This window comes from Ammospiza caudacuta, chromosome 5 (genome assembly GCF_027887145.1).
Source record: "Ammospiza caudacuta isolate bAmmCau1 chromosome 5, bAmmCau1.pri, whole genome shotgun sequence".
Classification (NCBI taxonomy): domain Eukaryota; kingdom Metazoa; phylum Chordata; class Aves; order Passeriformes; family Passerellidae; genus Ammospiza; species Ammospiza caudacuta.
The window spans coordinates 12,929,504-12,990,451 of NC_080597.1; the positions used below are offsets into that span (position 1 = coordinate 12,929,504).

The 60,948-nt window shown below is 40.0% G+C and overlaps 1 protein-coding gene across 1 annotated transcript; it reads left to right on the top strand.

The window, feature by feature from the left end:
* The first annotated feature begins 40,982 nt into the window (after nt 1-40,982).
* CHRM2 (cholinergic receptor muscarinic 2) lies at nt 40,983-42,392 on the top strand. Its single transcript, XM_058805475.1, has one exon. The coding sequence runs from the start codon at nt 40,983-40,985 to the stop codon at nt 42,378-42,380; it is 1,398 nt and encodes a 465-aa protein (XP_058661458.1). The 3' UTR covers nt 42,381-42,392.
* The last annotated feature ends 18,556 nt before the right edge of the window (nt 42,393-60,948 follow it).

Below are 60,948 nucleotides of genomic sequence, written 5' to 3' on the forward strand. Positions count from 1 at the left end.
GCACCAACTGCAACCCCTGCACACATCCTGCAGGGAAAACCTGTGCCATTTCTGTAAAAGCTTCAGACCATCTCATTTGCCTTTCATTTTCTCACCTTTCAGTCTCCCCATTTTTCTCCTTTTTCCCTTGGTCTTCCTTCTGCCATCCCTCTTTTTACTCCTCTATCTTCAGACACTTCCCACTGCCTTCATTCTTTCCTGCCAGGGTCTCAGTCCTGTGCTGTGGATGGAGCAGATGCTCTCACAGGAGGTTTTACACACAGATTAGAAATGACCAGCATGCTGTATAGGAGAATCACAGACTCACAGAATCACAGAAGTTCAAGACTGGAAGAGACCTATAAGATCATCAAGTCCAGTCGATGTTCTGACTGTTCACTAGATCATGGCAGCAAGTGCCACATCCAGTCTTTTTCTGAATTCTTCAAGGGATGATGACTCCACCACCTCACTGGGTAAATGATTCCAGTATCTGACCACTCTTACTGTGAAATATTTGCTTCTTAATTCTAACTTACATCTCGCTTGACGCAACTTGAGACTGTGTCCTCTTGTTCTATCTGTCATCGCCCGGAGAAAGAGACCGACCCCCAGCTCACCACAGCCACCCTTCAGGAAGTTGTAGAGAGTGATGAGGTCGCCCCTGAGTCTCCTTTTCTCCAGGCTGAACAACCCCAGCTCCCTCAGTCACTCTTCGTATGGCTTGTGCTCCAAGCCCCTCACCAGTCTCGTTGCCCTCCTCTGGACACACTCAAGTAACTCGATGTCCCTCCTAAACTGGATGCAATACTCCAAGTGAGGCCTCACCAGTGCCGAGTACAGGGGAAGAATGACCTCTCTGCTCCTGCTGGCCACTCCATTTCTGATACTGGCCAGGATGGCATTGGTCCTCTTGGCTACCTGGGCACACTGCTGGCTCATATTCAATCGACTGTCAACCAGCACCCCCAGGTCCCTTTCCACCTGGGCACTGTCCAGCCACTCCATCCCCAGCTTATATCGGTGCAGGGGGTTATTGTGGCCGAAGTGCAGGACTCGGCACTTGGACTTATTGAAGTTCATCCCGTTTGATTCTGCCCATGCATCTAACCTTTCCAAATCTCTCTGGAGAGCCCTACACCCCTCTAGCAGATCTACACTCTTTCCCAATTTAGTGTCATCAGCGAATTTACTAATAAAAGACTCTAAGCCCTCATCCATATCATCAATAAAAATGTTGAACAAAAATCTCTCAGCTGCCATTGCTCACGACTGGGGATCCACTCATTGCAGTTCAGTTCTGAGACCCCAGAGACCCCCCAGACACTTCACTCTCTGTCCCTAATTTTCACCCAGCAAGGACCCCAGGATGCTGGTGTGGGGTTTTAGTATAATAAAACAATAATACAATAAACACAGAAACCCCCAGAAATGTAAATATAAAATTCCTTGCTGCAGGAGAGCAAACCTGTGTGTGCTCAAACCCGCCAGGCACTGCAAAGGCTTTCAACAGGAATGTTTTTACTGAGGCTTTCAGCAGGAATGTTTTTACTTTGCAAGGAGATTTGTATTCATTAGGCAGCCTCCAAGACCAGTGGTCCACTGTAATAAGTGTGCTGATAAAAGAGGTCGTGTCCCCAAAGGATGTCTGATTGGGACATGTCATTTCTCCTGTAAAAGATGATTACTATAGTCAGACACTGATTGTCTTCTAATATCCTTAAGGTAACAATCTTTTTTAAAAAATATACAGAAATTACACTTCTCCTTCAAGGTTGTTCAGGACTGATGAAAGTTGTTGGGCTGATGATGCTGAGAAACAAAGTCCTCTGCTTCACAGCAGAGGCATTGTCAGTGCAGGACAACTTTGCCTATTTAGCAGCACCTAAATGACCAGCAGGGTTCAAACCTGCATGCAGGGACAATCTTCAAAGTCAAGGATAATCTGACTCCCAATTCTCCTGTTCCATCTGGGATAGGAACCAGTTCCATATAAGCTGCAAATGCTTCAGCCTCCGTACAACCCTTTGGGCTTCATCAACTCCATGGCCATTGGAGCAGATAGCCCAGGCAGCAATTTAGTCCTAAGAGATTTCAGAAATGGGCATGGAGTAAGCTGAGAGACAGCTGAATTATCTCTGAATTATCTGCACTGCGTCCCCATGTCCCCAGAGTGGAAGGGACCCTCCTGTCCCCTCCTGGATGTCATGGATGTCCCACAGTTGAGGTGCAGGACCAGGCACAAAGCTGGCGCTGAGCAGGGTGCCCACACCGAGGGTCTCAGGAGGCAAGGCCAGGGCAGCCAACCCTCACAGGCTTTTTCAGAGGCTGTGGCACCTCCACCCTGCCTTCACAACATGAAAGGTTTTTCATCTGTGCCCCCAGGAATAATGAGAACAAATGTGGAATCTGAGTGTTAGTAGGTGGCGGAGTTGGGGAAAAGGTCTAGAAAGCAGAGGAGAAAAATTCTTTGCTGATTCTTCCACAGAAGACTGAGCTCAGTAGAACTCAGCGCAACAGAAAATACCAGGTGTAAATTATCATCCAACTGCTTATTTGAGCCATGCATTATAATGCCAAAATTTAATCACTTAAAGCCCAAAAAGGCAATAAATAGTTTGCTATACTAGTTTTCCTTGGTTTTGTGGGATTTTTTGGTTGGGTTGTTGGGGTTTTTTTGGTTGTTTGCTTTTTTGTTTGTTTTGTTTTTGTTTTTGTTTTTTCCTTTCCACTGTCCAGGAAAGTTTTCATTATTCAATTTTCAGGAGTGTGATTGGATGAAATAATTCATCTCATGGTGAGGTTGTGAATGTTCAGATAACAGTGACACAAAACCTGTACAAAGCATAGATACCCATCTTTCTTCTGCTTCTTCTTCTTCATTTGCACCTTTCTCCCATTCCCAATTAATGACTCTACCAGCTTTGGAAACCTAAATTTTGAATTACCCTCATTGTTCAGTCTCTGGTTTTTGGTTTGTTTTTTGTTTGTTTGTTCCTGTCCTCCTTTCCAAATCTAGATGCTTTTTACTGCACCATTCCACCAGTGCAAATAACAGGGACAGTTTAGAGTCTGATGGCCTACAGAATAATTTTCCATTCATTTTTCTTCAGTGATGTTTTTATTTCTTTCCTAGTACTGTATCATTTTGAAACATATCTGGGCATTAAACTGTAACTAAATTCTATGCTTCAACATGTGTGGACTTTCTGAAAGGATTTCTTTCTCAGACCTGCCACTTTTCTGCTCTTAAGAGGGGTAATTCACAGTTCAGTTAATAATAGTTAACATTTCCTTCCCTCTCCCTCTCAAAAGATTTCCTTGTCTTGTGTAATTTAATGAAACCAGAAGGACTGTCCCTTTTGTTTTCTGATCCTGAATTTCAAATTTCTACTTATTTATCTACTCCTACTAGGTTTGACTGGACAAAAGATGTTAAAACCCCTGCCTAAAATAACCACACTGTTTCTAGTGCTGCACTTTTGATAGCTGTCCTCATCTTGAGCACACCTCATCAATTGCAATTACACCTATTTATGAGTGGACATTACCAAGATTTCTGCTGCTATAAGTGATGGATTTCCCCGGTTGTATATTGGAATTTTGCCAACAGACTTGGCAGAGAGTAAGGTTGAGACAACTGGTAGGGAAATCATAATGGAATTTAAAAGAATTTCATTGTATTTATTGTCAGGCAAGAGAGGAGAAGAAAAATGGCCAACTATAATATCACTTACAAACTCTCAAACAGAAACGTAAGCTTTTTTTGTGAGATTCTGTTTCTCACAATAGCACTATTCAAATTCTGCAATCAGCTGCTCCTTAGTGACCTTTTTTCTTGAATTTTATACAGCCTTGAAACATTGGCATTGCTGGTGCAGAGAGTTTGCAAAATGCTTGTCACTGCCAAGATATTTTGTCCCCTGTGCTTCCACAGTAGGGGCTCACAACACACTCTTAATTTTTAAGCCAGAATCAGCAGTCAGGTTGTCACTCAGTTCACATTCACCTGCCTCTGGCAAGAAGACAGGAGTGATGTTTTCTTTGAAAAATGTCTGCTGCAGTGTTGCCAAATCTTAATTAGCTGGGACGGACATCTTTCATTTGCTTAAACAAATGAGATTTCTAATGTCAGATTGGGGCATACAGACTAAGGGTAGGGAAAACAATGTAATTAGGTCTTTAATCATACAGGTTTCCAGAGGAAGGGGTCTGTGACCAGAAATACTAAGTTCAGATATGATTGGGCACCACACATCTCCTAGGGCATGGCTAAGAGCTGCCTCTTCCAGGCATCACTGCTCATTGGAAAGGAAATTCTTTGCTTTCTTGAGAGCTGATGTTGGTTAGAGCCACGTTTTCTTTCATGACTTTTGGGGACACATAAAGGGACAAAGGAATCAACAGTTTGCTTATAATGAAGCCTAAACTATAATTTCATTTCATCAGCTTTATATAAAGTATGACCCTGATGTAAAAATAGTGTTGTTTCAGCAGAGCACCCAGGGCAGGACTTTGGGCAGAGGTGTCCATCAGGCTCATGTGTGAAGGCAGCAGAGCTCCACATTCTGGAGGAAGTCCCTCTGTATAATTCATATGGAAGGAGAAAGCCAAAATTATGCTAGAATTTACAAGCAGAAACCTGCTTGAACTGTGCCAACCCTGCTAGCCACCAGGATTTTGGGGAAAAAACTGGCAACTGAGAGGATTGTACAAAGGTAAAGTGTGTGGAACAAGCCCTCCACTGCTAGAAATGTCATTAAACAGGGTTCAGCTATGTCTCAGTCTGTGTATTACACAGCCAAGGATCCCTAACCATTAAATGTCCCCAGAGTCACTCATTTATCATCCTCTGTAGCAAAAGGCTGAAAGAACAAACCATTCCCAAATGCTTCCTTGCTTTTAGTGTGTACCTTCTCCCTGCCTGACCAGCCCATGTGTGTTTAAGGTATGAGAGCTGAGAATAATTTCTTTTGGAAAAACAGGCTCCACAGGGAGCTCTGTTTCCCACAGGGAAGGTGTTTCGTCCTCACAATTCTCTTTCACCCTTGTATTTTCTGGAAGGGAATTTCAAACACACAGGCCTAACATGCCAAGAAAACTCTAGAATTTGCATTATCAAAGTCCTGAATTCTGCATCTTGGTGAATATTTCAAAAGTAATAGAAACAGCAGTATTTTCAATCCAATTCAGTGGGATATTTTCTTCCAATGCTCTGCTTTGTATGGCTATTTGTTTTTCAAATATATTTTAAAACTAAACTGTATTTTTTACTGTTGTAAACAAGAAATTTACATTAAAATGTTATAAATTCTTATATACATCTAGAATATTAAAATAAAACCTGCAATAACTCTTAAAATTACTTCAAAATATTTTCTGAATGCATACAGTAATTCTGTCATAGCAATATCCAAGGTCTTTGTCCCTTCTTGCCTTCTTCTGTTCTTCATGACCAATGAATATTTCAAAATACTATAAATATTTCATTTATTGTAAGATAGCATTTCTTATAGTATGAATATCAATTGTGCAGAAATGTGACTAATACAATTATTTTTCTGAAGAGAAGATAACCTGCAAAATACACCTTAACTGTTGCAGACACTTAATAAATTACAAATGCTTAAGCCTTCATAAACCAGAACTGAATTTGACAATTACTATAAACAATGGAATTAACATGCTTGTCTCTGTGAAACTGGCTGCATAACTCTTCTTTTTCCCTAACACTGTCAAGAATCCAGCTGATATATTTTCCCTTCTTGACCAGATGAAATCTCTGGAATTGTACTGAATTTTATTATTCAAGAAACTTTTGCAAGTGTTGATTGTATTTTCCCTGACAAACATGAAACCAGCCATAAACAGTGATGCCAAATTGTCTTAAGAAATCAAACAGTCTGGAAGAGCAGTTCAATCTTTTGCATCTTTAATAAGCAGTGTAATCATGCAGAAACTTCTTACTTATAAAACACCTGTTAGTTAGGTTCTACAAATTTTCTTACATCTAAAGACATGCCCCAAGGTGTTTTAAAGTGCAAACTCCATGTAGGAGATGGTGTGCTGTTCTCCTCATGCTCTGTTAACTTTGTGGTCTCATTAGTACCATGTGGCAATGTAAAAGAATATATTTTTGTATTGGGTATGTGATACAGAGGGTTTGGTCTCTCATTCTTGCTCTGTGGTTTCTCTGTTCTAAAGAGCAGATAGATGTCCATGCAGGGAGTGTTTGCCATGGACAAGCCATGCAGATGATTAACCTTGGCACTGCCCCATGTCTCTCAGTGTAAAATTTTCACTGAGCAGATTCGAAGTAAATCATCCAGCCCACTTCACTTAATAATGCCTCTTTAACATGCTCTGCAATTATATCATTTGTGCTGTTGAGCTTGGCCATTTTCCTTCTCAGCTATTCATTTCCCCCCAAGGAATGGCAGTTTAGCGGGCATTCCCAGTGACACAAGTGGTTAAATGAGGCAATGAGTTTCTTACTGACCGCAGGACTTCTCTCTTACAGCAACCACTGCAGTCAGGTGTCACATTCATTTCAGGAAGAACCTTTCTTCCACCATAGACCACCTGGGAAGACTGGCAAAGCTGATCCCTTCCCTGCAAACACAAAACAGAAGCTGGACAGAGAGTTCCACGCATCATGTCCCACTCTGGTTCCTCTGGTGTATCCGCCCAGCAGCTCCAGCAGCAGCAGTGCCCAACAGCTGGCACAAGGCACCAGAGGGATGCCCCAGCTTATCCAGGAGCACCAGCCACCCATGGCTGCCCCACTGGGCTTTGCTTTTACAGCTTCCAAATCCCTGACAACAGATTGCACAGAATGCCACAAGTCCAAACCTCAGTTTTTACAAGATTCCTACATATTTTGATGAACGTATTTTGATGAACACATCCTCTCCCCTTCCTGCAGTGGGAACGGTCTGCATGAACGCAATTGGAACACAAAACTATTCTTGTTTCACTCCATTCCAATTCAGAGCCAGCTCCTGACAATTTTAGGTCCCTGGCAGGGTCTGGGTATTTTGTCCTTGTGCTTAGCTGGTATAGCTTTCCTGTGGGAAAGAGGTTTTCCTCCCCATCCTCCTCTTCTCTCCTTTGCTGTTTTATATGGTGTGGTCATTTAAAAAGTTAGTTTCTGATACAGCAGAGGTGTTCAAGGAGCTGTAACGCTCTTGAACCACTAACACCTGACTTTGGGTAACTAAATTGCTGGTTTATTTTTGCAATGAGCAAATTCAAAATATTTTGAAATTTACTGTCAGGTAAAGACTACCTGCAATTCATAGCAAGACAAATTACCTTCTTGGACAAAGAATGCTGACAGGGATGTTGCTACTAACATTTTCCATGCAAACTGCAGTGAGGGGTTCTGGTGGGACGGTTCTTGTACCAGACCACATTTGAAAATGAGTAATGCCTTGTGATTCACCATGCTTCTTCTCTGTGACTCCACAGAGTCACATAATAGCTCCATAATGTCAGCAGCGAGAATAATAGAGGAAAAATAGTTAATATACTTAGCAGGGTTCCTGAATCAAAGGTATCCTGGCCTCCTAATAGCTTTTTGGCAGTTTCACTTCTGTAGGAATATTTAAAGGGTCCTAGATCACTTTCAACACAGAATAAAAACCAGTAAAAATATTATCAAAGCTGCCCCCAAACAGAATGGTTTCCTTCTGAGAAGTGGGGCATATCATGCCAGATAGAGACCCTGTGCACAAGAAATGGATGCAAGTGAACTGAAATTCAGAGAGTTTATCTGTTTTGGGATGGGTTGCAATCCTTTAAGCACGTGATTAAATGCAGGATCAAGTATAAGAAGTGGGATAGTCAAAATATAGCTTGGTTCTAGGGAGGTATTTCAGATAGCTGTAAAGAATGCCTTTATCAGTGCATAAAATCACCTCTGATAACAGAGTCATTGACTGGAAGTAGAAGGCAAAATAAAAGAAGTCCAGAGGAAATTTAATAGAGTTTAAGTATAAGCAGATATAAACAAGCCAAAAGATCAATAGGAAGAGCAAGGAGAGGGGATCAAAACTTATTTTCCTGTGATTTAAATCAAAGGGAAGCTGCATTGAAGAATGTTAGGGCACAAATACAGGAGTGGCTAAGAAATCTCTAAATGTGTAATGGGATTCTTCTAGTAACATATTATTAACTATAGAGGTTGACAGGTGTTCTCTTAACCAGAAATAAAGATAAAAGAAATTAAATATGCAGAGAGGGCAATTTCATGAACAGGAAAGCTACAACCATGCTCAAACCTGAGTTCCAAAATGTACTCTGTCATGGGCTTTCTAAACTTTCCTTTGGAAAAAGTTATGAGCAAAATTTTCTTATTTTTATTTTAATTCACACCACTTTAAAAATAGATTGGTGTCCTCACTGTTTATACTCAAAGGGAGTTTCTCAAGGTAAATTAACTGTAATGGGAGTCTGCTTCTGTCACCTTTCTTCTCCTCTTCAAGGAGGAAGCACAGACAACAAAACTCTTTTATGCCAGCCTTCCAGCCATAGAAAGTCCTCTGAGGGGACAGCAAGCGCACAAGCTATTCTGAGACACTTATTGTCTGTGGCTGACCATGGAAATTAAAATGCTGCAGCCTTCAGTAAGGTTCTGATGTCTTCCCTTACCCTGCTGCAGAGATTTCTTGGTGAGAAAGAAAATGTAGCCCTCTATGATTTTATCCCTTAATTACTTCCCTATAATAAGTTAAGTTTTAATTCAGACAGTAATATTTCCTTTCTCCCAGCCTATTTATCTAGTTGATAAAGTCATTGAGAGGGAAGAGCTTCCTTCTTCAACTATTCAAGGGCAAGATGCTCAGGGACTGACATAATTGAATTAAAGCCACAATGCAGTTATACTGCTTTATCTGAGCTGGTGACTTTGCCCTGAACATTTTAAAGGAACACACTCCAGGACTGCTGGGGCCCTGATCCCAAAGCAAGGAAGTTCTGTTCTGTCCTGAAACAGATTTAAAAAGTGCTGCCATCAGTTCAGACAAGCAGAGTGTTGAAAACTCTACGCTCTCCTGGTCTTTCATGTGTTTAATACCATTTTCTACAGGCACCCTGTGCTCCTCACCTTGTTGCTTCCCATTAGGTTATGAAGTGCTGATAACACTTGATGATGGTCAGGACAATCATGCAGTTATCAGGCAGGGTGGGTTTCTGTGCCTTTCCTCCCCCTGTGCCACATTTGGAGCAGGTGTGCTGTCTACATACATTGGAGACCCAGATTAATCTCTCTGTTCCAATCACTGTTTGGCCATGAACTCTGGTACCTGAAAGTAATTGAAACTTGGGGAAAGTTGTGGTTGTGAATACAGGGGAAGATTAATGAACTGCAACTCCTTCTCAATAACATAAGCTCAACTTTCAATTATGAAAAGATTGGGTTCATGTGGGATTTTTTCCTTTTGTTATTTATCCATACTTGAAAATCAAGAGAGGGACATAAGGACTATTCTAATCAAATTAGCCCAAAAGCAGAATAAATAGGAACTCTTAGAAATAACAAATAAAGAAGTCATGAATAGTTTAAAGAATGAGGCCAGCTCCTTTTCAAATTCTGGTAAACAAACGGAGATCAATCCAGTAAATTAATTTCTACTCCATTTTATTCCAGTGTGACAAAATAAGTGATTTTCATGAGATTGTTCAGTAGGGTTTGTTTACCAAGTTTCAGAGAAATTCAATTTATATTCAGTGAGAATTTTGAGCTGTTGGATGCTTATCTAAATTCAATTAAGCACTTGAAGGGTCATTTACTGCAAATGCAACCAAAAAACTTCAAAACAAAAGTTGATTAAAGCTGCATAAAGGTCACGTGTTCTATATTACCCTACTTGAGTGGGAAGGCAGACAAGATGATCTTCAGAGGTCCCTTCCAACCTCAACCATTCTATTATTAATTTTTTTTAAATTTTGTTATGCTAATCTCAGTTTGGTCTTTAAAAATGTGCAGTATTTACTCTTTGTTTTAAGTTCAAGTACCAGCAATGGAAACCAAAGAGACTGTAATTCAGTTGTTTGGCACCCTCTCAGGTGATGCATTACTGTGTGCCATGATTTTGAATGTTAAGCTAGTATGTGCTTACTGTGTGTGTATTCATAGAGCTTGAGTGAGCTTTATTCACCAGTAGAGTTGGAAAAATGTCCAAGCATGGCATCAGTGAATGGCTGAAGACCAGAATCCATGTTACCCCTTGGTACAGCTCCAAACATGGAGCTGACGTAACCCTTCAACTGAATTTTCTGCCATAGATCTCAAAAGCCAAAGCTCAGCAGATATAATGTCTCAGCTGGGTGTAAACAGGTGTGAACAAGGCACAGTGGATGTTATTGATAAATGCAATATAAAGCCCTTCTCTGTGGTGATTTAGGCAAAGAGAGCACAGAATTTGGATGTTGGGTGATCTTCTGCAATACCATTAGAACGGTGTGTCCTACTCCTCTCTTATCCCTGCTCCCAGTGAGAGGATGCAGAAGTGTCTGAATTCCCTTGTCTGGCTGTACCAGTTGCAATTGTGCAACTTTTCACTCCTAGACAGCTGACAACATCACAAAGACAAATAATCTGATTTCAGCAGCCAAAATATTAGCAGCAAGTGTATAAGGAGCCATCCCTGCAATGTGCTTGTAGAGAAACACTGACTTTCATAGGAAATTCAGATGACACCTGTGATGGTGTTCACAGGGGTCTGAGGAAGAGGGAAGAGATGAGGATCTGACTCCATGTTTCAGAAGGCTTGATTTATTATTTCATGATATATATTATATTAAAACTATACTAAATGAATAGAAGAAAGGATTTCATTAAAAGGCTAGCTAAGAATAGAAAAAGAAAGAATGATAATAAAAGTTTGTGTCTCGGACAGAGAGCTTGAGCCAGCTGACTGTGATTGGCCATTCATTAGAAACAACCAACATGAGACTAATCACAGATCTACTTGTTGCATTTCACAGCACCAGATAACCATTGTGTATATTTTGTTCTTGAGGCTTCTCAGCTTCTCAGGAGAAAAAATCCTAAGGAAAGGATTTCTCATAAAATGTGTCTGTGACAGACACCTACCTGAAATCTGCTGTTAAACATTTTCTGGAGATTTGCCTGTGGATTTTATGATAACTGACACTCTCTTGTGCTCCCATTGAGCTTGTATTTTGAGTTCCTTGAAACTGTCATGTATGAGCCCTTAGGCCTCTCATCCTAAGGCAGAAGGAAAGTGGGGGGAAAGGTTTATAGGCCTAGCTCAACCAAATATCTGTGTTTTGTGATGAGACTGCCCTAAATCTACCTGATTGAATATTCAGACTGGAGGAGCATCTGAATATCTGTGTTCTGAGTCAGATGCACAGGCACAGAGATGATTTGCACCATGAGAGCCACGAGAGCTCTCCTGGCCCTGGCAGGTACCCAGAGCCTGGAGCAGCAGGCAGTGCTGGGATGCTGGAATCACCGTAGCCACAGGCTGTAGGGAATAGCAGCAGCAGACATTTATTTCCAGTATGGTCCCTGAAAAAACACAGTTCAATTGTTGAAGAGTGATGCTTTGAGGAAAAGGATCTGATCCCTGTATCAGCACCTTTTCAGTGATTCCAGAGATTCCCCTTCTCTCAATATCCCCTACCATTTGCACAGCTGAAAACTCCAGAGCTCAACAGCAAAGCATTTTCAAACTGCTTAATCTGAATAACCACTGAAGAGAAACTGCAGTAATAGAGAATAGAATTGCTGCCAGGAAAATGAAAACATTCAAAAAGTGAAGCCCTAGGAGCAGAAAAACATCTTTGGTGGGAACTATGTTACAAAGGCCAGCCCTCCCTTTTGTGGTTTTAGTAATTCAATTAGAAGCCTTTACAGGTTTAGTAGCTGATTGTAAGCACACACTTTCAACCTGCAGTGCCTGCTGTTGACAGGTTCTGTATATTCAGAATTTCTCTGTGGCTCAGCAGGAAAGTGAGCCCAAAGCTCTCACCTCTGCTGAAGAGCACTCGAGGTTTTACAAGTGAGGCAAAGACAAACCATGGAGAGACACAATGGATGCCCACACCCAGTCCCAGAGCAGGAGAAGAGATGGAAAACAAGCCTGCATGGGAATTAGAACCAAAGGGACTTGCCCTCAAAGGAGAATCTGTCTCGTCAGGTATATTACTGGATTTCTGGGATAAGATCTTCTTTTTTAGCATTTGAAAAAGTAACAGCAGGAAAGCGAGCAAGAAGGAGACAATGAGGCAGTCTGGATGTGTGATTGTGGATGTCTAATCCAACAGATGGCAAATTTACAGTGTTTTCTTCAAGTAAATTCCCACAGAGGAGAATTTAGCTTGAGTTTGGACCATAATAAAAAGAGATTTGTGAATTCAGCTCTGATTTTGAAGGAGGAGGGACATTAGTGGTCTCCTAAGTATCTGTAGATTTTAATTAATTCTAATAAAACATTCCTCAAGTGGCAAAGCACCCAGAGATATGTTTGCTCTTAACATAGCAAGAAGCGAGGTACCAGGACTTGAACTGTGAAAGTGTGAGTTTTTTTCTGCCACTTGTAACTTGTGGCAGAACCTCTTCATTTCTAGTTCTTATTGCTTTCATTTAAAATACAACTGTTAAATATTTCAGAAAATCAAACTGCAACCTTATATTTCACCCAGTTTTCACTGAAAAGTCTAGTTTGATTGAAAAATGCTCCATATTTCACAAAATAAGATATGAGAGACGATGAGTAGGAATCAAGCATGGAATATGTTTTGAAATGCAAAGTCGTGTTGCTTGGGTAGACCTTAGCACAGAACTGTTTACACTACAGTTGTTAAAATTCCTCTAACTCATTATGGGTTACCCTAGCCTTCACCAGCTCCCTTAGATTGACTGCAAAATCAATTTTAACCTATCTACCCCACACAGTTTCTGAAGAGCTTTCAAAATTGATATTTATGAAAGGCCATTGTATACGAGTGATTTTCTAAACTGCAATATATTGCAATATTCCACAGAGTTGTCAGTATGAGCAACTAAAGGCAAACCACAGGAGTGCAGTTGGGCTGACTTTTTCCAATTACACAACCAATGAAGGGAGATAGAAGCAAGGCAGATGAACACTTCTAATAAGAAGTTGGGTAACCCAAGAGGATTGAAAGGTCAATGGAAGGCCAATGTTATTTTAAAATATAAAAGGTCTTCATTATGTTATTTCTCTGTGCAGTTTGGTAACTTCTAAAAGTATAGTAGCTCCAGCCTGAATATGGAGTAAATTAAAAACAAAATACTAATTGTAGCTCACTCTGTGGCCACATTCTCTACTCACTGCTGATTTAGTTTCCCTCATCTGGCATCCTCATATTTAATCACTAAAAATGCAAAACCCAGTTCCATTTTCTCAGAAGGCTCAGGAGGGCAGCACTGTGGTACCCATATTCCTGTGCTCCATCTGGCGCCAGTCCCACTGATGTCAGCACAAACTCATCACTTCCAGGAGAAAGTTGCCTGGCAGCATGAAGCAATGCAGGGGTTCATGCACGCCAAATTTGGGGAGAAAAAAAGAATGAGGTGGAGGTAAAAAAAGTTTAATTAAAATATTAAATTTTTGTCAGAAAAGGTAGAAGGCAGAAGGTCAGTGCCATTCAATGAGACTCTGTAAATGCATAGACATTTAGCCTCTGCTATCAGCCATCAACTTATAGGATATAAACCTATTGTTTGTAGGCAGAAAAAACACACATGACAATGTCTGACAAAACCCTGGCCCCCTCTAATGTCATCCCAAAATCCAGAAGAGGCATTTATGTCTAACTTGGCTGATTCTATCCAATGACTCCTGAGGGCCAAGCCTGCAGTGAGGGTGGGAACACCATGGGCTCCCTGCCTATGGTGGCACAGAGGAGTTGGAGCCCTCAGGAAATCTGAAAGGTGGCATGCCTTTTGCCACAGAGCTCTCTCTTCCAAATAAGCCAATATAATTAAAATAAAACAAGCTAACTTGAACATTTAGTTTAATCAAATTTCTCTTTTGGTGGCAGTTGTAAAAAAAAAAATCAAGTTATTCCAGTTGCACAGATGTTTACCTGAAATCAAAATGAGGATTTTCCTTCTACTAGGTTTTAGGTTCCATTTCCAGATAAACAAGCTTTTCTCTTCTATTTCCTTCCATATTTTATTAACAACTACAGCAAATAAAAGAGCACATAATTTATCAAAAACGTTTTCATGAAAATGAAAAATAGAAGACATTAAGAAAATATGTTGACCAGCATGTCAGAAATAATCTATGGCCCAAAATAATCAAATAAAAACAAGTGAATTTCTGAGTTCATACAGAAACGTGTGGTGTCTTTTTTAAATGGACACTTCTTCAAAATGCCCCTCCTCTGGCACATTCCAGGAAGGGCATTTTCATACATGTGCTTGCATGAGTGTTCTCTCTGTCTTCAGTCAACCAAAAGAGAGGAGTCCTCTCAAAAATTACGTCTTTCTTCTTTTTTTTTTTTGTCTTTTTTTTTTGTTTTGTTTTTGTTTTTGTTAATGGAGAAGCTACCTAAAATCTTTTGAATTAATATTTTCCTTAAAAATGTAGAAGATAAAAAAAAAAGACACTACCACAAAAGAAAACAGGATGTTTTCCAAGTAATATTAGTAATAGAACATTACAAATAAACATTTCAATCAAAATAAATCCCAACACTCATATATCCAGTTGTCAGTAGTATTGCACAAATTTTTGAATGCCAAAAACATCAGCCTTTTGAGATTAATAATCTTCTCTTTGGTCAAGAAAGAAAACATTTTGCAGTCCAATATTTCCACACTGAGATTGTTTCCCACTTTCTTTTATGTGCAAATAGTTGAGATGTCAAAATTTCATCAGTGTGGGCTGAAAACAAATTAGTAATATTTCCTATGGGGAGACAATTCAATTTTCCACATTTCTCTGACTGAGAAGCTATTCAGACCAACGTGTGTTTTTATAGCATGCAGGCTTTGAAGTACCTGAATACCCCCAAGTCCTGTTAAGACTTGGTTTATGTTCTTTAAGGCTCTTCACCTCCATCCTTCAGCTCTTCTCAGAGCCCACACTCTCAAGGAAAAAGCATTCCCAAAGAGACAGTAAGGCAACAGAAATAATGACTGCCAAACCTCAGTATAAGATTGAACAGATAAATGGATTACTGCCTGCAATATTTGCTCTTAATTAGCTGCAATTATTAGCACCCTAATTAAGTCAATAGACTAAAGGGAAATATAGAATTGGCAAAATTAGCTGATGGAAGTGGTTAGGTTAGTCAAGATAGAATATGTAAGGCTCTAATGTACTCCTAAATAATTACATTATGTACAGAGTTGATAAATGTAATGGGCAGTCTCAGGTGCATCCATGTACAAACATCAGCTTTAAAATCAAAGTAACCATTTTAGGGAAAGAAAAAAAAAACAATTAAGGCTCTCTTGTTAATGAGAAACATAAAACTGAAGAGGGAGAAAGTGAATAAAATGAAGAGTTAAATGTCTCATCCACAGTGGTTTCAGCTCTCTTGTCTTTTGTTTCAATTATCTTGTCTTTAAGAAAGAAAAATACAGAAATATGAAGATCTAAAGACACTGAGGAAACATCTTCCCTCCTCCCACTGAGGGAGACATTTTAGATCATTCAGTGTAAGAAGGAATTGAAGACGCTAGGAAATTTTTTTGGCAAAGAAAATAGTTATATCAATCATGACAGAGTTATAAAAATTAAATTAATTACATTGAGAAGGCTAAATAGAGCTAAATAGATATGTCTGTCTACCTTGAGTTGAATAGCACAGGATGCATTAATAGTCAGCAAATGTACAGCAAGGGAAAAGCAATAGTTTCATGCAACATTTAATTGAATTGTTGCTTCTCACTGCAGGGAAATTTTACTGACACTAAAACCTCGGCAAGACTAAAAAAGTGTTTGTGTTTGTATGAATTACATGTTGGATACATGCCTAAGTTTTGGAGCTGCTGTCAAACAAGGTGTATGGGTGGGAACCTGGGGCTTGATCCCATTACCTTGGTAGTATGTGTAGAGATTTTAGGATGGGAATTTCAATTCCCTGTCCTGCTTCCCTGACCTCACCACTATGTTATTGGCTTTAAATGGTAGCAGAATAGAGGAAATTCTAGAAATCTTAAATCTTGGAATTCCTTTATTTATTGAGACATTCAAGTGGCAACCAGGGTGACAGAAAAATCTTTCACCATTTTCTGCATTCACAACCAGCCAGATAAACACTTTGTGTCTTATTTTTAGTCCTTCAATACATACTATCTCAGCACTATGAGGACTCTGCTGTCTATGATGCTATGATAACACTGACAAGAAAGAAAATAGAATTGTTTATATGCTTTACCCCTTTTTATTATCTTTGATGCTCTCATGTATTTCCTACCATGTCATATTGTTAGAAGATAATCCACCAGTAACAGAACACCAGTCATACATAAAAGCAATACTGCTTTTGCACAGGAGAAAAAATAATTTTGACAACCTTTATCAAATACTGTTTCATACAACATAAAAATAATAATACTTGCATAAGCAGAAGCTGAGCAGTATAGTGATCATTAAGCCTGTTTTGTCTTGCAGAGTTTCCCAGGGGCTCAATCCCAAAACTATTGAAACATATTTTTTAAAATTCTCTCTGGCTTAGTAAACTTGGATTTAGCTTCAGGAAAAAAAAATTATGGCATAACTTTTTTATTTTTATTTTATTTGATCAGAATGACAGTTTTCTGTGTTACTTATCCACCCCACGTGTGATTCATTTACACTTCTAGATACTTATACTTTATGGACATAGTTTGGGAAGCTAGGGAGAAATGCCTGGAGAACACACGCTGTGCTGGAGAACGTCTACCAAAGGGCAGATTTTCTGCAGTGAATTGGCCCTGCTGATTTGTGTCCAGTGGCACTCTGTAGTATTGCCCATATTAAACTTCCATATAGCAAAGAGTTAGTGAAATGTGAGATTTGTCCTATCCTCTTTTCTATACTTGCTGTTTTCTAGGAAGTTTTTTCCTTTCCAAGCCTGGTCTCAATCAAAAAATTGCTCTCCTAAGTTCTTTAGTGTTCTGCTACTTTTTGTTCTTATCTTGTCTCACCTCCTTCTTGCCTTCTGGAAATACAGCATCTGAACCCAAGTGCAATTAATAGCAAATAAATTTAGACTTGGGAAAATTCTCCAAATGAAACTGGTGAAAGAAGAGCACTCATCTCCTGTGATATACTTCTGACAAAGTATAATTAAAATATTTTCATGCTGGCTTGCCTGCTCTGTCTGCCTTTCATGAATGATGAATGATATCAAGCTATTATTTGTCTACACATTGTGTGAGGAAGGATTAAACCACTGAAGTGTTCAATATCAGTAAATGATCTGGAACTCCATAAAAACATCAATTATTATGCAGTTAAAGACATCTCAGAGGTCTCTCAGGAAGCTGGTGTTTTGTCTTCATTCCTCTGGTGATGGAGTGTGAGGATGGCTGTCTCCAGAGACAGAGCATCTACAACTAAAATGTAAGCTTCAAAACTGGGCAGAAAGGAGGGGAAATTTCTCAGTTATTTATTAGGATATACTGGAAGAAAAATGGAGCCTAAGTCAGTGCAGAAAAAGGTGCTTTACTTATATCTCAGAAAAGATGGGCTCCTCTGCCTAAACCCCTTCCATTTTGGGCTGACACAGTGCAATGGTACCACGTCCTAAGGTCAAAAACCTTTGAGGATTTTTGGTGAAGCAATCACAAAGACTGTAACTGTGGGATTCACGTTCTCTGAACCTGAGAGAAGCACTGAAGGAAGCAGAGAAAACAATGATCAAAACAATTCTTATCTCATTGGCTGTGCCTGCCTTTGTGCAAAAGTAGAATGCAATATGGAGATTGTTTACTCAGAGTGATGGTGTTTTGTTTCCCTGGATTATCATGGCCAAGAGTGTGTGTGTGTCAGGACTGTCAGCTGACAGTCACGACATTCTGGGCAGTTGAGTTGAGTTGGGTGCTTGGCAGATTCAGTTTAGATATATTGACATATAGTATAGAATAATATGATATAAAAAAGTCATTAATTAGCCTTCTTATATCCATGGAGTCAGATGCATCATTTCTCTCCCTCCTGTCAAGGTTGCCTTGCTTTCCAATATATAATTCATTTGAATGTATTTGTGCCTGGTTGAGTGGTAGGCAGCCTGAAAACATATTGACAAGAAAACAAATCCCTGCTCAAAGCCCCAATGTCACTTTTTTTTTTTTTTTTTAGTGGTAGGGCTCTGCTAACTTCAATATAGCCGTGCCAATTTAGAGCCAAAGAGGATCTGAAGGCAGCATTCCCAAAGATTTTCCCCTAAACAAAAAAAATTTTGAACTAAAGCAAATAATATATTTGCACTGTAGAGATTGCATATAAGCCTCAATGAAATTATGATATACAAAAAATACTGCTGGTGACCTTAAATTACACAACAAAATGACAGAGGACATCTAAAAATTAATTCTAACTCATTAAATGCATTGCTCACTTAATGAATGATTCATGATTCGTATTGCTCAAGTTGCCAAACATTACCTCAAATTATAGATTGGGCACATCCTGTCAGCAGTATTAATAATTGCAATTATGTCAGTGTAAGTACCTTCAGATACAAAAGCCAATACATTATCTTCTCCAAGCTCATCCTCAGAGCAGGAGGGTCCCTGGAGCACATGGGAGCGCATTTTATTTTTAAAAAAAACACCAAACTTGGGAGATCTAAAGGTCTAACAAAGGCTGAAAGATGTGCATGGTCAGGTACACCTTGTGATAGCCAAATAGGGTTGGACCATGAAAACACAGGGCTTGCCCAGTGAGTTTCTAATCCTTCCTCTGCTGGTGTGCATTAGAGCTTCAAATCTGATCACCTATTTAGGAAGCTCCCAAACAAACAGCAGTAATAGCTGTAACTAGGAAAAAAAAAAAAGACAAAAAAAGTCTGTGTAAGTTGTACTGCTTAGAAATTGTCGTGGAAATCCAGCCACAGAATGCCATCTCTCTCTGCAAGACTACATAGTCTTGCAGACTTGTATTATGAAGGTTTTACATGTACTTTTTGTGAATCCACACCTTCAGTCCTGTTTAAATGACGGTGAGACCACAAACCACTCTCGTGGCAGTGAGCTCTGCAGCCACATGTGCAGCACGTGAAAATCCAGCTCCTGGTACCAGATTCACATCTGTGGACTTTCAAATTTCTATAAAGTGCCCTATTTGAGAGGAATGGGGCAAAATAAGCTTTGAGTTCAACTTGTATGTGACACAGAGTGCATTTCATGTGATTACTGCATCATCTCCTTTTTCTCTTCAAGCTAGACAGTGGCAGTCTCTGATGTATCAGTAGGCCAGCTGAATTAACCTTAGCAGAGACAGAAGAGGTAAAAGACTTTTCTACCTGAAATGTTCAGAGAGAAAAATCTTAACCCAGGGAAGTCATTATAGAGCTTGGAACCAGTTCCCTAGACTACTTTGTGGTAAATACTGGAATGAAGCTCTTCTTTCCCTTGCAGTGAAATTGTTTATTTTTTAATTACCTACTTCTTGGAAAATACACAGCATTTAAGGTAACTTTTGAGCTAATAAAAACCATAATTGAACCAGGATATTAAAAGATGGATGTAAATTGGTTATGGATCTTTTATAGCAGGGATTTTTTTATGACTCAACAGAAAAACAAGAAGCAGGAAATCTATTTCTATAGTGAAGCACTAAAAGTCTCTGCCTGCTCTAGTGACAGGATTAGAAGATATAAATATTGTGGAGTTGTCAAAGCATCTGCTTGAGGATTTCAGATTAACTAGATGGTTTGACTGGAGTTTCTAAAATGTGTTAACCAGAAAGGTTTATTGAACTTTCTAGAGGTGGACATGATTTACTTTCTTTAAGTGCAAAAAAAATCAAGGCAGTCTTTCTTCCTGCTGAAAGATTGCAGAGGGCAAAGTCACTTTGCTGCTTATTGAAGTAGATACTGAACTGCCATCACTGTATTCACTGACCTTTTGTCTCAGTTTGACTCAGGCTGAGAAATTGAGCGGCTGCTTTCATAAAAATTACCACTATAATCTTCTACAATAACATGCTTGATTTTTTCTCTTTTCTTTTTTCCCCCCTTCACCTCATCAAACAGCTTTTTCCTTCCCCAGTGAGTGTTACTACACTAGAGAAGTACCAACAAATTTACACTGCTTGGTTTACTCATAGGTAAATTCCATTTCCCTGTATTTTCCCTCAGTTATAGTGCCACTACACACTGCTTAGATTGTACCATATCTCTCATTCTCAACCCTGAATCCCTCTGATATTGCCCTGGCATCTCAAATAAATGATGCCTAGCTGTCTGACATATTCCAAGGAGGGATTTGTGCACTGTCCAGTTGCAATCATCTATTCCATAGCAATGATACAAAAAGGCAAAAAAATTGTGGGGGAACCCTTTTATTTTTGTGAGACAGTTTATTTGCCATGAGTGGGCACAGCTGGATCCCTCCAGCCCCAAGAGAACATGGGTGTAGGCAGGTTTGTAACCCAGCACAAGATGAATGGGCAGCATTAGGGGAATGACAGGACAGCAGAACACAATAAAAAGCAACTCATGAGGGAGGCTGGCTGGTCAACTTTATTGCCATGCTCCCCTCACTGCAGTTATAACATACTTGGCTGTTGTTTTTTCCATGTCAGGTTGCACAATAATTTGTGGAGGAGAGATGAGACAAGGATGAGATGTTGAAAGACTCCCTAAGAATAAACTGGATAGCAAAGAATAAATGGCACAATTCTTTGGCAGGATGGGGTTCATACTCCCCTCAGCTGCAGTTGAGATGCTTGGGCTGGGGCCTAAGAGAGAGCAGAGAGATTTGGGTGCCTGATTCTGCAGAGATCTGAAAAGCCAAATGACTGTGAAGGAACTTCCCCATCCTCATTCACTGAAGAGCTGAAGGTGAGCCTGCTCACTTAGGTATCCTTGTTAAACATCAGCTGCTATAGGTGTGAAAACTCTCTCCTTCACTGTTCTGTAGTAATTAATCAGTAAACCTGTAACCACCAATAGAAGCCAGGAACTGAACTGGATGCTGACACATGACAAGGCTCTTGATACTGGCATGGCTTTTATTCCTATCCAGTATATTCTGGATATTCTTTTATTCCTATCCAATATTCTTAGCAGAAATCTAGTAATTTTTCTATTGAATATTATAAGATATGCCAGGAAATCAAAAAATAATAGTTAAAAAATTATACACCTCTGGGCACCCATACTTTGAATTCTTTCCCAGGATTCGAATAGTTATCATAATGCCCAATTTCTTGCAAGGCATGTGATAACTATGATTTTCTTTAAAGCTCTGAGCTTCTCCATTTAAAGTATACTTTAAAGTGGTATTTCAATTATCTATGATGCGAAGAAAGAATGAAATCATCTAAGTGTCATAAAGAAGATTTTTTTTCTGGATTCAAGACAGCCTTTAGAAAGTTTGCATGAGTGTTTTCAGAAGGAACAGCCAAATGTAGGGAGACTTACTCTGTAGCCAAAGGGTAACCCTCTGACAAGACCTTTCTTCAACACCTTCTAAGCACCACAGCCCTTCAGGTCTCAGAACTCTCCCTTAAATTCCCTGAATGTCTACAACACTGGAGGTAAAGATGAGCAGGAAAAGAAAATACCCAGCAGAATGTTTTTCAGAAATTTGTTCCAGAAGGAAAGACACTTTCTCCAAGTAGAAAAAAAAAATAAGCATGAAAAAAATGCCACTTTGGAAGCAGCCCTGCAGAGTCATCAAAACTTAAATAACTTATCTTGGTTCATCTCTTGGGAGTATACAGCAAATGCCAGAACAGAGACAGAGCACAGCTTAGTGGATACAAGTGATGGAAAACACTGTGGTATGCATCAAATCTTTAGAGAAGAAAATGTGTTTGGAATATTTTCAGCACTTTCATTTCAAATGGCATCAGAGAAGCAGTTAGGGAAAAGGATGAATTAATGGGTCAGAATGTATAGATATTCCAGGGGGTTTTTCTGTCACTGGATTCACTGACAGAAATTTTAAAGCAAAAGAGAGGTGGTTATGATGACACAGTCTATCTGGTATCCATGAGGCAATAATATATAACAATTGGCAATATTATGTCTTTCCAGAGTAGTTTAATATAAGGAGCTTGATGACAGCTGGAGGTGGTGGGCTTATTTTTTGTTCTTGTTATTTTTGGTGAAACTACTGAAAACCTTTCAGGCCCTTGCCAGATTTTATTATTATAGCTGGGGCTGTAATAATACTAATAACTTGCTTATTTATGGTTTCACTGAATGTAAGAATGGAATAAGGATTCACTTACCTTCAGCACATAAAGATGAAAGAGAGGGGGAATTGTGAGTCACTTATTATTTAGCAGTCTCATTTGGGCCAGTTCTACCAGGCTTCCACCAACTTCATGGTATCATTTCAAGGCTTTGATCCAGGTTTTAGCTCAGCTCCACTGCATTAAAATGAATCCTCTTATCTTCCCTTTTTCCTTTCTTAGGCACTGCTTTCTCCTTTCTCTTTGAGCATTGTTGTAGCTGTCCCTTAGCCCAAGCTCTGTGTGTTTATGTGGAAATGCCTGCCATCAGTGATGTGCCCCAAAATCCCACCACTTCCCAGCAAGCACAGGCTCTGTGTAAAAATGTTCTTAAAAAAAAACCCCAGTGCTTGCCTGGTTCATTGCCTGTAAACAGACAAGAAAATGAAAAGGTGAAGAAGCCTCCAGGTGTCCTCCATGCCTTGAGCTGTGGAAAACCATGAAGTTATAGACCAGCTCTAATGTCTTGGCCTGCCTGTTGAGCCCAGAATTGCCCTGAGGAGAGTGAGACATCACCTGTAGATCTTTGAGCTCTGAGTTGCAAGATAAACTTTGAGCAGGAAAAAAAATTGGCAGACAAGAGACTGGAATGGATAAATAGACTGCCATAAACATTAGCATTTCTGGGTGCCACACATGCCTTTGAGGTCAGGTATGATGTGCTGTGCCCACATTTTTCTGGACACTGATTGTAGAAAAGTTCAATCTAAGTCATTGTTTCTATGCCAAAACCGTGTTCCTTCAAAAGCTGTGTGTTATCATGTGCAATATCATCACTTCTAATGTAACAGTTCTGCCAAAACACATCCTTCTACTTTTATTTTTCATACTCAAGTATTTTGCAAAGTATATTTCTGATACTATAATGGCAGTCAAAAAACTGAGAATGCTGATCTGGCTGGGTTGTAATTAGAGCTGGACTAATTATGGAGGTAACTTCAAGGAGTATCAGTGAACTGACTATTCTTTAAATGGACTGAATCTCTGTACCCTCATCCTCTTCAACAATGGATGAACAACAGAACCTCCAAGTTAACAGCAGAAATGATGACCCAAAGAGTCTGGCTATCTTCCTGCCATTCTTTGAGTATGAACTGTATGTGGTTGGCACACTTGATGCTTCTGTGCCGAGCCTTTGCACTGGAAAATGGATCTCAGCTGCATCATCATTGCAGACTCCATTCATGTCAGGGTTATTATGCTGAGAGGAAGCAGCTGCTCCTTCCAGACCTGCATGCTTGGGATCAGAGACGGACAGCTGCCACCATCACCAGTTAAAGCAATTTGGAGGGGAGGCCAAAGATATGTATCACATAATGGAGATGGAAAGGCTTACTGCTGTGTGATCCTGCTATTCCACAGTTCTGCCAGGGCTGCAAAAACAGGCATTTCTCTTGCCTATGAACAAGGTAGCACATGTTTGGCAGACAGTGCAGGGCTTGGGATCTCCTCATGTGATTCATTTCAACAGCTATGTGAACTTGTGATAAGGCAAGAACAGAAATAAGGGGTAGGGGCAAACATGGAGCCTGATTCACTTGAGATCCACTGTGAAGCACAAGTGAATGATTCCACTGATTTTGCCTTGGAATGAGCTGAGGTATCCACCTGAGGAGTAGCTCTTGTGGTGAAATTTTGCCAGCATACAGCTTTGCTCTCATTAAACCTTTCTGAAGGAAAGTGTTGTAATCAGGACAGATTTTTAAGACCTGATCTTTACTCCTTAAGCTGTTCTCTGTGGGCCCTTGCATTCATCCTCGGGGTCTCTCTCAGACTGGCTGCAAAGGCGATTTAGTTGTCAACAGCATTTCAGAGATGTAGAAATTAGGGCAAGGGGGCTCTCTTTCTGATTCCCTGGGTCACCTCAGCTTCAGCTCCTGGGTAGCAGCAGACTGCAAACTGCAGGCAGGTGACTCCTTTTGGACAAATTTTGGGGCATTTAATTCTGGTGCAGATCAGATGCTTCTGACTAAGAAGCCAAGCACCTGCATGATGCTGGTTCCTTTTTGTCTCCATTGTGCTTTTCTCACAGGCTGTTTTCTGCACAATCATGTGGGTTTTTTTCATCATGTCTGATTCTATATTATATATATATTTGTATATTATATATACAAATGCAAAGGTATTTGTATTCCTGCTTTTGTGATCCAGAATACCTTCAAACTTCATGGCATATGCTAGAATCACAGAAACATAGATTAATTCATGTGAATACAGCCTCAGGAAGTCTCCACTCCAATTTCATACTCAAAGTAGGGTCAGTGCTGAGCTCAGACAAGGTTGCTTTGGGTTTTATCTGTTGTGTCTTGAAAAACTTCCAAGGATGGAGCCTGTACACAAATCTGCGTCCATGGCTTTGCTGGCGTCATAGTGAAATTCTTTTCCTTTCAATGTCATCAAAACCTTTTGTGTTCTTTCTTTCACCCTCCCACTAAACACCACTATAAAAAGACTGGCTCCATCTTCTCACTAGGCATTCCCTGTAGGTATTGGCAGGCTGCTACCACAGCCATCTCTTCCTCAGGCTAAACACTCTCACTGTCCTCAGCCTTCCCTCGCAGGTCCCGTGCTTCACTCTGTCTGACAGTACATCCTTTGTCATTGATCTCGGACATATCAATGCTCTCAAGCTACTCTCCAAGATGCATCAGTTACTGAACAAAAGAATTTTTAAAAAAATTAAAATTCTCTATATTAAAGATACTTCTGATCTGCTGGGCACAGTCATCCCTGGACATACTCTCTGTTCTATGGGAAATAAGGAGATACTCTAAAGCAATGGTCAAGAGCCACTGCCCCTGAAGTGGTAAAACTTAGGAGGATCAGGGCAGAAAGCAATGTGAGTAGAAGGAGGAAACACCATGTTTGTCACAGTGGTGATTCTTATCCCCAGCCTTGCTGCCCTAGGGAATCCTGCACCACTTCAGTCACTCTGTGTGCGTTCAGTGGCTGAACTGCAAGAACCAATCTTCCGTCCAACAGTTGTCTAAGAAATTTCCTGTAGTCTCCATTGATTTTCTTCTGAGAGGAAGACATATATAGAGCTTTGCTTTTTGCTTTCCTTTTGCACGGAGAGAGCTTTAATTAGTGACCTTTGTGTTTAACTGTTGGATGTGGCCGCCTGTGGTATCTTGAGGTTATTCACATTTGTAAGTGTTTTTAAATGTTGGGTCTAAGCCACCCAGAGATTTTACAGCAGGGGGAAATATTCAGTTGCCTGAAGTTTTTCCATTACCTTAAACCACAGGAGTGGCATACAGGTGCTACAGAAAACAGTACTTGTACTAAAGATCTTGTATTAATGTTTCTACTACAGGAAATTTTTTTAGGAGGTGGGAGGACAAATGTGGGGGAGTTCAACTTGTTTTGCTGTTATTTATTTGTTCCTTTGTCTTATTCACTTAAGGGACAAGACATGAGTAAAAATGGTGATGACTTATGTCTATTTTTTTTGTTCCCTTGAACAAAAAGTCAGAACACTTGCCCATGGCAGTCATATAATTTCCTTCCTCTCCTCCTGTTTGTACTGTGATGACCTTGTCTTTGTCATCCCATCCCATGACATCCCAGTAGCTCTTCTCCCTGCAGCTTTTCCCAGAGTTTGAATTTCCAATTTATAAAGAAAACCTGTTGGCCACATCTCCTCCATAGAATAGGTGAATGAAAAAGAAGGTGTTTTATTCCTCAATTGTTCTGCTGATTATGACAATCATCATATGACAGTTATTAAGCTCTTTTTTATGATGATTCTACTAGTCTCTGCCATTTACCAAGACCTTTTATCAGTTAAGGTTCCATGTTACTTTATGAACTTACAATATCCATGGGGGCATAAACAGGATGGGTGAACTGCAGCAGGTGCTTAAAAGTAGGGGAGCACTGTCCAGCAAATACACCTGGAAAAGCAGTCTGCAAAGCAGAGGTGTGTATCTACAGCTCCAGAACATCAGAAGCTCATTAGGTTCCAAACCTGAAACCAATGCTATTCTCTGCAAAAATTTTTTAAGATATATATGCCAATAACAGTCATGTTATTGACTATATATGACTGGCAACAGTCACAGCCCCAGATAGTTTTGCATGACCATGTGCTAAGGAGAGAAAAGAGAAATATTGTCCTTCAGAAAAAAGAAATGCTTGATTGGGCACTCGTAATGTTACAAATGGGTATTGAAGGCAGAGTTTTCTCCTAAGTGATGAATAGCAAGGGTGATCCCAGGACAGTTTACAGCAGGGAAGAGCAGAATATGATTCTGGATCTAGTAAAACAATGAACTAGGACTAGTCCCCAGACACCAATCCTGTTCCTTGCCTATTTCATAGAAAAGTCATGAGCCTACCAAAAGCAACAGAAATTTTGCCATTGGCATAGACAGGGCTTTTGACCTATTGATTTTTTTTCAGAGCAATTTACCATGAGATTTCAGGCTCTGAAATTGGAGTGTGGATGAGTAATGCAGCTTGTACAGTGGAGCCCTGCTCTCAGCAATCTCTGAAGTCAGGCTTCCAGGGCCAGTGCTGATGTGTGGAATTTCACAGCTCAATCCAGGAACACTCTCTAACATCCTCCCAGTGATTGCTGTTTTCAGGAGCAGCCCGATATTTAATTAATTTCTAAACCTGCAGAAAAGTAGCTTGTGTGCAGAGCAGATGAAGTGAATCGAGCACAAGCAAATATTATCTGAGTATTTTTGTCATGAATAGATAGCTCTGTTAGCTACAGAGGGAGCTCAGATTAATTCTGTGAATCTCAAACCCAAACAATATAGAGGAGAGACATAAACACACTGTACATTCAGTGGGTATGCACTTTCTGACAGAAACACTGGTTATTGTTGATTAGCACATATAATTTTGATCATTTTGGATTTATTTTCCTTTGTCTAATATTCACAGTTCTGCCCAAACCCCTTGTTTACACAATGACAAGAAAAACAGATAAAGAGGAGAAAATGCAATGCAGATCAAGCATGTTGAGAAATATATTAGTAAAGAATTAAAAAGATAGGAAATAATAAAACTACAACAGAGCATAAAAATGCATTCTATACATACACACATGGAGAAAGAGAGATTATGCTTTGAAGGCATTGTGAGCTTTTGATTTTCTATCTGTTGCAGAACAGACCCATTTTAAGGAAGCAGGAAAAATGATTACTTGAATTGTGATTACCTCTAACAAACTTCTGTGTTTGCTGGAGTGGTTGCAGTCATTCTTGGTGATATAACACCTCCTCAAATAAAAATAGGAGGACAAAAGGAAAAAAAATATCTAAGGTGAAGCACTAAACTACTTGACATTCCCCATCATTAATAGTACTACCTTGTCAGTTTGCTTCTAAGTCTCAAAACAGCTTCATGAACTTTCTTTTCAGACAGAGAAAAATCTCAAATGTCTCTTGTCACTTCCTGCATAGAGCCTTGCAAAACCAAAACTTCTGGCACACTTATTCAAATTCACTACAAAAGCTTTATTTTTGTCCTAACCCTAACAAAGGCAGGTAGAATGAACCACTTCCTGACCACAGAAGACAATCTGCATCACAAGATTTAGAAAGAGAAGCTAGGAAATGCATGATTTTTTTTCTCTTTTCACTACATTATCTTTATTCTCAGCCAGACACCAGAATAAGATGCATCACCATTTACTTGCTCTCAAACATTTCCCAGTACTGAAAGAACAGAAAGTATCAAAAGTCATGTGCTGCAGGTCATGAAAAATTTGCTAGAATGCCTGAAACACAAATTTCTGTTTGTGTTTGAAGTCCATGTGTATTTACATGGGAGTTGAAGTCATATTGACTCTGGTTTTCACAAGACAAATAGCATCAGATTCTCACTGCCTGTTGTAGAGAGACAGCCCCCCTTCACCTGTGAGGATTACTGGGCAACAAGAAGAGATTCTTCCAGAGAAAGTGTAAGAGTTCAGCTCTCTTAATCTCTCTGCCACACCTGTATTTGAAAATAGCTGTGGACTGTGTCCTTATGTTCAATTATAAAGAGATTGTGCGGAGGTATGGGGTATGAATTTAGTAAATCACAAGATCCATTTTTCCTTCTTACCAGGTGTAATTAAATTATTGTGAATTCCATCTCTTGGATGCTTGATCCTCTTTGCAAAGGTGATGCAATGCAGCTGTGCTGTCATGGAAATGCTTTTGGTGGGGTTGTGGAGAAAGCACACTATCCCTTGAATCACAAGGTCTGAGATATACAAAACTTACACAATTAGGAAGAGAATAAATGCCTATGTCAGTGGCAGGGTGGGTTGGATAGCATTTGTTTAGGAGGACCAGAATCATTATGAGTGGATACAAAATTATGAAAGATCTCTGTGAAGAAAATTTACATTTTTAAATGCGCTTTTACAAAATAGTAAATGTACTGAAGCAGATAATTAAATGTAAAATTACATTTTCCAACCCTAACATTAGAAAGATTAAGAGGTTAAACATTAACCTGACTGCAAATCCCTCCACTATCTCTTTCTACAAATAAGAGTGTCTGCATTTTAATTATTTGGTGCTGCTCAGTGCCTTGAACATTCAATGGGATTGCATTGCATGTCACAACAGATCAAGAGCAGAGCAACAAACAGATCCAAACTAATTAAAAACTGAAAAAAATCTAATCCTACTTCAATATAGTTTTATACATACTAAAAAAAAAGCAAAAAACAAACCCAAACAAAAAGAAAGCTTTAGAAATTTCATGAGAAACATTCAGGACTATTTATGTGGAGGACACTGATGTTGTAGGTAACATGTTTAAAGCCTTAAAAAGTATAGAATTTAGAGTGAACCTCATTTACCCTACAAAACGAGAAAATGTCATGACAGTGCTTTGCCCACAGCCTGAAAGGGCACCAGGAGCCCTCAGAGATTTTTCTGTTTACTCTGTGACTGGGTCTGCAGCAGGGAGCAGCAGTGCTTTAGCATGTGCTGCTGCTGAAAGGGATAAGCTGGAAAACTGGGGGTCACTGGCTTGGACATCAGTCCAGCTTGACCCAAGGAGCTTGCCTAGAGAATGGAAAGTCATTTGCCTCCTCTTTGACAAGCCCACTCTAAGATGAAAGCAACACACAGCTGTTTTCCTTCTCACTGCCAGGGATTTTTGTGGTTTTTGTATAGAAAGAAGGGAAAAATAACCCACTGAGAAGCAGTTATACCAAAACATCATAAGCCTGTTATATCATGAACAGAAAAAAAGGGACCAGCAGACAATCTTTTTTCTTTTTTTTTTTTCCTTTTCCTTGCAAACATTTCCTTTCAGCTGTCCCTTTGAAGTCACAGGCTTACAGGGTGAGTGACTGAGAGCAAGGAGCTGTGAAATGAGCCTTTGAGCCACAGATCTCTCAAAGAGCTCCACAAGGAGTGTATGAGTGGGGAACACATCATCTGCAAATCAGTGTGGGCTCACTGAGGCTTCCTGCAGCCTCTGACTCCAGAGAGGCACAGAGGCACAGATTTCAGCAGGGGAAAATCACCTCCCATCCTCATCCCACCTCCCCACCGGGGTTATCCAATTCCCCTCTGGGCAGTGGCTGTGTTGGTGTGACCAGCTTATGAGGAAATAATTGAGTAGAATAAATACACTGGAATTTCTGATTGTGAAAAAAGACTATAACTTTTTGGAAAAAACATTTTATATCCTCTTCTTTGAAGAAGTTATGTAGGCCAAGTCTCAGTTAATGGCAGTGGATTTGAGAACTTAAATATTTGAATGACAATTGAGGTGAGATTTCAGAACTTCAAGTCACTTCAGTGTTTCCACAATATTGTTCAAAGTGCGAGGCTTGAAGAAATGTTACCCTATCTCTGTGTGGGCTGTCACAGGATAATACAGAGAGGTACTGAAACTAAGGTCAGTGAGGAATTCTGACTGAAAACAGGCATTAAGGGGTGACGATTTGAAGAGCCTGTGTGAATGCCCTTGCAGAAGTCTTTTTCTTTCCTTCTTCTAATCAACTTATTATACATGCCTCAGTCTTGTTCCCATTTTTCTTTGTCACATTCATCCCATTTATTATTTTCTCTTGCCCCACATCCTTGTGTGTCTTTCCCTAGGTATATTCTGCTCTTCAGGTGGGTGCTGTGTGGGAGCACGTTGCAATGCAGCAAACAATGCTGGGTGGTTCTGCTGCTCTTGCTTGGCACAGTGGGAGGGATTTAATCTCCAACATGACACTTCAGGACACAGCAGATTGATGAAGGAGATTATTCCCTAGGTACACTGCTAGATTCTATTCTTATTTAATTTTACTTCCCGTAAGTTTGCTTTACCACTAAGTCCCAATTTAAAGAGTTGTTATGCAAAGATGGATTAAGTTCAAAGAAGTGGACCACTGCAGAAGAATAAGGTAAAGTGAGACCTCAGAAAATGAAATACATTAGTCAGTAGTCTTTTTTTCCTTTTTTTCCTTTTTTCCTTAAACATGTGTGCTGTGCAAAGGTGGTCTGAGATGTAGAAGCAGAAACAGGAAACTTGCAGACAGTAACAGATAAGTCTGCCGAAGAAGGGCAGAGAGTAATACACAGCATAACTGGAATTTCAGGACTGTAATAAAAAGAGTTTGAGATCCTCATCACCACAAATGGCAGAAGAGCTGATTTATCAGCAAGTCATTCTACCAACAGTTGTGATGAAGCTGACGTGGTGCTTCTGCCACAATGTAAAAGAGGTTCCCATGTGGGAAATACAATGACATGGTCTCTGAATTTTAAAATCAACCTCTTTCTCTCTTTTAATTAAAAACTCATATTTGAAATTTAATGGAATGTGCAAGGGACATCAAATACATTCATCACCATCACTCAGTGGAAATTTTTTTCATTGCTAAAGTGACAATATGAATTTGTGAAGTTTGAGATCTGTGCAAAGAGTAATGGCCTGCTCTTCTCCATCCTGTGCTAGTAAATGCCCCTCAGGTTTTTAACTTTTTTGGCTTCAAATAATCCAGTTTATCCTTTCTTAAACCCTATGTTTCAAATGTTCCCATTATTTTATTTTGGTCAATATTCAAGGGTGGTCAAAATCTGATGCAAACAGACTTTACAACATCTCTTTAAAAACCAAAACGTGCAGAGAGCTTGAGAGTATTTGCTTATAAATTTTAGTCTACCTGACCCTGTGATGATTAATACAATTTTTACAGAAGGCACATGGTCAGAGACAAGTCCCTCAGTTTCCTATTACTAAGTTAAACTTGCTAAACATTACATTATTTTTTAACAGAGGCTTGGTGAATTAATGCAAAGCTAAGGTATTTTACCTTGCTGAGGGTAGCTGCAGCATGTTAGTACCAATATCTGGACCCATGCATCAGAGCCAGATTTAGACACAGATTTGTTAAACCTGTAATAGAGTCAAAACACAATTAATCTGTAGCTATAGTCTATGTGATTAAAGTTGGTAGCAGTCATATAGTGAAATACAGCACAGAGACTTGGGGGACCTACTCTGATACAGTAGCTATGAAAAACTACTAAATAAATCTCTCTTTTCTTTGGCAAGGACTATGTGATCCTTGAGGTTCTCTGTTCACAAAAGGAGAGATGATTGTGCAGACCCACAGTAAACAATCATGATTGTGATCAACATATTTATAATGAGCTATAGCAAACACTTTATTTTAGATTTTTAAATGTTTTTGTAAGTATTTTGTTAGGCATTGCTTCTCTTTCCATCTTTCAACCTTTTCTCAGACTGCAGAATGAGCTTGGAAATATAGATTCTTTTTGGAAATTTAGATATCACTTCTTTCTGCTAAGGAAATGACCTAATTAAGTTCCTTCAGTATTTCACTGCTTAAAATACAGTCTGCAACAATACAGGCATAGAAAAAAATTAGCTGCCCTCTCAGAAACAAGTTTGAACTTCTGTTCAATATATGCTTAAATCCTTGCAAAGAATTTGAGCCGTTCCCTATTATATCTGAGTCACCATTCTCTCCTGTGCTCCTAATCTGCATCTTAGGTAAGCTGTTAAGTAAAATGGAATATGTGTAAAAATCCCCAGAATTTATGGACACAGAAGAACAGACTAGATTTTCAGACTCTTGAGAATTTCATATAAGACTGACCATGATGGTATTCAAAGGAGTATTAAAAGCATTTGTTGAATTAAAAAAATAAGGTCGTTTCCAAAGCAGATTTGAGGATTATCTGATAGATCTTTGTGAGTGAATAAGAAAATCCCATGCCAAAGCCAGGTACTTACACCATTTACAACCTTGGGAAAAGGAAAGATTTTCTTCAGCTTCAGTAAGAGTCTCTTTGGGCTCTCATATGTTAATATTCCTGTCAGAAGCCCCCTACTCTGACTCTGTCTGATGAACACAGTGAGAGTCTCCATGGGTTTATTCATGATCCCAAAAGGACTCCTTATGTCTTGGAGGGATTTGCAGATATTCACGGAAATATCACGGAACCTTATTTTTGGACTCACTGGCAGGTTGAGAGGGTTAATCCATGGTTCCTTGAGAGACCCTCCCTGTACTGTACTGCAGTTTCCCGGGGTGTTTTTCATGACCAATATTCCTACAGGCTCTTGCAAAAAGAAAAAAGAAAAAAAAGAAACTAGGAAAGAGTAGAAAGCCTGAGGTTTGTTTTTTTATTTTTTTGTTTGTTTTAGGGGTGTTTTGTTTGTTGTTGTTGGTTTTGTTTTTGTTTTTGTTTTTGTTTTTGTTTGTGGGTTGGTTGGTTGGTTTGGGTGGTTTTTTTTGTTGTTGTTTTGTTTTGCTTTTTGTTGTTGTTGTTGTTTTTTGGGGGTTTTTTTGTCTAGGGGGTTGGTTCATTGGTTTTTGGTTTGGGTTGGGAATTTTATGTCTGCTTGTATGTTAAGTTGGTTTCAATCAGCTTTCTGATCCTTCTCCTCTTTCACCAGCTTCACCACTTGTCAGTCAGGGACTTTGAAGAGCTCTCATAAGGTTTTTGTGTTTCACAGCACAGGTGTGACAGGTGATCTGAGGATAATGAAGTTCTGTGCCTCCAATTTGTGCTGGGCTGCAGAGGGACTATTTGACTCTCTCTTTTCCTTCAGAAGAGATATCCTTGAACCCAATGATCTTCAATTCAATCTGAACAGAAACTTCAATAACTCTTCTGCTGACATAACCTTTCTCATGGCTGGGGATAAGTACAAGTTTAGTCTGAGTTCTAGCATGACTATTTTAAGTAAAACGCTTGAAGAAGATAGCTATAGTCAGATAAAACTGGTTTGGTTGATGGGTGGGAGGAGCTTCAGTGAACTTCCAGCAGCAGTGGTGCAGCACGAGGCAGAAAGAAGAAGCCACTTCCTGAAATCCCTCACTTTTATGTCCCTTTTCTATCTCTCCCATAACCTCTGCCTGCAGAAATCAGTATAGGTGCACGGATGAAATGTGTGTGGCATGAGCTAGTCCCCAGTTTTTATTTTTTGATGACATCATCCACTCTTCCAACCCATTTATGGTGTTCTGTGAAACAACTTTCTGAGTTGGGTCATCCCCAAATTGTGACTAAATAATGGTGATAATGGTGGTTGCAGTGGATAAATTCAGGCCTCAGTACGTTTCTGTGCATGGGTTGCCTCAGTCTAACTGGATCACAGAATATTCTGATTTGGAAGGACCCACAAGGATCACCAAGTGCAGCTCTTAAGTGAATGGTCCATCCAGGGATCACAACCACAACTGTGGTGTTATCAGAACCATGCTCTGACTGACAGAGCTTATCCCAGGTCATATACTTCTCCATCCAGACTGCTTGCTCCAGGAATATTTAACTGTAATGGCTTCAGGTTTTTATCAAATTATATCCTTTCTCATTAATTATAATAAAATTTAAACGGCAATAAAATGTGGGTCTCTTCTGCCTGAGAGTTTTAAAAGTTTTTAAAATATTTTTAAGGCATTCTACTTCTGGAAATGACTGTTTTATGTGGCAGCTGCTTATCTGTGCCTCTAGATGGAGATCCTATCCATTTAACAGCCCTCTTGAGAAAGCTGTGGGATGCTTCCATTTTGCCTTTCATACTGCAAAGAATAATTTTTGTTTCTCTCTGATTTCTCTGGATTATAAATGTATTTTGATCTTAGCAAATATTTCACATCTTACCTGAAAAAAAAAACCCACAAAACATAACAAAACATACAAAATGCTCTTCTCTTCCAGCTTTCAACAGCAAGAGCATCCCTAACTATTTACTTTGCCTGAAATGTAATACTGAAATGTCCAATTGACATTCTGAAAACTCCCTCTACTGTGCAAGCACCTCTGACAAGCTGAGGTGCACAGGATTGCAGGTGGGACTCAAGGAATGACATTCCTCAGAAGGAATCACATGGACCATTGTACTCAGTCACTTCTATCCTTTGGATAAACCTCATGGTTCCACAAGAACAGAGAGGAAAACCTTTCATAACTTCACCAAGAGAATTGGTTATTTTCTCACTAGTTTTGGACCAAGGTTTTATATTATAATCCTAGCAAAAATAAGGAGGCATGTGCTCACATTATCACATTATTGTTAGAGAACATATCTTCTCTAGTCCAGGAGGTAAAAATCCCTTTTTGTGGATCAAAACCAGTTAGACTGAGCCATGTATATGAAGCATATTTTTCAGATTTGCCCAGTGCAGTGGGAGGCAAAGTTTAGCTTGTAATTGTATCAGCTGCCCAAAGACAGAATGCAAATTCTCTCTTGATTACACAGGTCCCAAAAAACAAAAACATATCTGCAGCCAAAGCTATACTATCATAAAGGTAATATTTCATGTGTCTTAGTACCAGTGGGTGACTATCAGAACAGGGGCAATAGTAATAACAGTACCAATATATTAGAAATACTTTGTAATCAGATCTTTGAGGAAAAACTACCTTTTTAATTTTTTTTCCTGAAAATAGAGAGATTATTGTTTGTTTGGTTGGTTTTATTATTTTACTACGCTGTCTAAACTTCTACTTGTGTCATATTTAATATCAACAAGTTGGGCTCATGACAGTATATTTACTTCTATATAGTTTTTCTGTATTCCCTTCTCTACAGTTTCAGCCTGCCAGAGCAGCAGTGAGCAAGTTGGAGTTTACAGCTTTAAAAACCCTCAGACCCAAACGTGCCCTGAGGCAGCATTTTGGTGCCAGCATTGGCACCTACTCATGTACAGTCCCCTGCTGCTTTTGGGGGAATATTTTCATTTTTGCCTTGTTTCAGTTGTTGTTTGTGGCACACTGTTGGTTTGCTTTTTTAAATATTTTCTGGCTCTGATCTACTTGTTGTTGCAAGATCTGTGCAGAAATTTTTAATTTTCCCCTTAGGTATCCTTCTTAAGTAGATGGGGAAAAGAAAAACCAAGCAGGCCCACGCAATAACTTTTTTGTAGGACATGTGTTGATTGAGATAAACAAAAGTGCATGAAAATGAAAAAAAAATAACACACCACACCAAGACAGAAACACTTAGCAAAGATATTTCTAGTTTCAAAAGGATTACAGAATATAATCCATTAGGTGAAGATTTTAGTCTTCAGGTGTTTGGGTATTTTCTGAAATGCATTTTTACCAAAAGTCCAGACTATATATATATATATATATATATATATATATATATATATATACATATACTCTCTTAAGGTCTGCAATAAATTCTGACTAACAGACCTAGGATATTTATTACAGATTAAGGGATTTTGTTTCTCTCTTTTTCTTTTCACACTGTGAGTTTAAAATCGTACCAAGAAGAAATTTAGAATCAAAATCAATTCAGTTCAGGATAAAAATCATTCCAGGAAAAAAACATTCCATTATTACTACAGCAATATCAAGTCTATTTTGCACAGGTTGGGGCTGAAGAGGAACTAGATCAAAAAAAGAAAGTTAAAAAAGTGTATTTTTTCTGCTTGAGACTTAGATGCTTAGATGTGCCCTCAGAATGGCAATGCACATACATTCTTGGGTAATCCTGTTTAAATCACAACTATAACTCTCAGGTGCTGATCATTTGTTGCCTCTTTCATGTCTTGACCTTTATATGGTTTCAGAAAATTCAAAGACATGAAATCCTTTACATTCAAATTCGTTAAATTTAACTTGTCAAAACGCACAATACAGAAGAAGAGTTTGTCTAACAAACTCTGACAGGCGTGATGTATCAGCCATTTTTTTTCAATACACCAAACATTTCTGTAGTCTGTTTTGTGGCAGATGTTGGAGATATATTTTAAATTTAAAATTACAATGTTTGCTACAAAATTTGCCTGCACCAAATGGATGTGTTCCTGTCAGGGTAAGTGGGAAGCACAACTCAGCAGGATGCAATGCTTAAGTATGCCCCAGCTCTGCCCTAAACTGTTGTCCAGTCAATAGAAGGGAATGATTTTCAGTACTGTGAGTTCTTTAGAGGGAGGAACTACTGCACTGGGAATGTTTCCTAAGTACATCTCAAATATCAAACAATGAATCATTTTATACATGGACTTCTTGGCTTTGTACATTTTCTGTGCAGTGATTATGGTGTTTCCACTCCAAAAAGTCATATATATTTTGAAATATATTTCAGAAAATTATCTTGGTTGCTTTTAAGGTCACAAGAGACATTCCTTGCCTTTTCTGGGTATTCTCTGTTCAGCAAGAATGCACTTAGTATGGAAGGATAAATTATGGTAGCCCATGGGAGCCAGTGCCATATTGTGCAACTCACACAAACACCCATGGGCCTGCAGAGGAGAGCTCTGTTTGTTCAAGAATAAGATCTGGTATTTCTCACACAGGAGGTCATATTACCTTAAAATGCCTCTGCCCGGTAGGTCTGCCTGATGAATAACATCTGCTCCCATAACAACAGCCTCTGCAGCAGGAGATGGGCTCTGGCAGGACAGAATCAGCAGCAGTGCACAGGCAGTGCTGCAGCCGCGATGAGAAACAGAGCCCTCTCTGTGCACCTGGTGCCAACCTCTCAGAATCTCTGCTGCTCACAGTGACTCTGAGATATGTACAAGCCTCTTTTCCCAGCCTGGCAGTCAAGGAAGGAGTCAGGATTTTTCTGTTCTCATTTTCAAGGTTGTTTATTATTTTTTATCTAATACAGTCTTTCTCCAGCCTGCTGAGGTCTGTCAGGCAGGTCAGCACATGGCACACTGCCCGCCCTTGAAGCAGTGTTATCTTTTTATACTAAAAACTACATGTACATTATTTACCATAACTTCCCAATAACCTATCACCTATGTTAGACAGGGAGTTTCTACCTTAAACCAATCCAAAAGGGCCACCATCACCCCAAAGATGGAGGCTAAGAAGAAGAAGGAGAAAGACTGGACATGCCCAAATCCCTCCATCTTGCCTCCTGAACCCTCATTTTAAAAATCCCAAAATGTATTTTTCACCCTGTGACAGACTAACTACTATTCTTCTTCAACTTTCTTGACTTGTAATTCTTCATATAAAGGTGGTAATTTGCTCCATGGGTCAAAATCAAAGGCACAGGAGTCTTGAGGCTCTGTGCCAAGGTCTCTGAGCCCTGAGCAAGGGGCTTGAGCCCTCCAGGACAATCAGAGGAATTCCAACACTGGGTTCCAACACTAACCTATGTTGGAGCCAGCAGGAGGGAGCCCAGAACATTGCAGGGGCTCCTGGGTTAGGGAGCTTGCACACCCCTGCCTCTGTGTGGGTTATTTTAGTACTCTGAGGAGTGACCATGTATGTCAGTGGAAATCAGATTTGTCTCTCCAGCCCTACATCCTTTCATCAACATGCACAGCAGAATATGCTTCACTTTACAATCACACTGATGCAGGCAAAGGGAAGATTTTACTGGATGTTTTTACAGCAGATGTTTCCTTGTACCTCAGAAAGTTGTGACTGCCCTTGTAATTTGTAGCCAGAGTTACCAGCCTTCTTAAGGGCTGGAAAGTTTTGTGCAAAAAGAGGGAAAGACACTCCTTTGCTCTGCTTCCATTCATATTAACACAATGAAATGCTATTCCTAGCAAGTAAGATTAGCTTTTAGCTTTCATCCATCTCCTTGCATCCCATATTTCCCCATAAAATCAGGAGAATTATTACTGAATTGCCAGTATTTCCAGTGAAAGTGGGTAAAAATTTCACCTGAAAAGACTCAGGAATAAAGTCAGCTGGGAAATGGTAATTTGGTTTCACAAGTTTCAAGTTTTTTAAATTAATTTTGTTATTCAATGGAAAGAAAATAGAACTTCTGAGCAGTTTTTCAAAAATATATTGCAGAGAAACACTTGTTTCCTTATCACAAAGCATAATTTTTTCATCTCTAATCCACTCTCACTCATTTCCATTTTGCTCCCCCACTCACTTTCTGTCACCAGAGGTAGCTGCAGAGCACCAGATCATGAACCTTCTTCAGCTGATTTTTTTTAAATCAATACATCTCTATGCATGATTTTTCCTCTTCATTAAAAAATGCATTCTGCTAAGAATGTTCATAAACAATTCTGCTTGGGAGAAATTCTTAGCTTGTCCAAAAAATTGATGCCTTACACATCTAACTGGGTAACCAGCTGCTCAGCTGTGAAGCTTTGGGAGAAAAACAGACTGGGAATTGCTGAAATGTCACTCCTATATATTAGAGGTGTCCCATCAATGTTTTTGCACAGAACAGAAATTCTGCTACATTCCACTCAGCCTATTCTTACTGTACAAAGCACACACTTAACTAAAGCATTCCTCTTCCTCATTTTGTTATCTTGAACCTGATCTCAAGGATTTTAGTGTTGTACCTGTAAATAGATAGCAAGAAATAAATGTCTGTCGAGCCTTATGTTCCTCTATTTATTCATGTATTCACTTCAACATAGAAATGGCAAAAAATATTTTAGCTGTTTTTGACAGCAAAGGCAAATGCATGACCCCACCCTCTGCCAGTTGTATTTCTCTAAGTATAAATTTCAAGATTACAATGTTTCCTCAGACAAAAAACCTTTTACCCTGGTTTAGCATTTTGACTTTTCCACGGAGACAGGCTTGCTTATTTTTCCCAGAGTTCAGAAGGGGTTTTGCCACTGTGCTGACATTTTGCATCATCTTCTTTCTTTTGCATCTGGAAAAAAAAAGTGAAAAAATAGAAAAAGCACAGTTCTGAAATGACAGTAAAATGCATTGTTCCTTTGAAGTGACGTGGACTGCATATGTCTGTGCATCAGCAGGTTAGTCAGAGGGACCAGAGCAGAATTTTATAATCCCTGGTGTATAGAGGAGCCATACATAGATTATTTTTTTGTTTTCCTTTGATTGCACCACCATGTTCAGAGACTCCTTAAAGAAGTGATGCCTTATGTGTGGGGCGAAAAACAGGAGAATATTGTAATTAGGAAAAAACTCAAACTTCCCTGTCACATCTGGCCTTCATGCTTCAATAATCCTTTGAGCACAGCTCATAAATAATGAGCACTCAGATGCTGTACAATTCTAGTGCATTCTATTGACTTCCAGGGGATGCACAAAAGGATAGAATATATCCTGGAGGCAAAAGCATGCACTGTTTTCTTAATCTTCTATCAAATAAGTATCACTAGCAATTTAATTACTATTTATTGAGCACTGTCATTAGGGTATAAGGGGTACAAAAAGAATTGCTATGTGTAAACAGAACTGATTTTTATCTGTTTCTTTATTTAGCATTACCCTGCTGTCTATTTCAGACTTTTTGCTTTAGCTGTATGTGATGCAGATTAAAAATGTCGTTATTTGAAAAAAAATGGGAAAAGTGCAATCAAGCAAGCATCAAAAGATAATACCATGTATAAAAAAAAACCCAAACAAACAACAATCCCTTATCCAGGTACAAATACTCAAAAGTAAGTAAAAAAAAAAACTTTAATCTTACTGAAATTGAAAAAAAAAATAGAAATCAAATATGTATGAATCTAACTAGATAGGTAAATTATCAACTAAGGTGAGTTTATGAAGTTTGTTAAGTTCAACAGACTGTTTATTGACAAACTAATTAGTTTGATGAAGTGACAAAATCTTTGTAAGTGCTGCCTGAAAAAGAAACTGCAGGGTAAGAAAACTGGGGGGAGATATGATAAAAAACCATTCCATAAAACCTCACAGAAGCATGCCCAGGTGAAAAATGAAAGAAAGACAGAAACAGAGATCTCCTTCCCATGATCTGCCCCTCAGTAGATCACAGGTTCACTTTGGGTTATAAGAATGTTACACCCTCCAGTCCAGACTTTTTATTTGGAATAGGATTTGAAATGAGTAAAGTGAACTATTTTGTTAGCAAGAAAGAAAATAATATGCAGGCTCAGTTCCAAAATATTCAGGTCAATATTAGTTTTAAAAAATAACAAAGAGAAAAAGACATCTGAGAACTTAATGTAGTTTTCAGTCCAAAAGTGTGCCTTTCTCACATATTTAGAGCTAGCCTATTGTTCTATTATTCCTAAACTGCACACTGTGTTTCGTTTAGCCAAAGTTGACTGGCTTTTCCTGAATATATCTTCCAGCTTTAAACTTTTGCCAAGTCTTGGTTTTTTTGGGATCCATTCCTTAAAGGCAAAGGGACTAACTTCCTGATTATATCTGTTTTCTTTTCTTTCCTCTGCAGGCTTAAGTTGTAAGTGGGTATCTTGTTACCAGAAGCGAAATGAATAACTCAACTTACATAAACTCTTCCTCTGAAAATGTGATGGCCTTGGAGAGCCGCTATAAAACTGTCGAGGTGGTGTTCATCGTCCTGGTGGCAGGGTCCCTCAGCCTAGTCACCATAATTGGGAACATCCTGGTCATGGTGTCCATCAAAGTCAACAGGCACCTCCAGACTGTCAACAATTATTTCCTGTTCAGCCTGGCCTGCGCTGACTTGATCATCGGCATCTTTTCCATGAACCTGTACACCCTGTACACTGTGATAGGCTACTGGCCCTTGGGGCCCGTGGTGTGTGACCTCTGGCTGGCTCTGGACTACGTGGTCAGCAACGCCTCAGTAATGAACCTGCTCATTATCAGCTTTGACAGGTACTTTTGTGTCACCAAGCCCCTGACGTATCCCGTGAAGCGGACCACGAAGATGGCCGGCATGATGATCGCAGCCGCCTGGGTACTGTCCTTCATCCTCTGGGCTCCTGCAATTCTCTTCTGGCAGTTCATTGTGGGAGGAAGGACTGTCCCAGATGGGGACTGCTACATCCAGTTTTTTTCCAACCCTGCTGTCACTTTTGGCACTGCCATTGCAGCCTTCTACTTGCCCGTTATCATCATGACTGTCCTTTACTGGCAAATCTCCCGAGCCAGTAAGAGTCGGATAAAGAAAGGAAAAAAGGAAGCTGCCCAAAACCAAGAAACAGTTTCCCCCAGCCTTGTCCAAGGTAAAATAGTGAAACCAAACAATAATAATATCCCGACCAGCGGGGATGGGTTGGAGCACAGCAAAATTCAGAATGGAAAAACCAGTGAAGAGACTGTGACCAATAACTGTGTTCAAGGGGAGAAGGAGAGCTCCAACGACTCCACCTCCATCAGTGCAGTCGCTTCCAACTTGAAAGAGGATGAAGCTACCAAAGATGCCAGGCAGGCTTCTGCCTCCCAAGACCATGTCAAAGCAGAGAACTCCAAGCTGACATGCATCAGGATAGTCACCAAATCCCAAAAGGGGGACTGCTGTGCCCCTACCAACACTACCGTAGAGATCGTTGGCACGAACGGGGAGGAGAAGCAGAACAGCGTGGCCCGGAAGATCGTCAAGATGACAAAGCAGCCAGCCAAAAAGAAACCACCCCCTTCTAGAGAGAAAAAGGTGACAAGGACGATTCTGGCCATCCTCCTGGCCTTCATCATCACCTGGACCCCATACAATGTGATGGTGCTCATCAACAGCTTCTGCACATCCTGCATCCCCGGCACCGTGTGGACTCTGGGTTACTGGCTCTGTTACATCAACAGCACCGTCAACCCCGCCTGCTACGCGCTCTGCAACGCCACCTTCAAGAAGACCTTTAAGGACCTTCTCATGTGTCATTACAAGAATATAGGAGCTACAAGGTAAAAGTGATAATGAACATGGTTATGAAAAGGGCGGAGAAGTTCCAAATTAAATTTAAAAAAAAAAACCCTTTGATGCTACAGCACTTTATGGTCTTCTACAGGATGCGCAATCCAGGATGTTAGTGGAAATACTGATAAGGGGCAGCAGCTGTACCCCTGAGGACTACACTTTAAAAAAATTTTTTAATAAATGAAAATAAATCTTTGGGACACGGGGATGTTTGAGAAATTATTCAAGTGTGTGAACTGGAGGCACAGTTCCTTACTTTCTGAGAGTGTTCTGCAGAAGGGCTTTAAAGTCTATGATTTTTGGGTCATTCTGTGTAAAATACTTGTTCTTTCATTCTCTTTTTCTTGTGTTTTTTCCTGTGTGTTTATTATGTCTTCATCCAGGTAAAAAAAAAAAAAAAACCAAACAAATTTTAATAATAACTGTGTGGAAGAGGCATAGGAGTTTGGAAGATCATTGAATAATCAAAATCAATCATGGCAGAAATTTTCTAAAGCTCAAAGTTGTCTAAAGCTGTTTTGCCACTGTCATGTAAGAAGCTTAATGTTAGGTAAATCATGATGGAAGTTTTTTCTGTTGTTTATGACACCACCATTTCCAAAACCACATCAGTTCTGAAAGTGTTCTTATGCACAACATGTAATCATTGTATATTGTTACAAGTCTGCTGCTTGCCCCATCTCAGGGGCTTTTGTTCTGTGACTACTTCATCATGTCAAGATCAAAGTGAAAAGACTTGGTCTCGTCCAGATTGCTACATGCCAAGACTTCTTCAGCATCCATGTAAACCAAAGCTTTTGAGACTATTTTGTTCACTTTATTCGTCACATGACATCAACCTGTGGATTTGTCTTTTACCTTCATCAGCCTTTTCTTCCTTTCTGCACCTCACTTGTCCAGGGCAAGACTGAACATCAAAAGAAGCTGTAAATTTAAAGGTCTCACCCAGTCGGCCACCATGGTGGCCAAACAAAGGGTCTCAGCTGAAAAATAGAAACAAGATTATCACTAGAAAATGAAAAGCTACATCCATTTAAAGTTGGATGTACAGATTAAGAGGTATGTTGAGGCTTCACAGAATGAATAGTTAATATTAGATGACCATGCTCTTGACCTGTTAAAAGATAACTATATGAATAATTTTTTGACGTAAAAAATAAGATAGACTGACATACCCACCTGGATCAAGCTCTGCTAAGCCCTTAGTGTAAAACTGGGTTCCTTTCTGGGTGAATCCTGCATAATATGTTTGCTTTCTGGAAAAGATATTGGTCACATTGCCTTGTACTACGTGAGAGGCATATTTTGACTGTAAGTCAAGGGGTAACACTAATAAAAAAGCAGACAGGAAAACTGTGATTATATATTAAAATAGTCTTGATGGAGTCTGGCAAGGATTAAGTTAGAATATATTTTGCTACGCTACACTAGGTGAAATGTGGATAATTTCTGCCTGACAAAGAATTTACTATTCCAATATTTGATATTTACTGTAGCAAAACAAAACATTTTGTGGACAGGTCAGAGGGTATCAGATTATTGAAAACAGTGATTGTCTGGGAGTCATGCACATTTTATTTACCTCCTTCTTAGTACCTCTAACTTCCAGCCCCTAACAAAGGTACATTTATATGTTTTCTTATCCAAAAAGAGCATAGACAGTGTCCTGAGGATCTCTTTTCTGAGTGAACACCACCCACCAAACAGGACACAAATTCATTTGGTTATTTCATGCTACAACTGCAATATTCCAAAATGCACCTCAAAATAGCAGCCTCTGAGATTACAGAGAAATTAATCTTGCAGAATTAAGTTTTACATTTGACAAGCTTAATGGAAGACAGTGTCAAAGCACTCTGGTATCATGACAATTTTCATGTTTTGCAGCACAAGTTCCCAGCAGAAAGTGAAAATGAGGAGGATTAAACTGCAGTAAATTAAGGCCATGTTAAATTCCGGATTAACATGTCTTAATATGAAGTCATTGAATTTATACCCCTAGTGATTTCATCCTAATATAACTGTCTCTATACAGCCAGGGATCTAATTTTGCAACCCTCACTTGCCTTGAGTCATATCTACTATCACTGTTTTAATCCTCCTGCTTGTAAGGAAGAATAACTGCATGACAAAGCTTGCCAAAATGAGCACTGCTTGCCTTTTAAAACTTCTTGCCTTTTAAAACTTCACTCACTTTTTATCTTGATCAGGTCAAAGGAAGGACTTACACATTCCTAGCTTGTTCAATCTTTTAGAGTGTTAGAAAAATCCAAATAAAATCCCAAGATAGAATAAAATCAAGTATGTTCAGTTTCTAAATCTGACTTCTTGGGAAAAGTTTCATAAAAGAAACACACTTGCTTCTTTCTTTCAGCAAGTGCTGTGGGCATCAATAGTTCAGATACTGAAACTGGGAAATAATGGTTTGTATAGCCACACTTAATCTTTTAACTCTGGTTTTCTGGCAGACCTGCAAATCCCTTATTCTCACATTTGAAGCTATCACTTGTCCATAATGAATTAGTCTAACAGATAAGGACACTCCTACAGGCTAAGAAGTGTGGCAGATAGATTGAAATTATAATCCTTCATCATGTGATGACACTCAAAATACCACAGAAAGAAAATTATTTTGGGGCCAGCATTCATGAAAAAAATACAAACAAAGGAAAAACATAACTTAGAAGTTTTCCAGCACTTTTCCCTAGAACCACCCTCACTTTTGATCTCAGAAGATGCTTTGATTTGTGTTATAGTATATTTAAAAGGCTTGTAGGACACACAATCCTCTGTGTTTCCACCCTGTAACAGTTTATGGTACATTTACATTTGCAGACAATTAAACAGTGTAAAAATAGATGACATAGTGCAACTATGTATGGATACAAACATGCAAACACACACCCCTACACGGTTTATATACATGAAAAATAAACAACCAATATTCAAGGTATTGCATGGAGCCTTGTCTGCCTAGTGTGCATTGCCAGCTGCTGGGAGGTGCAGAGCCAACACTTATTTCACTGTGTCACCCCTCCTGAAGGCAGAGTAGAGGCAGAACGTGCCCTCAGATTTTGTGAACCTCTTGGGTCTTGAGGTGGTTGTGGCTCAGTAAGACAAAAATGTGCTAATGGTCCAGAAACGCAAAATAATTTCTTCTTGAATATCCTTTGAGCTTTCATGTCTTTCCTTTGTGTCCCAAACCACGTTCACCAGGTTTCACTTCCCTCCCGAGTGACAGATCTGCAGGATGTAGATGTCAGTCTTGAAGAGCAGCTCTCCCTGGGTAACCCCAGCTTCCCTGGCTGTCACCTGCACCCTGTGGTCCCCAGGGTGGCCCTGCTGATGGAGCTGCCTCATCTTCACCTTCAGCCTGGCCAGAGGATCCCAGCAGCACATCCACACCATGTGCTGTGCTGGCCACTTCTGTCTCACATAGAAACCCAGCACACTGTGCAGGTGACGCATGAGAACAACAAGAAAAAGCAAAAACATCCCAAAAATGATAACTGACAACAAAAAACTGCAGCTAGAACTTCTCGCCCCCTCCTTTCCTTCCTCTTTCATTATTTCCGGAAAGAGGCAGCCCACAGGGAGTGATTTGTGTTGTCATGGGACAGCCCTACCTTCATGCTCCAGGAAGAGAGCAACAACTTGGAGATGCATCAATCCAGTGGGCAACTTTTCTGAGTATTAAGGAAGTCTGTGGTCTAAGACAAAGGAAGAAAAGAAGAAAGGAAAAGGAAAAGGAAAAGGAAAAGGAAAAGGAAAAGGAAAAGGAAAAGGAAAAGGAAAAGGAAAAGGAAAAGGAAAAGGAAAAGGAAAAGGAAAAGGAAAAGGAAAAGAATAAGGAAGCCAGAAAGCTGAAGCAATGTTTAAAATCTGTTTTCCAGTGAGAACAAAATCTAAGAAAAACTTGTCAGCCTTCTTTCTCTTTGAGATTTTCATTTGATTTATTAGGAATCATAGGATCTATTGAAAGATTGCAAAGTATTTGAATGTTGCCTGATGAAAGGCAGTCCAAAGACAACAAACACATCTATATAGGTCAGATTGCTTTTTCTTGCTTTCTTTCATTGTTGTTTTTCTGTACAAAAGCTCACAGGAATGGGAGTGTTCAAGCGGACCCCGGAGAGATCAGTTGTTTGGCATTCACAAAGCATGAAGGGGACAAAATAAAGTGCTAAATCTATCAGCCCTCTGCTTTATACTCTCCTGGTGGAGAAAAACATATTGACAAGAAGAGGTGCCTTCAAGGAGTGTGGCTGTGGTGAAAGCAGCCTACACACCACTGAAGAAACCCTTGAAGTGGCCCAGCAGCTCCTGGCCTCTCATCCAGGGACAGGAGCAGGCGGGCTATTTTTTTTTAACTTTATCTCCTTATGGATTTCAATGTGTCCATCTGTCTATGGGAATTGCTAGCAAACTCACTTTCCCCTTCTCCAGTTTTGACTGATTTTGATCTCTGTTCTTCATTCCTGTGAATGGGATATTCCCAAGGATGAGTGAGTGTTGCCTCAGCACACAGCTCCCACTTTCTCCTTTGGTGCTGGGGTGGCACACTTTGAATTTTTCACCTCTGCTGACAGCATCTCTCCTTGCCACTCTATGCCCCAAAATTAATCATGGCAGTGGCCTAGCAGGACTGGACAAATAAAGCATCCTGACAGCAATGTGCTGGAAACTTGACACGAATGCAGCTTGGGGACAGGAGTGGAGCAGAGCCATGCTGATATTTTTTTCTCTCCCCTAAAAATACTTTGGAAAAGTCTTTATTTTTTGTCAAATTGTGGAGTTTTTGGGAGCAAGAATTTAAAGTTTTACACTAAAAAAAAGGGCAGGAAAACAAGCTCTGGCCCTGTGCATGGGGAGTGTTTGCTAACAGTGAGTTTGGAGTTTAATAGTCCCAGATGAGGGACAGTGCAAGTGGTAAAAATTGAGAGGCTTAAAAGAAGTTAGCTTTTCTTTCACTACAGACACTTACAAGGGTATGATTTCTATACAATATTCCTTTTTCATGTATGTTACAAAGTGCTCTAGACTTATAAAGAATCTTTCTTTTTTACAGTTTGTAGAGAACCCTGCCTTGAAGGAACCTCAGAGATGGTCTTTAATTTTCTGTGGCCTCTCTTCTCTGCCTGTGTTTCCTCTTCTGCCACAGTTCTACCACAAATCTTTCCTCCTTACTTTAACAAGTGTCACCTGTGTTACAGCTACAGGCTTGTAGTTTCACTTGCCTTTCAGGCACTGTGAATGCTGGTATTTAACCTCTCTAACCCCACCCAAAAACTGCCTTCCCTAGCACAACATCCTCCTCCACCGAAGCCCAAGCTACTGTGTGGGCTGGCAACTTCCATAAATCCTTTCTGCATAGGTTTTAAATGGGAAGTAAAACAAACCCTCCAGTGAAACAAAGCCAAATCAATTCCTTTGCTCCCCAGTTGTGCTATCTCTGTGTTAGGCACAACAGTGGACAAAGTCCAAGAGTGAATGTGCTCATAGTGGGATATCATCCTGCCACATGCACGGAATAATTTTCTGCTCTGTGCCACAGAAAGGCACTCTGCCTTCCCCTGAATCCCCTTTCATTCATGAGCTTACTGGCAGAGTATTCACTGAGAGCCCAAACCTAAGAATGTAATTACAGCAAGGCTGAGTTGAACATCTACCACAACCAATGCAATTATTTCTCCTATATTTTTATTCCCTTCTTTTGCAATGCCTCTTTTGCTGCACTGTGGAGCCAGTGGGTTACATGAGCATATCAGTCCTCCCAGGCCTCATGTTTCAGAGTACTGGGTAGATTTGTTAAACACATTTCATTCCAGTGATAACCAAATAAAAGAAAATAAATTCTGGTGTCTTTATGCCTTCCAAAGTTCTGCATTACCTGAAGAGTGCCACTCAGTAACTACTCTTCTTGGTCTTTCCACTGTGAGTTTCTTTTCTTTTTCTTTCTTTTTTTTTTTTTTTTTTTGTTATTTTGTTTTTAATTTTTTTCTGGATCATACTTGCCAAGAAGCACACAGAAACCATTCCCTGAGATGTCCCAAAGTGCTCCGACTCTGGCAAAAGAAGCTCTGCGTGGTACATGAGGCAGTGCGATCACAGCCTGTCTTACAGTGCCCTTGGAAGGAAGAATTTATTTAAGAATTTAAGATATTAAACACTGAGTGTTCAATATCTGGGCTGACTCACCTGACAGCACTGGAGAGAGCACAAGGGGAGCAAAGTTGGTGTGTTCTGACTGGCGAAGGGACAAGCAAGTCACAGCTGGATTGCCTTTCTGCTTCCCACAGCTCATGGAGGCTTCAGGGAGCAGGGGGGGATTCCTGCCCCTCTGGAGACTCTGTCTCTCCACTCTACTCCAAAGACAGCCCTTCCCTGAAGCACACCCTGGCAGCAGTGGCAGCAAAAGTAATAAAATCACTGGTGGGAGTGCCACGACTGCCAATCAACAGACATCCTTCTGTCCTATCCCTTATTTCTGGTGCCACTTAGCTGAGGTGGTTGGTAAGTTAGAGACTAGCAATTTGTAAATACCTTTACATAGTGTGTTTTAACATGACCAACACCATATCTTGACTGTGTAAAAAATAATACATTATGTGTAATACTATCCAGATAAGCTTATAATGTAAATATATCTACAATGAATGTCAAATTAGGCTTTGAGCTCTATGTATGAGGAAGAACCTCATCTCTTCTTGAGATCTTTTTTAACTTAACAATATGAAAAACTTGTTATTCATTTATAAATATATATATATATATATATTTAAAACCTGCATTCTTTTCTTCAAAAGAAAATACTACTGCAAGAAAGAAGGAATGCATTACATGTATGTGATCTCCAAAATCATGTGGTAAAACCAGGAATTGAGAATCCTACAAGTAGGGGACTGGTCAAATTCTTAATGCCGTACATTTGATCTCATATAAATAAGATAAGCACAAGTTTATGGTTAGCTGTGTAAAGCTGACCCACTTGATTATATATACATTATAGATATATATTTATATATGCTGTATAGATATACATATATTATACACAACATTCATACAGTGGAAGCAAAGTTTGATTAAGTTATATTAACTGGGAATTTGGATGTAATGTTGTGGATCATTTGGAGGAAAAATGTCTGTGTTATTCAGCAGTATTTGTTATACAAGATGAAGAAAGAAGGTATTTCATCAAAACAAGCCATGAAGGAATAAGATTATGAGGGTTTGAAACATTTTGAAATGACAAATAAATTACATGCAATATATATGTATGTACTTCTGCTGAGTTGTATTCCTAGTTAAAGCATTGCATTAAACAGAGAATTATAATAGTAAAAATGTGTTTGTATGTGGTATCTCTGTTTATTTAATTTTTCTACTGACTGAGCTACTCTGTGAAATGTAATGGTGATAGATGGAGAAAAATGGTTTTCCTACAGTAGCCACAGGCTGAGAATGTCTGTAGTAATCAGGAAAAAAAAATTCTAAGCTTATTTTCCCTGACTTCCTTGGCAAATGTGAAGTTCAAGAAGGATCTCAAGTACAACTTCACCTTTTCTTGTTTTGTCCACATCTTTGTTCCTCCTTCAGAAGATGTCACTTTAACCACAATGTCCCTTGAACATTCTGACAAGGACCTCCAATAAAACATTCCTCCAGATATTTCTGTCATCCCAGTATTGAAAAGGAATAAGTAAGATTCTTTTGTAGCTGTCCTGTTATATTCAAGAAAAATAAAATTTAACTTTGAGGGGAGATGGCACCACTAACAACCAAGGACTTGTGGAGCTCCCTTTGCCTTATGAATGCAAACCTGTCTGCATGGCATGCTCAGAAATAATCTAGGAGAAGAAATAAAGAAATCAGGTGCATATTCAGCTTCTCGGGGTCCCAGGACACTGTTTCACCCCCACTTCAGAAGCAGACAGGGCTCAGAAGCAGAAAAGGGATGCAGTGGTAGTGGTGACTGGGGACTCTGGCTGCTCAGGTAAATCTGGTTTTTGGAGCACAGTCAGCCTATCAGTTTGACAAGTGATTGAAGGGATCTCTTGGGCATGGTGCATCAGCTCTCTGTGTCAGGATACTTTTGTCCATCTGCTCCAAAAAAGACATTTTAATAAAGTGCCCTATGTTGGCCTCCTTTTCCTAATTTTCCCTTTCTAAAATTTGAGGATCTTCACTGTTTACAGCTTTACAGGACTTTAAACCTGTCTCAGCCTCTCTGCCAAAGACTTTCTGCCTCTGCCATTTGCTCTACTGTTTCTTCAGCCCAAGCTCACCTTCAGCCATTTCACCATCCCTCTTCACCTGCACCTTTCCACAATGAAAATTAGAAAAGCCAGTTTTCCACCTGCCTTTGTCTCAGAGAAATCAGATAAATTGATTTGTTATATTTATTTACTTGTACTTGTCCTGTATCTAAGCCCCCTTGAACCCTGCAGAGCAGGGCCTCTACTGAAAGGCTGCAAGGTGGGAAAATTTTAAGGGGTAGATCTTGATGGTCAAAAGACATTTATTTGTAAGAATTACAACAGAGACACAAGCAGGTACCTGAAATCTGTTTTCCCAAGGTACAACTATATTCAGCATGCACATTTCTTGTTTATACACGTATTTAAGATCCACATTGCAGAAACATATATCTAAGGCTACCTGTAAATTCAGAGCACTGATGCTAAACTTTTGTTTGTCTTCCCACACATATTTTGAAAACTCTTTTTGCCAGTACTGATTGTACACAGTAGAAAAGATTCATGGATATGCCAGATTACCTGCCTGAGCCATTCACTCACACTCACAGTTTCACCACGAGGCTGTGAGCAAAGTTACCTTTTGCTTTAAAAGAGTAGAAGCATGCTCAGCACAATAAAAATTACCACCTCAATCTTCAAGTACAGCCAGTAATATTTGCAGTTAATGTAATACTTAATAATGTACATCATTTCCCCTCTGGAGAGACATTTTGAGATAACGGCCACCAGGCCAGGAGTGTCTTTATTAAGTGTTTCTCTTTGAGGCCATTTTTTAGCAGAAAAAATGTAGGTAAAGTGTAGCTACCTACTTCACCCTGAGTCCTGGGAGCACCTTAAGTAAATCAATACAAAGAAATGCTGCTATTTAGTAAATCCATTACACTGTTTCTGGCCTTTTGCCAAGCATTGCATGCACCATCTAGACATGGGAACCTACTTGGCAGCACTAGGACATTGACACCTTCTTCTCCATGGAACTTGCCAACTTCACTTCTGCCAACACACAGAATGGGGGAGAAGAATAAAATCAGCAAGACTGATATCCAAGAATTGGAGAGACAAAAATACCCCTTTCCTTCTGCTCTCAATCTTTGTTCTGTCTTGCCATCCTCTCCTTCCTTGTTTTGGTCCTTCCTCCCTCTCCCTGTCCCTTTCTTCCTCTCCTGCCTCTGACAAGTCTCACCTACCTCTCCAGGCTTCTCTCTCTCATTAACAGCTTGCTAAAGATGCTAAATAAATCACTATGAAATCAAAGCCTTTGGCTTAAAAATGCAAAGCAATGTAAGAGGGAAAAGAGATAAGAAGGAATGCCTCAAAAAACTCTGGTTTTGAGGAGTTAATTAATTTCATTTAGGAACCAAAGGTTTTCCCTGACTCCCCCCATAACCACTGCTATCATTTTGCCTGCAGTTGAAAAACACTTATAAACAGGGCTGAGCGGAGATTATTAAATCCATATGGAACAGGAGCAATATTCATAAACAGAAGCATTGCCAATGGCAGCTGCACCAAATCATTTTCTGGAACTAGAGACACAATGGATCTGTGGTTTTGCAAAATTCATCCTACTAAAATGCAGCCTAATGAAACAATAGGGAGCAAGGTCAAAGCAGTTAAACCTCTCCAGCACAGACCTACCTTAGCTCCCATTACAGATGGGAAGACCAAGCAGTGCCAGGAGCAAAAGGGAGCAAAAAATCTGTAAAAGTTGCACTATTTGGGACAAATTAAGATACTCTGGGGTTGTCATTTTGGGTAGGAAGAGCTAAGCTTCTGCCAAGGTTGAATATCTTTCAACAGGAGGGTTAGGCTTCAGCATTCCTGCCAGTAGCCAAGAGATAAGGATGAGAGCAGAATTCGGTGTCTACAGGCTTAGTTATTAAAATAGTGGATGTTCAGGATGTTCCACAGAAACTATAAACAAGACTTATCAAATATGGAGATCAAATCCCAGATTTTGTTATGCTGTCTTTCTAAAATGAGAAACAAATAGTTTCCAAGCGTTTTAATCAGTATATTTTCCATTACAAGGAATGTAATTTTCTTGTATGGAAAAAAAGTCACCATCATTTTATAAAAGGGAGGGTTGAAGTCTTCTGTTCATGCTGAGAAGACATGAACTAGACAACTTCAAAATAATGGAGTTGGTTGGGAACTTTGTAGTGAAAGTTTTTTCCTGCTGTAAAATGCTGATTTGTAATCTTTTTTTTTTTTGAAGGCGTGGGTAAAGCAAGAGGAGACTGAGGGGAGACCTCACTGCAGTTACAACTTCCTCATAAGGGGAAGAAAAGGGGAGACACTGATCTCTGCTCTGCGGTGAGCAGTGACAAGACCCAAGGGAATGGCATGAAGTTGTGTCAGAGGAGGTTTGGGTTGGATATCAGGAAAATATTCTTCATCCAGAGTGTGATTGGGCACTGGAACAGGCTGCCCAGGGCAGTGGTCACAGCACCAGCCCTCCAGAGCTCAAGAAGCATTTGGACAATACTTTTGGGTACGTGGTGTGGCTCTAGGGGATGGTGCTGTGCAAGCTCAGGAGTTGGACCCGATGATCCTTGAGGGTCCCTTCCAACTCAGCTTATTCTGTGATTTCAAAGGAATTCCTGGGTTTGAAATGCTCTAGGGAAAAAAAGGGATAAGTTTTGTGGCTTATGCACAGCCTTGAGCATTGGCCAACCAGAGGCATGCACCAGGCTAGAACAGACATAAGCAGGTTTCCATAGCATTGCATAGAGAACAGGAATGATGTCTCAGACATCTTTTTGTGCAAATCCTTTCTTAGGATTTTTCCTGCTGAAGATGAGAAGTTTCAGCAACAAAATGTAAACAGTGGTTATCTGCTGCTGTGGAATGCAACAGGTCCATCTGTGACTGGCCCATCTTGGATGTTTATAATTAATGGCCAATCAAGGATCGAGCTATCTCAGACAGAGTCTGAGAGAGCTGCCTTTTGTCATCATTCTTTTCTTTTCTACTCTTAGCTTAGCTAGCTTCTGATGAAATCTTTCCTTCTATTTCTTTTTAGTATAGTTATAATGTAATATATATACCATAAAATAATAACTCAAGCCTTCTGAACACAGAGTCAACATTCTTGTCTCTTGCCTCATCTAAGAACCCCTGTGAGCACTGTCACAGAATGACCACGATTTTTGTTCTGGGCATGCTTGGGTCATAATCCAGAGCACACAATCAGCATGATTATGCTTTTATGAACACTTACAGAGGTGCTCCTCTAATGCCTGGCACCCTGCAAAGAGGAATATGTACTCTAAAAGATACAAGCTAAAATATGTGTCAATCCCTTGGCAGACACAGTTCAGGGTGGAAAGGGCTGGAAAGTGAAAGTCAATGGTGTTTGCAAAGAGCTGTGAAGCCACAGCAAGAACTGAAGATGAGGCACGTCACCCTTCTTCTGCCAAAACTAGGACACCCTCCTAAGGGCAATGTAGAAACATAATTTTCCCTTATTTAAGGAACCTTATTTAAATGGGTTGAAGGCCTCTTTGGATACAGTTTTTTCTGCCTATACTGATGATGGGGAGAGCCAGGGTGACAGGCTAAGACAATCCTCTTTTGAACAGCTACATCAGACAAGATGCTTCTCAGTCCATGTGTGCACAGCCCCAGGGTTTCATAGGTTTTGTAGATGCAGCTGTAACAATAATTATAATAACTGGTGTTATGCTGGGAAAAAATGAGATGGGGAGGAAAGAAGAGAAATACATTATGCAAAGGTGCAGACTATATGGGGAGAAAATAAAACTGATTGGTTCTTATGGTCTTATGGTCTTTTATTCTGGGAGAGCATTTGGTCCTTACAGCAGCAAGTTCTGCATGTCCTTGAGCACAGCAGAGCCACCTTTGTGCTAAGTTTCCTGAGGGCATGGGAGAACAGCCTTCTTTCCTTACCCTGGGTGCAATGGTCATGGCTGGCATGGACCTGCCCTTCTCATCCCTCTCAAAGGCATTTAATGAGAAGAGAACAAAGCAATAAGGCAGAAAGCTCCAGCCTGGTGCAGTGGAGCTGGAAAGGGCAGAGCAGGACTGCTCTGTTAACAGGATCTGACATCCCCATCACGTTTTCTCCTCTCCATCACTCCCTATCAGGATGCACCCCATTGAAGGTGCCAGGAAAGCCACTTCACAATAACATCACCCCAAAGCCACTTCACAATAACATCACCACACATGAATACTAACCTGAAGTGAGAGGAGCCTTACAAAGGGAACTGAGAACCTGATTGCAAAGGCCCAATGTGACAATCACCCAAAGGAAGGGACAGGCAGTAGTTTACATGCACTTTTTCCATTTCCATCCACCCCTTCCTCTCTAAGTTTGCCTTTTTTATAGAAGGGGAAAATAACTGATCTGGATTCAATTTCCCACTGCTCTTCCTGTTATGCTGGACACAGGCTGTGACTGTGATGGATAAGCAATAAATATACTGAATTAAAAAAATACACCCTTGGCTGTTAACTTACCAGGAGGAGCCTTGGGACTCTGGTTTTTACTCTCTGGTTTAAAGTAATTTCCATTGCACACCCTATTTCCTGCTCTATTGCCTTTTGCCTGTTATTCCAGGAAACCTCCTCCAAGGGCCTTTCTGTCTATCAGGTTATGGACCTGATCATGGAACAGTAATTCCTCAGGGGCCCAGACAGTGCTGATTACCTTCTAATGAGATAAAGTTCCCCTCATCTCCAGGCCAGTGAAACCACCTCCAATTTCTCCATGGCTAGGAGTGATCCCAACCTGTTGATAACAAAATATGTTAACGTCAGTGGGTACTGCTGCCCCAAGGCAAAGCACTTAAAGGAAGAACCTAGAGGAAATGCTGAATTTATAGAAAGAGCATTATGAGTTTTATCTTTAATTCCTGCTGTTTTTCATCAGGTCAGTAGCTTATCTGAAAATAAATTCAAAAATAGTCTTCAGAGCAAATACAAGCCCAGTGACCATTTGTGAATACATCTCACCCATAAATTTGTCAGTAAATTATTCTAGAGTGAAAGTGGCAAGGGGAGGGGGGGTGGGTGTAGTATTATACTTGTAGTGACATAAGCATCAGAAAAGCAATTCAAAACTAGAAATGAAAAATTCAGCAAAATTAAAATTTAATCTAGTACAATTCCATCATTTATTCTTTGAGTATGTCATGGTTTTGCTTGATTATTATATGCATTTCTAAATGATGCTGTAATAAATAATGAAATTCATGCTCTGTATAACATAAAATATTGAAAGCCATTTTCAGGATTTCTCATTTCATGGAAAGTTGTAAAAACAAGCTTTTGTTCCAAGATTAGAACAAACAAACAAAATATTTTCCTAGTTTTCCATGAGTTGGAAAACTATTTCAATGTCCCTACCATTTGTGTGTCTGCCTCATGAGCATATACACAGATGCGCAACTGAAAAACCTGAAGGCCAGGATGCTGACATACTAGATATCACAAAATCAGCACAGAAGCTGAAATATAAACCACTACTGTCTCCTCAGTACAAATAGATTTCTCAATATTTAAAATTTGTATTCAACGTAATTGTGCAGCGAGTGTGGTTTGAGCAGAGCAAATGAAAAATCTGCTATTTTAAACCTCAGAAATTTGAAAGTGAAACGGTGAAAGGCACACAAAATCTGTGTAGGGGCTTTTGTCCTGTTCCATTCCTCAGCTGGGAGGAGGTGGTGCAGCATCAGCACACAGCCTGTCTCTCCTGCCTGGCACAAACACCTCTCCAAACACCTGGGAGTGATCAACTCCTGTAAGAGTTTAGGCCAGCCGAGCAAGGGCAAGAAGAACGTGTGTAGGCAAGAAGGGAACTCTCCTCTCTCCCTGCACAGCCTGGGTGCCAAATCCTCTGTACCCCTGCCTCAGGAGCAGAGCTCAGTGCATTGATCAGCACAACACAGCTGTCCACCCACGTGGTTATTAATGGCTAATAAACAGCTCCAGCACCCACGAGCTGCGTTTTTCTCAGCACCAGCCTGCAATCAATAAAGCAACCAGAAGGGCTCCAAGAGGTGCCATCAATTGCAGAAGTTATTACATCAGGATGTTTCACTGGGAACTCCCACACAAAGCCATCAGGTGTCAGATGCTGCTGTGTGTTAATCAGGAATTTGCAGTGGGGTTGGGGCCCCTCATGGGCACTGCCTGCTGCAGAATGGATGCTGCACAGAACCCCCAAATTCCCCGATCCCTCTGTGCTCAGCTACCTGCATTGGCTGCTCTGTGGCCCTTGGGAATAGGAGAGGAAATTGGAACAGCTGAAAGGAACATGGAGAACAAAGCACAGAAAACATTATCTGTGTCTTTGCTCCCAGGAGAAAATCCTGTTTGCTGGTCAAAAAGCTCCAAAATATTGGGTGCTTTCCAAGGGAAATATGAGGAAACTTGAGTGAGCTATCCCATTTTCACTGCTTAATTTAACAGCTTGCTGTTGGTCTATGTGGAAAAGGCAATTGTAGCAACACAACGGAAATAAACCTGATTTTAAGACCAGTGGAAAAAAACAAACCAACAAACAAAAAAAGGGTTGATATGACATTTATGTTCAGAAAAGAAAACCAGACAAGACTTCTTTTCCTGGTTGTTTTTCCTAATAGCATACAAGGGTTTTTTCATAGTTTTAGCTATGTTCTGTAGTGTAAAGCAACTTCCATCCTGGCTTTATGACATCCTTCACACTGAGATTGTAGTGAACAAAGCAGAAGAGAAAGGAGATTGACTTCAGGTCACTAGACCACAGCAAGGAGACAAAGTAAGCTAACATCTTCAGCAGAAGTCAGCAATAGTCTCATTTCCCCTGTGCCCACTCTTCTGACATAAGAAACAATTAATCCAAAAGTTTCAGCAAAAGTTATAACACAGGAAGACAACAAAACATTCCTCACATACCCAAGCTCTTAGCCATAAGGACACAGAAACAGCCATACAAAATGTCAGAGGAAAACACAAATGAGCTAAGAAGAACTTACATGGTAGCTGAGCAAGGACTCTGGGTTTGCAAGACTCCCTGTGCAGTGACAGGAGCAGAGGTAGGGGAATAAGTAGAGAGCTGGTAAAACATCCCCAGTGCCTAAAGCCTTGCAGCTGCATTGCTAGAGCTGCCTCTGCCTGCAGAGTGCTGACCATGGAGGGTCTCTGCTCATCCACAAGATCTGCTGGGATTCAAAAACTCATAAACAAATATTGTTCTGCATGTCCATCCTGGTTTCAGCCAGGAAAGAGTTAATATTCTTCTCAGGAGCTGTGATTTGGATTTAGTATGAGAATAAGGTTGTTAACACATTGATGTTTAAGTTGTTGCTAAGTAGTGTTTACCCAAACTCGAGGACTTTTCAGAAAGCAGGTGCAGAAAAGCTGGAGGGGATCAAATCCAGGAGAGCTGACCCAAAATAACCAAAGGGATGTTCCACAGCTCAGAACATCCTGCTCAGTACATGAACTAGGGGCAAACTGGCTAGGGGTGGCCATCCATGCCCAGGGACAGGCCAGGCACCAGGTGGTGATCACTTGAATTGTGCCTTTCTTGGGTTTTATTTCCCTCTCTCTCCTTTTCACTAGAATTATTAGCATTGTTATATGCTAATAATTTAGTTTATTTGCAGGGTGCCCCATGGCAGGAAGGAATGATGAATCTGACTCCATGTTCTCAGTAAGGCTAATTTATTATTCTATGGTGCTATATTATATTAAAGAATACTAAACTAAACTATACTAAAGAATACAGAAAGGATACAGACAGAAGGCTAAAAAAAAAAATAATGAAAACTTGTTACTCTCTCCAGAGTCCTGACACAACTTGGCATTGATTGGCCAATGAGTGGAAACAACTCACAGCAGAATCCAATGAAACAATCACCTGTGGGTGAACAATCTCCAAATACATTCCAAAGGAACAAAACACAGGAGAAGCAAATCAGATAATTATTGTTTTCATTTTTCTTTGAGGCTTCTCAGCTTCCCAGGAGAAAATCCTGGGCAAAGGGATTTTTCGGGAGAATGTGAATGCCACATTGTTATAACTGGTATTATTTGTATTATATTTTGCTTTTGTTTCAATTATTCATCTGTTCTTATACATGAGTTTTCACTTTTTTCCCAGCTCTTCTCCCAGTCCTGCAGTCAGCAGGGGCTGTCAGCAAGGCCTCCTCATATCTCCTGGCTGAACTTTTCCTACTTTTTAAGAACTACAAGTGTGGAACAAAAGAATGACTCCTTATCTGCTGGGTACCTGCTGTTAGGAGGCTCAGCTGTGGCAGAAGATGCCTGTGGGGGCTTCAGATATTGCCAGGGATGACTGTGAGCACTGACTTTCCCCCTATTTTTTTTACTTTACCAGTGCTCTAAACTGAAAGGTGGCCACTCTGTTGAGCATAAAAAAAGAAAAAAACAAAAAACCAAAAAACTCCAAAAACAAATGAACAAAAAAACCCCACACATAGAAACAAAACAAACAAAGAAACAAAAAAAAAAACAAACACAAAAAAAAAAAAAAAAAAAAAAATAAACCAAAGCCAAAATTTTTCCTGAATCTGCTGCTCTTATTAATTCAATGGAAATAGATATTTCAGCATTCTTGGACACGACAGAGATATAAACCAAGGCTTTCTAGTGGTAGACAAAGATTCCTGGGCCACTAAAGTATTGTTTCAAGTCTAAGAAACTGGCAGCAAGCTGGAAAAAATTGTACCTAGAAATACAAACTAGAGGAAAGGGTTCAGTCTTCTCAAGCCCTCTTTTATTCCTCACTGCCTCCAGTTAACCAAAAAACACCAGCTCCTTTCCAGCAAGCAGCTCTCAGGTCTTCCTCTCCAAGGCACCCAGCTCCTTACAAAGGGAGATTTTCAGTCCAACCCGTGCCCCAACATCTCAACTAAACCATGGCACCAGTGCCACATCCAGTCTCGTTTAAACACATCCAGGGATGGTGACTCCACCACCTCTCCAGGCAGGCCATTCCAGAACTTTATCGCTCTTTCTGTAAAAAACTTTCTCCTAATATCTAACCTATATTTTTCTTGGTGCAGCTTGGGATTGTGTCCTCTGGTTCTGTCAGATGCTGCCTGGAGAAAGAGACCAACCCCACCTGACCACAACCTTGTCTCGGTTTGGAAAGACAGGCGTCTGTTAAGGAAGGTGGGAGCCTCCCCTGAAATGGAAAATGTAAACCCCCTCCCTCTGAATTATTATAAATCTGAAATTAAGGGGCTCCCAGGCAAAAATATGGAACCAGGAATAACAGTTCTTTATTAGGGAAGAAAAAAAAATAAAATAAACAATGCAGTAAATCAAAACAACACTGACAGAGTCAGAACACAACCTGACACCCTGTGGGTCAGGGTGTTGGTAGCAGTCCAATTGGAATTGTGGCTGCAGTGCTCCTGGAGTGTCAGGGGTGGTTCTGTTGGAGCAGGGATCCTGTAGAAGGGTGGAGTCTTCTTCTGAAGATCCAGTGGAAGAGGCAGCTGCTCCTCTGGGAAATCCAGTGGAGAAACTGCACTGCTGCCCCAAGATATCAGATTATATCCAATTAGGAATGCTTGGCTCCTCCCCCTGGGCGGAGCATCTCCCAATGGGATGCTGTAATTTTATCCGTCATGCAGTGACACTCAATGGCCCATTGACTGTCACTGCATGACTGATAAAATTACATAACCTAACAGAAGATATCTCCCTGGAGGGAGGATTGGTTTATGGAAGAGATAAGGAAAACTGCCCAATGAATAGAAGGTAACTGCCCCACCTCTAACAGATGGCAAATAGAATTCACATTGCCCTGCAATCTAGGACAAACTTCCTTTCAGGAAATTGTAAAGAGTGATAAAGTCACCTCTGAATCTCTTCTTCTCCAGCTAAACTCCCCCAGCTCCCTCAGTAGTTCCTCACAGTGTTTGTTTTCCAAGCCCCTCACCAGCCTTGCTGCCCTCCTTCCCCAGCCCAGATCAGCCACCCTCCTGAGTAACTCCCCCCAGTTTATACACTGGGCATGGCATTCTGTGGTATGGAATATCCCTCTGGTCACTCTGGGTCACCTGTCCCTCCTGTGCTCCCTGCCAGTTTCTCTTGTGCAGCTCCTCATGAGCAGAGCATGACAAAGGAGAAAAAAAAGTCCTTGATTTAGCATAAACATGACTTAGCAAAAACTCCAAAACATCAATGTGCTATCAGCACCACTGGCATTCAGAATCCAAAACACAGCACTGTAAGGAGAAGAAATGAACTCTGCCTTGGCTGAAACCAGGACACAAATGCAGTTCTGTAACCTGATCCAACAGCTGACCACCAACACA

Coding starts and splice junctions, on each gene's coding strand:
- CHRM2 (XM_058805475.1), top strand. CDS start 40,983: ATGAATAACTCAACTTACATAAACTCTTCCTCTGAAAATGTGATGGCC.